The sequence below is a fragment of the Gymnoscopelus microlampas genome (assembly GCF_963454915.1).
Source record: "Gymnoscopelus microlampas genome assembly, chromosome: 5".
In the NCBI taxonomy this organism is placed as follows: Eukaryota; Metazoa; Chordata; class Actinopteri; order Myctophiformes; family Myctophidae; genus Gymnoscopelus; species Gymnoscopelus microlampas.
Genome location: NC_139942.1, coordinates 50,666,928 through 50,739,016, shown reverse-complemented (window position 1 = coordinate 50,739,016; position 72,089 = coordinate 50,666,928). Strand labels below are relative to the sequence as shown.

The 72,089-nt window shown below is 39.9% G+C and overlaps 1 protein-coding gene across 1 annotated transcript; it reads right to left on the bottom strand.

The window, feature by feature from the left end:
- Positions 1 to 23,620: 23,620 nt before the first annotated feature.
- On the bottom strand, positions 23,621 to 26,349 carry LOC311046501 (apolipoprotein L3-like). Its single transcript, XM_084058845.1, has 3 exons — positions 25,794 to 26,349; positions 25,552 to 25,668; positions 23,621 to 24,470 (listed from the first exon to the last, which is right to left on the bottom strand). The coding sequence occupies exons 1-3, from the start codon at positions 26,234 to 26,236 to the stop codon at positions 23,630 to 23,632; spliced, it is 1,401 nt and encodes a 466-aa protein (XP_083914971.1). The 5' UTR covers positions 26,237 to 26,349; the 3' UTR covers positions 23,621 to 23,629.
- Positions 26,350 to 72,089: the final 45,740 nt, after the last annotated feature.

Here is a 72,089-nt window from a genome sequence, read left to right as displayed (position 1 = left end):
GACAACATGTCGGCCTCGGGTCTGACCTGTCACTGGTCAGTGATGACTTCAGTGGCGCTGAAGGAATTGTTAGCGCAGAGAACATCGAGATACAGTGTTCTTAAAACAAAGATAAGCACAGAGCGCCTGTGACTAGTTTGGCCTTGCATAGACAGAGACAGAGAAATAGGAGAATATAGTACATGACAGAATTTAGGCCAATATGAGCAGCTATTATATTAATTTGACATTTAAAGCAGGTATATGACACTAGACAAATTATGATCAATCAAAATAACTCCATCAAGCCTACATCTTATCATGATTTGGATAGGGTCAAAGGGCAAGTTGATCAAGTCTTGTACCTTGTGACATTATTCAAACCAAATCAGACACAGACAGGCAAACTTAACATTGTGAAGGAGTTTTAAATGACTTAAGGGCAAAAATAAATGGTTAGTTATTCAGATAACATACACATTTGTACTTCTTCAAAAGGACTGTATAATTTATTCAGATATTAATTCAAAATTGTACTTCTTCAAAAGGACTGTATATAATGGTTATTTATTCAATTAGGAAGCAAAACATGGTTATATTTCATGACATTTCAAGACACCACACAACAAAGTTTTCCCCTTGCAATTTGCAAATAACTTTATTATAATTCAAAAAAATCTCAGCTAATGTACTGTCCCAAACAAACCTTTTCAAAATATGTTTAGATTTGATCAATTTTAGCACCGTTAATGACCCTTAGCCCGTTTCTGTTGATAGAGTGAGAGAAAACTAACCAGTCTGACAAGTTTTCAAATAATCTGACAAGAGACCTACGTCACTTTGTCAAAGACGATTCTGGACACGTTCAGAAAAAGAAAAAGTTACCCTCCTCGTTGTGAAGCTGCGGTCCAGTGCTTTATTTAACAAGTTGACCTGTAGGTCCAAGTATTTGAAAAATGGAACGGTACACTCCTGATACCTGTATTTATTACATCACTTTACACTTTATTTAGGGAAAAACTCACGTGGAATGGTCTTAAAACTCAAGAAATACCTCCCGATTGCATCATGTAGGCATGGGGGCATCAAACATCTATCCAAGACATTAGTTGAAATCTGTAAGATAGATGGAAATCAAATTTACTGTTTGGCATGAGACCTACAGTTGACTATAGTATGAAACAGAGTTTAAAACAGTTTGGAATAAAATTAAAGTTTTAGCCCTGTATGTCACAATTAGCAGGTATTGTGACATTATTGTTGTCCAGGAATTGGATTAATGGAGTGGCTTACATTCTCGTTCTAAAATGAAACAAAGACAAACAAAGCACATTAAACATTTAAATCAAATCATTCATCAAACTCCCCTCTATTTGACACTCATATATCTGTAATATAGTGTGTGTCAGAGGATGAATCTGTTGATGAGAAAGAAAAAAATCAAACTGAAAATCAAAAGAAAAAAAAATGAAAAAAAATTCAATTTTCTTTTTTTTTTTTTTTTTTAAAGTTATAATTAAAATATTTAAAATTAAAATATAACAATGAAAAATAAGGAATAAACATCTTTGTTCTGAAGAGTATATTAGAGTTAGGTAAAGTACACCAAAATAAATGGAAATTAAAACTTTCAAAAAGAGCAGATCTACCAGCTCAAAAAAATCTTAAGTTAAAATGATAAAATATTTTTCAAAACTTTTAAAATAATTCAAAATGACTTTATAATAAACTTAATATTATAGTTAATTTTTTCCAATATCGATATTAGAACATATTGAATCGTATTAGGGTTAATTTAACTGAGATGGGTTGAATGAAGTTGAACAATGGAGGCTGTAGGGGCAATCGTTGCTAAGCAACGTGGCACTTCCTGTAAGGAATTATGGGTAATGTAGTTTTAGAGACCAGAGTGGTAAACTAATTTTAACTGACTGGAGAATGATTGAAATTTGGACTAAAATTGTTAGAGAACGAGTAAGACAGACAAACGCGCATTCACATTCACGCATGCCTGCATAGCTGAATCGCTCATACACAGATAGAAGATAAGAGAGAAAGATAAACAGAGATAGAAAACTTTCACGCTCGCTCACTCGCTCGTACTCACACACTGGCGGATCCACACAGAGAGAGAGAGAGAGAGAGAGAGAGAGAGAGAGAGAGAGAAAACAATCGTTCATTAATACACACAGACATACCGAACATACATATTTCAGCGACAAACTAAATTTGGAATGAGAAATATTTTACTGACTGGGTTCAGTATTAGGCTACTTATTAGTTTAAATTATATTAAAAATATTTAAAACTTAGAATTTAAAACTTAGGATTTAAAACTTATTATTAAGGTTAAGGAATATAAAATGTATTATTAAAGCATTTAAAACTTATTGTTTAAAGCTCAATATATTGGATGGTTTAATCTACAGTGGTCAAAATAAAACCGGTCAAAGGAAAAAAATCTATATACGCTCACTCCTGCACCACCATGGCATAAAATACAGAATCTGGGTTCTGCCTGAGTCATAAAATACAGAATCTGGGTTCTGCCTGAGTCATAAAATACAGAATCTGGGTTCTGCCTGAGTCATAAAATACAGAATCTGGGTTCTGCCTGAGTCATAAAATACAGAATCTGGGTTCTGCCTGAGTCATAAAATACAGAATCTGAGTTCTGCCTGAGTCATAAGTTGTGGTACCAAAAAAATGTTAAAACAAAAAAATTTAAACCGGAGGTGGTGAGAGAAAGAGACAGATAAGATAGTAATCAATACGAAATCCACCGAAACAGATAAGGAGCAGGTAAGAAATCGCTGAAACAAATAAATACTCATAGAGTAAAAGACAGTAATTAATCAAAGCATAAGCTCACAATGAACGCAGGACCCCATATGGGAGTGTCCACTTGTGAACTTAGGCTGTAATAAATAAGATAGCCTGGCATCTATCTTGTGAACTGAAAAACCAGAGAAATAATATATTCATGCAGCACCACACAGACATACCCTCCCCAAAAACGTTGAGGATGTGTCTGGCGGTGTGTGATCAATATATATACAGAATGGACAAGCCAGAAAATAAAACGACCTAAATAAAGACCACTGTATTCTAAATAAGAGGATAATTTATGAGACATTCAGGGAATGTCCTCCCAGAAATATAAGGTGATAAAAAATGTTTTACTTGACTGACTCCCTGGCGGAGCTGTGTTAAACAGGAATTTAAAAACAGGCTTATAATTTATGAGACAAATCGTTCGGTAAAGACAATAAAATAAAATAAATAAAAAGGTATACTCATCAGATCAAGGTTTACATGGAGAAGTTACGTGGAGATCCCAATCACTGGACCATGGTAAAAATAAAAATAAAAAGATATACTCATCAAATCGATGGTTCAGGGATCCTGACCCCGATGGCTGGACCCTGTGGAATTTGAGACATGTCGAGAGTCAAGGGGCAAGTCCAAAGGTCCAGCGATCGCGTCCAGGTCCAAAACAAAATAAAATAAAATAAAAATGTGATACTGTTCAAAGATAACCTTCATCTGAATAGAAGTGATAAATCGTTACACCCAGGGCTGGTTCGTTTGATACGTATTAAAACATGGTCTGCCAGGGGAAGAGAGTCTGACCGTACAGTTCCGGTCAATAGCTCAGTTCCCCCCGTCCACCCTGTTTTAAACATATCCGGCTTCGATCGGACCAATTGATAAAGTAGGTTTTTTTCCTTATCACCCATATGTATAGATACCAATGCAGGGCGAAACATCACATCAGTATGTATACAAAGTACCAGTAACTTTCAAAGGCGACAAAGAAAAACCAGACTCAGGACACAGGCAGCCATTGGGTGCAATGAAATATCTTGTATTCAGACAGAGAGAGTGGGAAGGTTACAGTATCAGCAAGTGTTCACGCATCATCGGTCGTCGTCTCTCTCCGCCTTAAACAGAGAAAGCACTGGACTTTAACAGCGTCCAGTAACATAAACATATGACATCATTGAAGATACATCGAGCGTCCATCCGTTAGAGGTGTCCTCCTACTATTGGTGGATAGTGATGATTACGTCGTCGTCAGATGAGGATGATGATGGTAGATGATGAAGATGATGAAGATGGTGTGACAGTTTATCTTTGAACAAACAGCGTCCACATGTCTCGGACAACATGTCGGCCTCGGGTCTGACCTGTCACTGGTCAGTGATGACTTCAGTGGCGCTGAAGGAATTGTTAGCGCAGAGAACATCGAGATACAGTGTTCTTAAAACAAAGATAAGCACAGAGCGCCTGTGACTAGTTTGGCCTTGCATAGACAGAGACAGAGAAATAGGAGAATATAGTACATGACAGAATTTAGGCCAATATGAGCAGCTATTATATTAATTTGACATTTAAAGCAGGTATATGACACTAGACAAATTATGATCAATCAAAATAACTCCATCAATATGTGTGCGTATGAGAAATAGAGAAATGATCAGAGCTTGAGAGAAAGAGTGTGTTTGTGTGTGCGTGTGCTAGGAGGTTGTTGTTAATTTGGCAGATCTTGGCAAGAAAACAGACCGCAGACTCGAACTGACAAGCACTGCTATGGTGTTAGACACATATCTGCAGAGTGCAAGGTTTGTGGGCGCAATCTTAAAGTACACACTTATTTTGCAATACAGTAAGCAACTTTAGGCCTGCTTCTAGCAGCCAATGATGACCATGCAGGGAGAAGGAGAACATTTTTGGCAAAAAGTAGCAGATCTACAAGCTCACTGCGACGTGTTGCTGTGAACTTGTAGATCGGCTATTTTCTGCAAAGACGTTTAGTGTACAGCGAAAACAGAAGGGAGCCTAGTATACATCCCTGGGGGATTCCGGTCTACTCAGTACATAGGGGTTAAGTGGGGTTAAATTCCTTTTAGTCATGATCACACGCTGCTTGCCATGCTGTGGTGCTATATCGTCCAAAATATTGCTTTTCAGTATTTATTTTTCTTTGTTCACAATACTGCCTCATCAAAGTTGGTATGGTGACTTTATACATTGACAGATACTTGAATGTGACCTTATGTAACGCCTGGGATTCGAACCGCTAAGCCAAAGGTACATCCCTATCACTCGGGTGAGATAAAATAGACGTTCAGGCCATCAGGCTGGGGTAGTGAACCACTCTGTTACACTTATATTATCATCACTTTACACAAATCTGAGTTATAGGAGTTTTTTGACCATTAATGTGGATATACATAGTTCTTTTGTCCATCATTCATTAGAATGACGAAGCCAGACGGAAGAGAAACCTGAGTTGGAGTCTCCCTAGTCAGCAGCGCTTTTTGATACTTTTAATTGGTTCAATATTTGTGAAACCCACACACAGACATACAGGGTGTTCAATAGCACTGATTTATTAAAGAACATTTTAAAGTTGAAGATAATTGGTTTCTGCCCGACAGCGATTATATCTAAAATCCTGTAGCTGCAAAACTAATTCACAGGGGAGAGCAGATGGTGTTCTAGTGTCCGGACAGTGGCTCTCCCTGAAAGCTTGTGGATAGGGTTGTCCGATATTGGCTTTTTTACCGATAACCGATATGCCGATATTGTCCAACTGTTAATTACCGATACCGATATCAACCGATACCGATATATGCGGGGATTATTGTGATTAGGGTAAGCTCAAATTTCATATCACACACACCATATACAGTAAAAACTCCTGTAACTTATTTATATCTGTTTTTTTTTCAAAAACAGATACCGATATTTTCCCGATATCAATTTTTATGCTAATATCGGCCGATAATATCGGGAGGCCGATAAAATCGGACATCCCTACTTGTGGAAATGACTGATTTATCCTGTTGTGCCTCGATTTCCTCTATGCACAACAGGTGCGCCAGCCCAGCCCACGCACACGCACACGCACACACACACACACACACACACACACACACACACACACACACAGCGATAGAGAAAATCATCGGGTCATAACAATAAAACTTGGACTAGATAGGCTAATTGAGAAGTTGCATGAGAGAGTAATAATCTTTTTTTTTTTTACCAATCAAATCGCTCACAGCAGAAACCGCAGTAAAATGCCATTCCACATAATGAAAAAGCCCATTTAATCCATTTTCTCGTTGCCATGGCTGTACTCTTTTGCAGTTATTTCGAAACTCAAAAACAAAGATCTCTGTCAGTGACACTCTGAGTCTATGCGCTCATTTTACCTGTATAATATTGGCTGTCAAAAGGCAAATGTACTAAATGGTTCTGCATTTCTATAGCCCTTTATCCAAAGTGCTTTCCGACGTGCGTCACTTTCAAACATTCACTCACTTATGGCAGAGGGAAGGATGTGAGGGGCCAACCTGCACATAAGGAGCACCGTTGCCAGATTGTGTGAGAGAAATAAGCAGCCATGTCTATGAAAACAAGCTCAAAAGAAGCGACTACGCTACATGCACTTTAAACCTATATACGTTCTCTACAAGCTCACAACGTGTCACATTTGCGACGTGTTGTGAGCTTGTAGATCTGCTATTTTCAAAAAGATATTGAAAAAAAAAAGTGAAATATTTGTATTGAAAAAAAATAATAATCAGATGGGGGTCTACGGAGTAATACATACATTTGGGCGTCCTTGACCGTCAAAAGTTCGAGAACTGGCAATAATAAAAAAAAGAATTGGAAGCAAGCCCAAATAACTACACTTTAAAAACAAGTAAAAAAAGGTCCCGCAACTACCAATATTCACAAGCAACTTTACAAAAAAGAAAAAAAGTCGCCTATAATAAGCAGACATGGCAACACTGATCAGGAGCAGTTAAGGGTTCTGCCCTACCTCCTGAGCCATGCCAAAGAGCCACTAGAGGCAAAATAGTACACAAATCCTAATGGTCTTCTAAGTGGGTACTGCATGGCGTCTGACGTTTACTGGTGCTAGATCCGGTGAGAGTGTGTTGCTGGGACAGAGACAGGTTGATAATTAAGTTGATTTTCTCCTGATTTGTCTCTCTGAAAAAAAGCCATTTTAGTATGAACATCTTGGGAAGATTGTGTGGCTTTTGACGATCAGAGACAATATTTAGTTCAGCAACCATTTGGGTAAAGAATGGTTCAGAGGCTGTGTTCACGTCCACTCCTCCATTGGCATTAATACACTCCAACCTGCTTCCGGTCTCCTAAAAAGGCGGCTACCTACTTCATGCAGATACTGGAAATAAACCGGGGATGGTGAGAATTGTCTTGGGCCGCAAGGCGACAATCTCCAAGTGCACACCTCTCTTCACTCCCTTTGCAAGCAAAACCTTTTTGTTTTGTTTTAAGATTTGTTTTAGGCTTTTCTGCCTTTATTGATAGTTTTTTTTAACCCATTTATTCTGACAGATTCAGGTCCCAATTTGTCCCAAAACGGCCTTGTTTTAGTGCTGCTTTTGAAGGATTACATGAAGGGGAAACTCTGCTAGTACTGTACAGTATGTCAACACACCAGGCGGGGAGCCCTTCAACCAGTGAGTGCACCCACTGACATCCACTGACCATATTGTCGCTGTCAGGCAGGAACCTCTTATGTCCATATAACTTTTTGCGTTTTTTCCCCCCATAAATCAATGCCCCATTTGATCATACTACCGCATCACAGAAAAACATGAAAAGCAGCAGTTCCACAAGCTCGAAATGAGTTAGTCCGGGGCTGAGTGTGTATGTTTCAACAAATATTGGTCGTTTGTATTATCAATACATTATTTTGTGATATAAACAATTCTTTATGCATTTATTTCCACTGATAGTTAAACTAGAATTACAATACATTAAATTCCTTATGTCATTGGACGTTAAAATCTTTGTTTTATTTGATGGCCTTCCTGGCCTGGCATTTGGCCTTTGTGCCGTCAAAAACAATCACAACACCAAAGGTTAAGTGGCCTTGCCCCCTAAAACGATGAAATTGCAGACCTGGTCACCCGGCTTGGGATGGACATTTTCATCAAAATCATATTTTTGCCATGGACGTACAACATGAGCGGTCCATAATATTACCAGAAGCACTACAGCCCTAGTTAATATAAAATAATGGACTCCTAATGTGCCACAGCACAGTCACTATGCCAATGTGCTACACATTTTAAAATGATAATATTTCTGCATAAATTCAAAGTGTCCCACCAATTCTGAAGGAGGAGAGTGACATTTCAGTAATCGGGTCTTATTAGTACACTCGGTGCTTTCATTGCACATTACATGAACAAAATAAGAATATTAATATTGTTATTTTAAAAAAGAGGTTTCATAACTTTTTCTTTTTTTTTTCAAAACTAAATGTCTATGTCCGTACGGACATGTTGTTACATTGTTGTTGCCTGTACAGACATGTTACATAGACTTCACCGAGTTGTTTACCAAACTCAATGAAGTGGACTTAGTTTTAACCCATTAAGACCTGAGGCCGATAAAAAAAAAAAATTAAGCTTTCTGAAAAGCTTATGTTGTTAAATCAGTGGTGCTCATTTTTTTCATGTCAAGGACCCCAAAATGATGTGTATTTTGCCTATTCATTGAAAGATTTGCACAGATTTTCACAATTATTTCACGTGCTATGAGCTGGTATATCTGCTATTGAAGAGCCTAAGTTTTAAATAATGGTTAAAGTGGCTAAACCGACTGTGATGCTATATTATACTTAAAATCTAAGATGACAGAGATGCTTTCCCGGTTTCAATGGGTTAAGCTACTTGTTAACTTGTCATGGGATCATGTGTTACCATATTGTAGATACTGTAGGTATAGCTTTATGCGGGATACAGCTGTCAGAAACATCTGTATCTAGTGTAAAGCCATGGCTTCCATAGCCAGCTTTATGTGGTATCATTGTATCTAGCGTGTATCTAGCTTCATAGCCAGCTTTATGTGGGATCATTGTATCTAGCATGTATCTAGCTTCCATTGCCAGCTTTATGCTGGACTTATGCATGTTGTAAGGAGACTCGATGCAGACTTTTGAGACTCGGCCATGAATAACACGCAACATTCTGGAGAATCCGTTGCCTTGCCAACCGCTCCCCACACACAGCCTTGTGAAGGGTTAATATGTATAATGGTTTATCTGCCAATGCAAAGATAGGGTTGCCATCTGTTTTCACAACATTACTGTGTCACATTTATACTCCAACACAAAGGTAAGACATTAACCCGGTAAAACCGGGAGCGCATCTCTGTCATTTTCGACTTCTTTTGGCTATTCAAAAATCGCAGATCTACAAGCTCATAGCACGGCACCGAGTGCCGCGCTATGAGCTTGTAGATCTGCGATTTTTGAAAAATCGTGAAAATGTGTGCAAATCTTTGAATAAACAGAATCATTTTTAAAGCGAACATTTGTAAAATATTCTGTTCCAGGGACCCCCAGAAGCAAAGATGTTAGCAAAAATGTTCGCTTTAAAAATATATCATGTTCAAAGATTTGCACACATTTTCAAGATTTTTCAAAAATAGCAGATCTACAAGCTCAGCAGTATATCTGCTATATTTTTTGAATAGCCAAAGAATTGTAAAATGACAGAAACGCGTTCCCGGAGAGAATGGGTTAATCAAACGTGTTGTCCATATACAGTAGAGCTATGAGCAGCTGATTTCATTGTTGTGGTTAATGTACCGATGGCTTAGACAACCAGAAATATCACAACATCGTTGCCGTCGGGCAGAAACCTTTTATCTCCATATTATAACTTTTCGTGTTTGTTTTTATTCTCGTAAATTAATACCCTACTTTATCACACTACAGCGTCACTCAAAACCATCAAAAGTAGCAGATCTACAAGCTCGAAACGCGGCGTGAAGCGGCGCGTTTCGAGCTTGTAGATCTGCTACTTTTGATGTTTTTGAATTTGACATATGAGGTTTCCGTCCCTGACAGAGACGATATCATTGCTGTAGGGTAGAAACCTCGTTACTTTTCAGCAAATGGGGGAATTAAAAAGAACCCGCGTTCCAATGGATCCAATGTAAGTTATTATTTAGCCATCACAAGCTCTTCGTTAATACTTTTCATTGGTTCAATATTGCATTGGTTCGATAACATCCACAAACACACTTAACCAGGTTCACTTTCACCTGAAGTTTTTTTTTAATTATTTACAACAGATCTACAATAGATCTGCTATTTTTTTTGTGTGACACTGTATATGACGAAGCAGGGTATAGAGTACAGAAGTCCTGACGTCACTCGTTCATCCCCTGGTTCGTAAAGTAATTTCTCTATGGAGAATAACATTGGGTCATCTTAGAATCGTCTCATATAAGAATTGTGGTCCAAAAATAAACAAACTGTCTCGGCGATATTGTCAGGGAGGAGGATATGTATCGTTTATGATAGTCAGTGACTTATATTTGATACAGTCTGTTTCTGGCGAAAATGTAAGTAATTCGGCGGAATTAACATTATCGTTTTCTCACCGTCAGTTGATGCTTCATATCCATAAGAGTAAAACCACCGGAGTCATTTGTTTACTTTTGGAACACAGTTCTTATTTGACACGATATTAAAGACGTCTATGGGAATTCAGAACGGGGGTGGAAAACCACGAACCAGGTAGGTAAATTAGTCAGACTTCGGTGCTCTATTCATTTATGAAAGAAGAAGAAAGGTTAAAAAAAACAAAAACGTTGCAATATGGAGATACAAGGTTTCTACCCAATAGCGACGATATGGTCTTTCCCAGATGGTGCGTTTGTTATCTAGCTGTGGGCCTGTTAAAGACATTAACTCATGTTTTTGTTTCCACACTATATCCCACACACAGTGAAACTTAAGTGTGATACTCAGGCCATCTCTGTGTTGTTGTTGTTGTTGTAATCTGTTTTTAGTGTTTAGTTTTGTATGGACTTGTTGTGTCTCAAATAAAGTTTGTCATCATCCTCCTCATACTGCATCATGTCACAAAGCCAGTTCAAATGTTTAGCAAAGGTATTTGAAGCTCACCTCCAATCGTGGTGAGCGGGGGCCTCGGGCCCACACTCACCTTGACTTGGGCCTCAGGCCATTTCAACTCTGCGTATTGAAGTCATACTTCTGATGGATTGGAAAATGAAAGTTTTGCATGTGTGTGTGTGTGTGTGTGTGTGTGTGTGTGTGTGTGTGTGTGTGTGTGTGTGTGTGTGTGTGTGTGTGTGTGTGTGTGGGGGGTGGAGTATCTAATAGTAATAATAATAACAGTAAGAAGAAGAAAAAGAAGAAACAAGAAAAAACATGCATGAATCCTTTAAGCATTAACCCTTCTTGGTGCCCGGTACTACAACCCGTTTCGGTGCCACCCGGGACTGTTTTGTCAGCGGGGGGGGGGGGGGCTTCGCCAGCGATTTTTAGTTTTAGCGCTCCTTCAGCTGCCTTTGCTTCTACATTTCTGCGCTCTTGCAGCCAGGGACGTGCACAGATAGACTCTAGGTGGTGCTAGAGCACCTGCCCTTTGCCCTCTTGACCAGAAGTGCCCTTTTGAAAAAAAGAGAAAAAAGTTTTTTTTTTTTTTCAGTTTACAGCAGGGGTCTTCAACAGGGGGTCCGGGACCCCTAGGGGGTCCTCAGAGTTACTACAGGGGGTCCGCCAATTCTTTATGTGATATGATTTTTCTTTTTGCCATAACCACTCGAAACCTAGCATCCCCTTTCTGAGGAGAACTTTAGCCAAAAATAGCCGATCTACAAGCCCACAACGCCTCGCACTGCGAGGCGTTGTGGGCTTGTAGATCTGCTATTTTTGGCAAAGAGGTATAGGTGTAGAGGGAAAAAGAGCAGTAAACAAAAACAAGTATAATTTACTTGAGCACCTGCCCCTCAAAATGTCTGTGCACGCCACTGCTTGCAGCGATAGTTCTTCTTAGTCTTCTTTCACTTTATCCCCCGCCGTTTGATGCCCCCCCCCCCCCCCCCCCCCCCAAGATTGGTGCCCTGTGCTGCAGCAGGTAAAGCCCTTCCATTAAGCCGGCACTGAACATGTGAGTACTTCTCTCTCCACCCTGCTTCCCCAGCGCAGCGTCAAATGGCCAAAGCATGAGACAAACAAAACTTGTTGCCTTGTTGCTTAGGAACAGCGAGAGAGAGATCACCCTAACTTTTTCCTTGTGGCATGTGAACCGATCTCCCGTGGCGATGACTGCTCCTGGGGGTGGGGGCGGGGGGAGGTGGGTGGTGAGCGGGGGGAGTGGTTACTGGATTTATACGGGATCCAGATTTAACACAGGTGGTTCCTAGGCAACAACTCAAGCTGTTTTTCTCTTTTTTTTTTCTTTCTTTATTATCGTTATTTTTAATCCACTGAGCAGCCCTTTTTTGTGGATGATTATGCACAGTGGCGGAAGAAGTGGGCCTACTCCCATTTAGTTTTTCAAGGCATAGTATGTAACTTTTCCCTGTGTTTACATAACAAAACAATAAGTACATTATTTTACCAATCATTTCCCTCTGAACTGACATCACTGCCGCTAGAGGCCACTATCCTCCTGGACTTCACAGAGTTATTTTAGTGACAAAAAAACTAAGAAATCTCCATGAATTCAAGTCTTCAACATAGGAAAAATAAATAAATGGGTGAACTACTTTTTTAAGGTGTTTTCACTATTTGTTTCGTACGGGATGCGTTTCTGGTGCAACCAAAACAAACAGCGAAAACACCAAAAAACTTCGGGGCAGCGAAATCCAATCACAACCGAACGGGCCAGACCAGATCTGTTGCTGAGGGCTTTTTTTTGCACTGCATGGCAGATTCGTCTGATTTCCAGGCTATCTCAGAGTTATTTACGGTTGTAGGTTGGGGTCCCTGTATAAAGGGACCCCAAGCCAAGGGATGACCCCAAGCCAAGGAAGATGCAAGACGAAACATCAGTCACTCTTGCAAATGAATAAAACTTTCAGACCCAGTCGAGTGCTCCAGTGTTTTATTTGGGTATAGTCTCTTTTGAAGTGCCCGGATATTTTTTATTTTTTACATTTCAAGGACTGGCCAGGCAATGTTGCACGGCAGCCCAGGCAAAATACCCCATCTCCCCCCATCAGCAGGTCTTATAGCTTAGCTTGGTTAGTAAGGCTCTGAGTAGGTGCTGTATGGCAGTGTGGTTCTCAAAGTGGGGTCCGGGGACCCCTAAGGGTCCTTGGTAGAGGTTCCAGGGGGTCCCCAGAAAAATGTGTTAACATAGCATCGCAATAATTTTGACGACTTTATCCATAATTTATACGTTGGCTATAAAAAAGAAAAGTAGCAGATATACAAGCTCACAGCGCGTCACACCCGTGCTGTGTGTAGCTTGTACATCTGCTACTTTTGAAAAAGGGCCTGGACATTTTTTAATAATTGCACATTCTTTAACACAAATCTTTGTTAACACAAATCGTCTCTTATGAGGGTCCCTGGCACAAAACATTTTCAGATGGGGGTCCGTGGCCAAATATAGACAAAGATTTGGGGGTCCCTGACATGAAGAAGTTACGGTATGTGTTGCGCACCGTGCATATCACTGTTATGCTGAATTCCCCCCCTCCCCACCCCCTCGAGGGATCAATGAAAGCATCTATCTGTCTAGTATGGAGTGAGTTAATGTAATGTTCAATACAGTCATTAATCAAAGAGACACCGGAGAGCTTCAGCCTAGCAGCTGGTCGGCTCGTTAACTCGCTGGACGGAACACGACTGAGACAGCTGTATGTTAAACCAGCGTTCCTCAACCTTTTTTCATTTCACGGACCCCAGCTGGTTTGATATGCATTACGCCACGGACCCCCATTTGATATGATTTCTTTTTTATCTCTGGGACTACAATCTACATTGTAAAACCATCAGTGTTTATTCTAACATCTGAGAGCGTACTACAAATGTTGGTTCCATTGTACAGAGAGTTGTAGAGAGTTCATTCGGACCCCCCCCCGGTGGTCCCCGGACTTGACGTTGATAAACAGTATATCTAAACCACATAGGTTTTGTTTTTTCTTTTTCCCTTTATAAAGAATACATTTCTTTATAAAGAATACATTTCTTTATAAAGGGAAAAAGAAAAAACAAAACCACTATTAATCAAGTGTGAAAATGTACTTTCTTAGGGGCACCATAAAATTGACATGAGTTATGCTGCCTAATTCAGAGCTTATAAGACAAAATGTCAGTAAGTGACCTTATTACCGGCATTATTTTAATTAAAGCTCTGCGTGTGTTCACGCACGCACGCACACACGGAAATACCTCATTATTATTAACGGTATCCAACATAGTTTTTATGACATCACCACCAGGATGGGCCTGGTGAAAATGCTTCACTACAGTCTACTATTTCATTTATGTTTTTAAAGCAGCATTATGTAACTTATGTGTTTATGTCTAATCCTGAAAAGTAACAGTTTTGTAAACATGAGGTTTCCACCCGCGCGCGCACGCACGCACGCACGCACGCACGCACACACACACACACACACACACACACACACACACACACACACACACACACACACACACACACACACACACACACACACACACACACACACACACACACACACACACACACACACACACACACACACACACACACACACACACACACACACACACACACACGATGTCCTTTAAGATGACAGAGCCCCTTAACTTTTAATTGGCTGGGTGAGGTGTTTAATTAGAGGGCTTGTAGGAAAGCCCTGACACATTCTCTGTCATACTTTATTCATTATTAATTAATGATTCCTTCTGTACATTCTACTGCAGCCTCCCCCTCCTTACATGTGAAGTAACTACTGTAAGTACATTTACTCAAGTACTGTAGCCTACTTTAAGGACGACTTCACCCATTTTCAACATATCCTCATTTAATTGGTCCTCACTAATGCTCAAGATAAAATGGTACCATTTTCTTCTAATCAGTCTTTTCATAGGAGAGGGCCTATATGAAGATAGGTTGTCCTTGAAGTACATTTTAAGGTTTTATCTTTTAGGCTATTTGCGGATGCTTTTGATAGAATACTCTTTTTTTTTTTTACTTAGTGCTTCTTCCACCACTGACAAAAACTGAGAGTCCACACGCACGCACGCACGCACAAACACACACAGACATGTTAACGCGTTAAGTCCTGTATATAATGTACTTCTCATACGACAAATACCAAAATTCAAACCCACGACTTCCACGGTGGTGGGCAGGCACTTTACCACTACACCACCCGGCGGGCGCCTTTTGATAACTTCTAATGACAACGACAGGACTGTCACGTCTTATTTCTCACATGCTGTGCTTTATGTCTTATAGCCAGTGGACTTATGTGAACGTCTGTCCACAAGGACGTCTTCAAAAGCCAAGCTGGTTTCACTGACAGAAATGCGTTATTATCCCCGGGTTTTGACTTGACATTAAGCCTACAAGTAATGGCTAGTGATCAATACATGATAGCCTACATCTTGATAATAACGTGATGAGTCATCAATGCATCTCTCTGCATCGTCCAAAGCAGAAAACCAATAGCAACACAGATTGTTCCCACTGTGATGCAGTCGTGTGGACACGAAAGAATTACAGCCATTGTTGTCCCTGCTGCCACTATTCGGTTCTTAAGTCTGACGTCATTTTGTAGTCCAACGTCACGTCCGGGTCCAAAAGGCACCAGCGCCGTCCACTCTTCATTGTAAACAAACATGTTGGAACCCGTAAATCTTTTTACAATAACCTCCTTTTTCAGAAATGAACCATTGAGGGTTAATAAGGGTCTTAATGCTAATATATATATATATATATATATATATATATATATATATATATATATATATATATATATATATATATATATATATAAACGATTTCCTCTTCTTTTTGTCGTTGCCAGGAAAGCGGTAGAATGACACTTTAGTCGTTATTTTAGTCTCAGATCTGTTAAAACAGCGAGGGGCACTGCGCATATTGGGAAAATACACACTTGGACCCGGAAGTTATTCTAGCGGGGCGCAACGTCACGTCTTAACAACCGAATTGTGACAATGGCCTCAAGAACTGCCGCAGTGGATTGTGGGTTTTGTGGTTTCAAACAGTAGAGCCCCATGGGTAAGACTCGATGGTTGCGTCTCAGGTCCTTAAATTAAATCCTCATTTCATACACCTGCATCCTTTCCTTATACATGTTAGTCCCTCCCACTCCGGAAACATGTAGGAAACGAGAAGAGGAGATAGGAAAGGAGGAAAAGTTGTTTAGAGAAGTGGTGGGACGTAAAATTCCTATTTGAACTGGGGACCCCCCCACCCTGACAAGCACTTGGAATTGTAGGAATTACATTTAGTTTTACACAGAAAAATATTGTAAAAATAGCCAAACTACAAACTCACAAGGCCGTTGTGAGCTTGTAGATCGGCTATTTGTACAACGTTTGCCTCTTTCTTACGTAATATTTGACAATTTGGCCAATTTTGGTATTAAGTCGTTAAAATGTAACTTTAAAAATGTGCAGATACCCTGTATATACACTTATACTGTCTGTTGGTTTGTTTACTGTTGAGTGAGAAAGCAATGTTGCACATTAAGCTAATCATCATTCTGGGGACCCCCCAAAATAACTTGGGCGGGGACCAAATACAACCACAGTATTAATATACTTTGCCATACAGATAATAACACTCAGGCTTGCTGTCGCTCTAAAAAAGATAATAAACAGCTTAATGTGTGGTAGAGGGTGTCATTGTTAAATGAATAAGTGTTGTTGTTCTGTGCAGCAGCTGATAACAGCACTCTGTGCACCTGTTGATTACAGCCTGTCTGTGGCATCCATCTATTCTACTGTACCATACAGCATTGGTTCTCAAAGTGGGGTCCGGGGACCCCCAGGGGTCCCTGGTGGGCTACCAGGGGGTCCCAAGCAAAATTAGTTAATAAAGCGTCACAATCATTTTAACTCCTTTATCCATATTTTATACTTTGGCCATTCAAAAAGCATTCAAAAGAGCCTGTAGATCTGTATTTTGTTTTATTTTATTGCAAATCTATATATATATTTTTAAAGCGAACATCTGTAACTCAAATCTTTGCTTCTGGGGGTCCCTGGAACAAAATATGTTGAGATGGGAGTCCGCGGTCAAATACATATCATTTTGGGGGTCCTTGACATGAAAAAGTTTGAGAACCACTGCTGTACTGTACTGTGCAAGGTGTTTGAACAGAGCCTACATCAGTTACAAAATAGTCGCACAGCATCCTCTGGTGGAGTAATGATGAAACTGCAGCTCAGACAGCAGCTGAGCCACAAACACAACAAAAGGGTTGATTTATTTATTACCACACTGGCCCAAGAGCTCAGGGGGCCCCTATAGCCATGAGCCTTTGTGTGAATAGGCTCTATGCACAGCAGCCATATTGGGAATGAATTGAGCCCCTTTCTTACTTCCTTCACAGGTGTTACCAATGATACTAATTAAGGCTCTGTTCCATTTAGTGTGGCATAGTGGTTGTCTTATTTTCAAGGACCCCCATAACTCTGAGAGTGTACAAATGGAACCAAATGGACCCTTACGGGTCCATTTGGTTCCATTTGGTTCCATTTGTACACTCTCAGAGTTACACACCCACCATAAGGGGCCATTTGGGAACCAAAATGGTGTGTTTCTAGTGAGCCAACATGCACAATATCACTTAGCATTTCTTCTCAAAGGTCTTGTATTCAATCATGTCAATAACAGAGCTCCAAAAGTCCTATACAACAAACACAAACACAACAAACACAGCCTAGTATAATATACTCTACCCTGTCACAACTCACTACCTACAACAACACAACAAACACAGCCTAGTACACGCATACTCTACCCTGTCACAACTCACTACACCCTCAACAACAGACACACTGTAGATTCACATCAGCTGGAATGACATAAGTACACAACAACAGAACACAAGTTGACAACAACACTGCATCGAATCACATACACAACAGCAACAGCAACAAAAAACAAAACAAAAAAACACAGGTTCCTACCCTGAGATGTCTTCTTCTTGGCTTCATCAGTTGTGTACGCCTACTGTCCATGCCATTCTGAGCTCTCTTTGCAAGTGATTTCCTCATTGTAAGGTCTTACTCTGTTGTGTTGACCCATAAACCCATGCAGGTGTTTTAAGCCAATTACTACTTTCAGTGTTATAGGTGATACATTCCAGTTCCTCATGAAGATAATGAACTTCTCTCTCATGTAGTTTAGTTTAAACTCCAGTTCCTGAAAGATAATTAACTTCTCTTCCAACTGGTCAAACATGTAGTTCAGTAGTTTAAACTCCCTGACAAACAAGGCAGTTAGTATCAAACACTGCAGGTGTGTGGGGGAGGGGGAGGGGAAGGGGAGGGGGGGAGGGTGGGAAAACCTGAGGATTTAAAGAGCCCACAGCGTTGCCAGATTCTACGAGAGAAACAAGCAACCGCGTATATGAAAACAAGCCCATATTAAGCAATAAGGGCAGCTCAGTCAAACTTTATTGTCTAATGTTGTGGTTCTCAAACATTTTCATGTCAAGGACCCCCAATATTTGCAAGCGACTTTACATAAAAACAAGCCAATAGTCGCTTATAATAATAAGCAGACTTGGCAACACTGGAAGCTGCTGCTAGCATAGGGAGTGTCTGACAATAACCTGCATTCATGGACTGTCTGCTTTTAGGGACTATCTGACAATAACACTGAATGTTTTCTGTCTTCTGTCATTTGTTGTTTTCATGTTTTTTTTGTTTTTTTTGGAGACTTTGGCTGCCTTTTGGATGTTGTTCCAGTAAATAAGAGAAAGACGTTGTCTTAATCGAACAATGTGTGTTCAATTCTAATACATTCTAAAGACAATTCAGTTTAATTAAAAACATAATAAACCATAATGTCTGATTCTAATAAGTGACTTTGTTTTAACAGGATATACAGTTTGTTTTAAAAAAGAAATATAACCTTTATTTACGAAGGTGTCTTCATGCTTTCGCATGAAGACACACACACACACACACACACACACACACACACACACACACACACACACACACACACACACACACACACACACACACACACACACACACACACACACACACACACACACACACACACACACTTCAAAGTCTTCTTGTTTGTTCCTATATGTCACAGTCCAACTCCCACACAGTGAGATGTGTAATGTAAACCCTGGTTGATATGGTCATATAGATTCAACATGGGATACGAAGATGAATCTGACACATAGTTTCAGTGTTAAAACGGATACAATAATTGCAGATAATAGCAGATGTACAAGCTCATAGCATTTTTTCAATCCCAACATTTGTAACTCAAATCTTTGCTTCTGGGGGTCCCTGGAACTAAATATTTTGAGATGGGGGTCCACGGTCAAATACATTTTTGACCCCCAAAATGCTGTACAGTACTGTGCAAGGTGTTTGAACATAGCCTATATCAGTTACAAAATAGTCACACAGTACCCTCTGGTGGAGTAATGATAAAACTGCAGCTGAGACAGCAGCCGAGCCACAAACACAACAAAAGGATGGATTTAGTTATTACCACACTGGCCCAAGAGCCCAGGGGGGCCCTATAGCCATGAGCCTTTGTGTGAATTGTCACTGTTATTAACTTGGCATTTCTTCTCAAAGGTCTTATAGTCAATCATGTCAATAACAGAGCTCCAAAAGTCCGGGAGCACAATCATTCACTTTGTAGATGTTACAAGAAACACAGGGCAAAAAACAAAGGATAACGATTATGTATTCAAGATGTAGACAAGATGTAGTAGATTCAGTAAAAGTCACGTGTGTTTTCATGACATACATAACATACATATATGAAATACATAGACATTCTGAGACTTCACATTTACTAAGACACAAACAGCTGTAATGTACAATGGGAAACACAATGCAGTATGCATGACCCCCTTGGATATATACCAGAAAAAATCACTCACACTGAACTGGAATCTCTAAAATCCTCATGAGTTATAGGGTTAGTTAGTAGTGTACCTGCTGGGGGGGGGGGGGGGGGGGGGGGGGCTTTTACAAGACTTGGCGGGGGCCCATTGTCTCATAATCCACCCAACAAACAACTATAGAGAGGTTTACTCTAAATTATGTAAACATTTTATTCATGCAGATTCTGAATATTAATCTTGATAAAAAATAACGGTTATAATTATTTGTATTAAGCAGGTGCGTAAATACAGCCTAACGCTTAGGCCTACGGCATTATATTTTGGATTGAACTATTTGAACATGAACCATGATGAACAAGCAATATACACATTTTATATAGCAGGGTCATCTTGCACAAATACATTAATTACCTACATTACCATTTGCGCATGCTTAATGGTTTCTCAATAATCAATTGCGTTTGAATGTATTTTCTAATCAAATGGCACTGCACAAAAATGGGCATTTTCAGATTAATCCTTCATAATGTGGTTCAGCTGACCTGTTAGGGCAATAAATTATAGACCACTACTCAACTCACAGGAGGTTATACTGTATAGTTAGGCAGTGCAGAGGATTTGAAATGTGCCCTGGAGAATTAATGAACTGTCGTGTCATTGTCAACCGGTCAGGATATCCGGAGAGATTATTTTTTTCCGGTCTTTGTCATAAAAAATCGGTCAAAACCGGAAGTATAGAACTGTCAGTAGGGCTAGTATAGAACCGAGTTGGGGAAAAATGTGACGGGAGATTATGTAGCGTACAAGGCAAACCTTTTCAGGTAATAGCCACAGTATAATAATCCATGATGTAAACAACATAACGTGAGAATTAAGCAACATAGAGGCCAGGGAGCACTGACACAGCTCCTTGTCTGCCAAGCGACCCCAGAGGCTAACATGGTATGTGAAATCATGTCAATTAAATCAAAGCATTTTGTTTTTAAAAGAGTGGGCACCTGACAAGCCTGCATGCATTAGAAAATGGTCTGAAATAAGGTAAAGTATGCATGATTTGAACATGCTTGAACATGTGACATTTAAGGCCTAATTTCAACTATTACTATAAAACGTGTGGATGTCATTATGGCATAAACAATAAGTTGAAGGGTAAATTTAGCAGGTTCAAATCATGCATACTTTACATTACATTATTTCACACAATTTTCCAAATCATTATTATTTTATTTACTTTTTTATATTTTGTAAACAAGTGGATATTTCAAACAAAAATGATATACAAAAAATATACATAGGCCTACACAATGCATGGGTGGTGAATGGCTGAAGCAATGCATTTCCTTGTGATTATGTAATTAATAGGATTTATATGGTACATTAAGTGTAATGCAGGTGTAAGCCCTGCATAGATTTCTATGTATTTTAGGGGGCTGGCTTCCCCAAAAAAAGATTTTGCTCGGCCGTCCCTTAAGTGTCCCTTATTTCAAATTCTGAAAGGTGGCAACCCTACATGTATACTGCATGTAAATATGTATGTTTCCCCTGCCCCCCTGCTCCCCTCTTCTCTTTTCTGCTTTCTGAAAATACCAAACGATGGAGCTTGCACAATATTAATTTCACCCACTTTTTACACCTTATGATTATGTACGGTACACTATAGTAGCCTTTCAGTTCATGCACTCTCTACTTCTCTTCTCTATGGAGAACAATAGCAAATTCATGATTCCCAGTATTAGACAACTGACAATTATACATCTTTGAATTTTAAATGTAATCTTTTATTGACAGTTTAAAAGAACAGCAGTACATTAAAATAGCCAAATGGGTAATGACCCCCCCCCCCCCCAAAAAAGTTAAAGGCTTGTTTCCAATCTGGTCCATACAAACATCTGGACAAATAACAGACTTATAATTAAGTGCATTGTTATTACCTTATTTATTAGGCCTACTGATGCACATATTAGCGCAAACAATGCAAATATGGTATTTTTATTGAACATTTTTCCAACTTGACCATTTTGAAAGCTTCTCCAGAAAACACAGATTGAATCTGCAGCCTTAATCATCACAAAAGGCTTATTCAGCTTCACATTCAAACATAAATATTATACAGTGTTATATCGGTTTGATACCGTTTTAACATTTTTAAGGCCGATATTACCGATATGATAACCGATTAATCATGCATAAAAAGTGTTTCCAACCATTACATTTCATATTGCTATACTGGTACCTGGTATTTTGAAAATATGTGTTTAATAAGTTGAACACTTGTTTAACCCGTAGGCTACAGCAGCCTATAACTAACGAGGCCTACGTTTGTCAAATTAGGAAGAATGATGTCAGACACAGCTCTCCTTCCCGATGCCAAATAATAATAGTAACAACACAACACGTTCAACAATATTGGAATATGGCCTGGATATAAATATTTATAACATCTTATGGAGTGCTCCAGTTACCTCAGCGAATATAAGAATGCTCACCCCAAAACACAGTTGTCCCGGGTCAAATACGTCGACCTTGGAACGGTCGCCATCAGGTACTCCTAAACGTAACCTCAGTGAAAAATGGGGGCGAGTGTGTTTTGGTGCGATCGTACCGGTTGCCTCAGTGTACGTCATTGTTTGGCGACAGGGCACGGTGTATTCTGATTTGAGAAATGCCATCAGCTAACGGAAGCCTTTCCCCTCAACAAAATTATGTTATCTAGCTATAATAGACTAATATTAGAACGTACTTCCAAAAAAATATATATATAATAATAATTTTAATTGTTAATATTATTAAAAAATAGTTACATCTGGTGTTAAGGGTCAAAATTTACCCTTATACTATAGAAGGTAAAAAGTAATACATTTTTCATAAACCCAAACTTTATTTTACTCCAAATAGCAAATGTAAATGGAGGAAGTTTCTCGCACTCTCAAACACACATTGAATATTGACATTTTGGGGGGAATTGAGCCACACTTCTCTGCCGGGTCAAATTTGACCCTTAACACCACAGATGTCACTTTTTTATAGAGACCATCAGAATTAACTAAAATGGTGGCAATTCATTTTGTTGCGTTAAGATAGCTGTTTCTGAGCATATCGTGAAGCCTTGTTCCAATAAAGAAATGTAAAGGGTACTTTTTACCTATTTAAACTTGAACAATGGAAGGGTTAATGTCAATCTTGATAAAATCGTTCCACACCACACTCTTATGTGAAGCTGCCATTTTCAAGCGGGCTTTCAAGCAGAAACTAAACAAAACTAGTCAGTGCGCACATGACCAGACAAGACATGCACTAGTGCAGCACAGACACAAACATTTCGAAAAGATTTACATTTATTACATTTTGAACTGGCTATTTTGGAAAACAGTAACGTTTATAACGTTTTTGAACAAGCCATTAAAGAAATGGTGTAATAAACACAAAAATCGATTTCTAGCACACTTCGAAAACCCTGCCATAAATGCATCCACCTGAAAACGACGTAGTATCATAATGAAACCCACATTCATTTCAATTTAATGTCACTATTATTTACAATGTGGACTCACAATCCACCTTCACCTTCATTTAAAGCTTGTATGTCCATCCATAGGAGTCCCCTGGCATAACTCTCCACCGTTTTGTCCTGTCCGTCTCAGACACATTTTCAAACTCACTGGCTGAGCTAGATTTCATCAGTCAACTCCTTGTAGCTGATGTGCTTTTGACTGCCCCCCCTCCCCCCTCAGAGGATAAGATCTGATTTTTTTCACCCTTTCTTGATAAAACGCCGATCAAGGTCACCTTCCTTCTCTGCTGTTAGAGAGTCATAGATCTTCTGCCATGAGTCCAGCTCTGAATGCCACAGTGAAGCTTTGGCTCGGATGATCAGTGAGCCTCCACTCTTGCTGCCTTCAGCCAGACCGGTGAGGTCTTTGTAGATGGATACGATATCAACGCCAATGAAAAGGGCATTTAGACCAATGAAACCACGGCGAGCTGACTTTCCGATGGCCGATGCCCCTTTGGATGCTGTCATGCCTATATCTGTAATTCTGTGGACCATGAAACTGCAGCCTGCTTTAACATCCTGGACCATCCCATTTGTACCAGAGGTGATCACAGCTTTATTAAGCTCTCCCTGCAGGACGATGTTATCCTCTCCCAGTGTGGTGATTGCTTTCTTGTACACCTCGTCTAGATACCCCTGGAGGCTCGTCACATCTCCCATGAATTTGTCAAATATCTCAACGGCTTTCTTTTGCTGTGTTTCATTAACATTAATGTCTATGCATGTGGTGACTGCACAACTGAGTCCACTGGCACCTCCTAATCCCGCCCCCACCATGGTTAGACTTAGGGACGCTCCAGCTGTTACAGGGGCCATGACCAGACCAAAAAGGGAGAGCACACCCCCAACTACTCCCGCTGAGCTACCTGCTACATTGGAGATCTGAGCACCCTTCTTCATATTATCTAGTGTGACAGCAGTTTCCTCCAGTTCAGTAAGACACTTCAACATTATGGGTTTACACTCTTTGAACTTCTCGGTGAAGGCAGAGGAGCATTCATCCTGGAACAAGAACCCAAGACGAAAGTGCTGGTCCTTCCTGAGACAGAGAACGAAAGGCGATAAAGAAGTGTATTGCGTTAAACTTTAAACTTAAAGGTTTGTGACTGAGAAGACCATTACAGTAGTTGAAATTGATGGAGATAAAGGCATGGATATGTTATTCTAAGTCTTGTATGGACATGAATCCTCTAATTCTTGCTACTGTATATTTTTAAGATGATAATAGGCTGACCTTTGTGACTCAAAGTGGTATTACATTTTTAATCTAAATCCATAATTAAACCATGTTTTCTGGCTTTGCTTTTAGCTTTCAGAGACACTGTGGGCAGTGGACACTAACACAGGCTTTTTAACCCTTGGCACCAAAGGTAATGATCTTAGTTGTGTGTTTGTTAACACATTCCATGCCAGCGTTTAATCTCATAATGTACTCACCAGTGCCAGCGTTTTATTTTTTTTAATTTATTTTTTTCATGTCGCCACAGACCTTGTTAAAATCCTTAAGATCGAGCACTAAACTATTTGTAAACACGGCGGAGATCCTTCTGCGTCGACGAGTGAAAACACCATGTAAAACCGATCGGCCATCTTGTAGTTACAACCGTTTATGTTAAACAGCAATCAGCGAGGAGAAAAACTACAAAGAGAAAATGGCGTTTGAATGTCCACTTTAGAATGGAGGCGGATGGGATCGGCAAAACCGGATCCCGGATAATTCCGTTTCCGGTGGAATGTGTACAATGAAATGTGTCGTGTCTATGCAATGCAATGTGAACTTTTTTTTAAAAAAAAAGAAAAAAAGACCACTTCGTGTAGGTCTACGCGATTGGCACGTGGCGGCTTTAAATAGGTTTGCGTAGGTCTACGCGATTGGGAGTCAATGTGTTAAGCTGAAGGACATCTAGTCATTGATTTGGTCAATGCACCAATGCAACAAATCTATGGAATCATAGTCATCTGGTTAGTAGGTAAATGTACATTTGAGTGTCATCCACACAATTATGGTAAGAGATTGTGGCCAATTGAATAAGGGGAGCATGTAAAATAGGTTGAATAGAAGAGGCTCAAGTACTTTGAGGAACTTCACAGAAGTGTGTATCTTCTTTTTTGACAGTTACCTTATAGCAGTGAGACATTTGATATGGTCAAGCATATCCAGTATGTCATCTTCAGACACATTTGTCAGTTGGACCACAGCTTCTGTAAGCTTCATATCCAGAACTTCTCTGCAAAAGCTATGAATGAGAAGATTGTGATACATTGCTAAACATTTGATAATGCCTTGTGCAACAGTTTTGCAATGAATGAAGAACAAATTAGGTTTGCGTTTGTGTATGAGTCCCTAACGTAATTAACGTACCTTTTCTCCATTCTCTTACATATCTCCTGGGTGTTAGATATGTAGTTGCCCAGATACAATGAATGCACTTCAACATTATGAAGGCTGGGAGAGAAGAAGGTACTTGCTTCCCTCTTAAACTGCAGGAGGAGTGGACAGACCTGGATTGCAGCAGTGATGACAGCCTGAACACTCTTAAAGCTTGTCCCCCGCAGCTGTATAAAAAACTGGGTCTCCTCTACAAACACATGCGGAGAGGTGACCGCCAGTGTTTCCACAGCATCCACAAACTTATTCAGCTTCTCCAGGCCTCCTATAGTGCGCTTAAGAATCACACCCTGCTTCTTCTCCAGCTCCTCACGTCTTGTTGCATCATTGTCAAACATGGTCAAGAAGCGTTCTCCCCAGTTCTTACGTGCATCTTCCCTCTTTTTGATGTACTCCATCTTTATGATGTCCTCCATCTCTTCTTTCTCTGCTGTCCTCTCACCCTCCCATTTTGAAAGTGACAGACAGAATTCTCTCACTGTAGCAATGTGACTGAGGGTGTCGTTGGCATACGAGCACAACCTCTTCTGCAGTTCCTCGAGGTTAGTCTGCAGCTTCACTCTATAACATCAAATTACAGTATGACATTTCTTTATGAAATAATTTTGAAAGGTGGAAAGTGGAAAATGTTGACACTGCATTTATGCAGTTAGAGGCACAATAATAATCTGAATAAAACTACAAAATGAATGTGTTTGTGGAGGATTAATTTTTTCACATACAAATGTTTATTCCACTGGCATTTTCCATATTGGTCCATAATTTGTGTGTTAAAAGTAGGGAAGGGAGGCAGCACAGTTGTTTCTCGTGAGGAGAGACACGAGTATAAAGAAGTTTCATGGATCAAACAGTGCGAGAGTTATATCGGTTCAAAGATCTTTTTGTGCTCAGGTGGCGCAGTGGTGGTGGTCCCTGCCCACCACCACGGAGGTTGTGGGTTCGAATCCACCATGGTGCATCTGGCTTTGTCGGGCATCTATACAAATACAATTGGCCCGTGTTCGGGGGAGGGAAGCCGGGCGGGGATTGGTCATTGCACATACTCCTACGGGGCACCTGTCAGCAGGGAGTGTTGGGCGGGAAAAGTCCTCCCGGTGGAGGCTCCTCACTGGCAGGTGAGTCAGTAGGATACAACAGCAGTGACAACACAGAAATGTGTGTGAGGAGGAATTAATTGGCACAATGACTAAATTAGCGACGTCTCACCGGCAGATCTGTGTAAACTTTCGGTGTAGGGTCAGGAACGCCCCCCCCCCCCCCCCCCCCCCGCGCGCGTGTGCATATGCGAGCATGTGACGTGCAGACGCTTTCCCCGCCTGCGCTCTATCGTCTAGAGTCAGAATGTGCTCGCTTGGATCAAACTTTCGGTTTGATCGCGGAGTGGCGGTCCTGCGGACCTCCTGACTGACGCTATGGCGGCTTTAGTGTTTTGTAATAACGTGTTTTGTGTGATCCGTGACCGGATCACATGATTTCTCAACTTATCTGTGGTCTAGATGAATGATATGAACCGACGATGTGCGGAAGGACCCAATCTAATGTAAAACACAAAAAATCCCGGGAATTCTCGGTATTGGCGTTAAACGCCATTGATTGCTCGGTTTTTGCAGTGAATGTGATAAAAAGTGCACATGCATTGATTTAAAGTCATGATTTGTGTGCGTGGCAATTTATATCAATCCTGGATCCAAGCCAAGGTTCGAACCGGGGACCTTCTGACTCACAGATACACACTGCAGTAACTCCTGAGCTACTTCACCCCCAAAATGAATTTGAGAGAAAGGTGCCCATGCAAATAACAAATGAGCATTGGAAACAGCTGAACAGAGTTTTCAGGGATTGTGGGTATTGTAGTCCATCTCCTTATTTGCAGAAAAATTAAAAATGGCAGATTTCAAACTAGTATTAAACAATGCACTTATCAAGACAAAACTTTGCCAATTTCTGTACTTCATCTATACAACATAGAGATGTCTGTAATGTAAACTGTTAAAGTAGGTTTTTTCCCTATCAACCAAATATATAGATATCGATACATGGCAGTACATCACATCGATATTCATATAAGTATTAGAACATTTTCATAAAAGGCGATAAAGAAAAAAACCAGACTCAGGACACAGGCAGCCATTGGGTGTAATTAAATATCTTGTATTCAGACAGAGAGAGTGGGAAGGTTACAGTATCACAGAAATGGTAGGCATCATCGGTCGTCGTCTCTCTGCGTTAAACAGAGAAAGCCCTGGTCTTTAACAGCGTCCGTTAACATAAACATATGACATCATTGAAGATACATCAAGCGTCCAGCCGTCAGAGGAGTAGTCCTGCTATTGGTGGATAGGATGAGTACGTCATCGTCAGATGAGGATGATGATGGTAGATGATGAAGATGGTGATGATGGTGTGAGTTTATCTTTGAACAAACAGCGTCGACATGTCTCGAACAACACGTTAGCCTCGGCTCTGACCTGTCTGGTCAGAGGTAACTTCGTGACACTGCGAGAAGGGTTATGCATTTGGAGCAGAACACCGAGATATGGTGTTCTTAAAACAATAGATAACCACAGAAAGGCCTGTAACTAATTTGACCTTGCATAGACAGAGACAGGAGAAATAGGGAGAGTAGAGTACATGACAGAATTTAGGCCAAAATGACAGCATTATATTAATTTGACATTTAAAGCAGGTTTAAGACATTAGACAAATTATGATTAATCAAAATATTTCTATCAAGCCTACCTCTTGATCATGATTTGGATAGGGTCAAAGGGCAAGCTGATTGTACCTTGTGACATTATTCAAACCAAACCAGACACAGACAGGCAAATCTTACAGTGACTAAGTGAGGACACAGAGATTTCAAATGACTTAAGGGCAAATGGATTGGAAGTACAAATATATTTTAAGGACTGTATAATTTAAATCGAATTGTAGATTAACAAACCTTACATTGTGACAGATATTACTTTGAAAGGACTGTATATAATGGTTATTCATTCAATTAGGAAGTAAAACAGGGTTATATTTCATGAGATTTCGAGACCCATACGACAAAGTTTTTCCCGGGTATTACCTTTTGTTTAGTGGAGTCGTGTCTAGCTCTCCACCTGTAGCGTTCAGCAACAGCTGATTAACAATTCACATCTCCACTAACAAATAATTTTATTATAATTCAAAAATCTCAGCTAATGTACCGTTCCAAACAAACCTTTTCAAAATATGTTTAGATTTGATCAATTTTAGCACCTGTTAATGATATCGATACATGGCAGTACATCACATCGATATTCATATAAGTATTAGAACATTTTCATAAAAGGCGATAAAGAAAAAAACCAGACTCAGGACACAGGCAGCCATTGGGTGTAATTAAATATCTTGTATTCAGACAGAGAGAGTGGGAAGGTTACAGTATCACAGAAATGGTAGGCATCATCGGTCGTCGTCTCTCTGCGTTAAACAGAGAAAGCCCTGGTCTTTAACAGCGTCCGTTAACATAAACATATGACATCATTGAAGATACATCAAGCGTCCAGCCGTCAGAGGAGTAGTCCTGCTATTGGTGGATAGGATGAGTACGTCATCGTCAGATGAGGATGATGATGGTAGATGATGAAGATGGTGATGATGGTGTGAGTTTATCTTTGAACAAACAGCGTCGACATGTCTCGAACAACACGTTAGCCTCGGCTCTGACCTGTCTGGTCAGAGGTAACTTCGTGACACTGCGAGAAGGGTTATGCATTTGGAGCAGAACACCGAGATATGGTGTTCTTAAAACAATAGATAACCACAGAAAGGCCTGTAACTAATTTGACCTTGCATAGACAGAGACAGGAGAAATAGGGAGAGTAGAGTACATGACAGAATTTAGGCCAAAATGACAGCATTATATTAATTTGACATTTAAAGCAGGTTTAAGACATTAGACAAATTATGATTAATCAAAATATTTCTATCATAAACACTTCTGGAATCATAAAACAATATACCTATTGTATAGTGTACGTATATTGTATGTGTATTCTGCCCTGCCAAGCCAAAGTGCAGTAACTACGAGAAACAAAAAAACACTGAAAAATTGGTTTAAAAGTGATTCAGCTGGTCAGCTAAATGAGATATCGGCATGTAAGTGATATTACACTAATTGTGCATCTGTTCTTGAGGTAATTGTTTATCCCCCAAAATCACAAAGGCTAACTTCACCTTTGGGATACACAAATAAGTCGGTGTGTTCAAAAACGTAGTTAATGCACTTTGGCTTGGCAGGGCTGTATTGTATAGGAGGATTGACATACTTGCGTGAAGGTCCAGTTTCAATATGGAGGGAATTCGGCCGAAATCATCAAGATCGTGCACTTGGTGGCAAGTTTTAGATTTTTGGCATGGTGTGGTGGATAAAATTCATATAACAATCATTGTGGTATTGATTAATTGAATGTATTAGTAGATGCAACAATCATCACCTGAGCTTTTTCAATGCATTCTGTTACTATTGGGTATACTAAATAACGTACAAAAATTGTGGAAAATCAAACTCCTGTAAAGACATAATTTTCAAGATGGCGGGAGCTTAAAATGCCAGGAGCTTAAAATGCCTATAAGCTGGGAGGGAATATGTGCCATCTTGAAAACGATGCCTTTCCAGAAGTTTGATTTTCCTAGCTATTTTGTATGTTATTTAGCATACCCAATAGTAACAGAATCCATTGAAAATACCTTCTATAAATTATTTGGTGTTTCAACCATATACTAACCTATCTAATATTGGATTCATTGGAAACAGACCACTTGCTTCCGATGGTTTTTGAAAACCTTATGCCCATACCTAACAGCATGCCAAAAATCAAAAACTTGTCACCAAGTGCAAAATTGTTATGATTTTTTTTATGTATTTCCTCCCCGCTTATAAGCATGTTAAGCTCCCGCCAGCCATCGTGGACGCCAACTTGAAAATTATGCGTTTCTAGAAGTTTGATTTTCCTAATCTTTTGTATGTTATTTAGCATACCCAATACTAACAGAATCCATTGAAAAATCTCTTCCATCAATTATTTGGGGTTTCAACCATACCTATATTGGATTCATTGGAAACAGACCACTACGGGGCGATCCCAACTTGCATCAGATTGTTTTTGAAAACCTTATGCCCATACCTAACACCATGCCAAAAATCTAAAACTTGTCACCAAGTTTTAGATTCTTTCTGAATTCCATTCATCTTTCTGAATTCCCTCCGGGCTACTAACTTTTAAAAAACATGTGAAGAAAGTCACAAATACAATCATATTCAACCTTCAAAATGTTAAACAAATTAGACCCTTCCTGACAGTTAATGCTGCCAGATCCTCTTCACTGTATGATCCGATCACACATTGATTACTGGTCTTTCACAGGTGTGATGATTCTCAAACCCATAGAACAGCTCTACAAGAGGGCGGTCAAGGTGTTTGACAGGAAACCTCACTCATATCAACACTGTAACATCCTTCAGAAGTACAGTTTCTTGAATGTTGCCAATTTTAAGGTTTTTAAACAGGTTAGTGTTATATAAAAGACCTTACCCTCCCCTCCCCTGAGGGAATTCATAAAGAGGAAACCTGATAGCGGAATCATTATAGGTCAACCACTACAGGGGATTGCGAAGTGCAGCACAGACAAACCACATTCGGACAAAATGTCCTCTCAGTACAGGGTTGTTCAACATGGAATAACCTTCCATTGACCATAAGAGATGGTCCTACGTTTCCATCCTTTAAGTACATCAGAATATTGTATGTGTACTGTATAGAAGGATTCACATACTTTTTGTGTGGAGGTCCACAGAAGTCAGGAGGTTCATCATTAGATTTGTCAGAGCCGGGAGTGCCCTCTTCCTTCCTCTCCACAGACAGACTCATCTTTGCAAAAAGTGAGAGATCTAGAAGGAAATAAAGTGCATGATTACAAAAGCAAAAACAAGGGAAGAGTATTGATAGAATGTGCCACCCTATTTCGAAAGAGCGACCGGCCTGCCCCGCCCCATCTATTGAGCTCAATGGAAGGGGCGGGGTGGTCGCTTGTTGGCACCATCTTGTGAGGTTTTCAGCAATAACTTTCAGTGGTGTGACTTCATGTTCTCTTTCTACATAGGGCATGGCAGTGGCGCCCATTTTGTGGTGTCACAGATTGAAAGCCCATTATTTTTTTCCTTAGAGATTTCCGAAAATATTTATATGATTTTTTTTAAGCCTGGAATGAAGCCATCCAGGCGCCTGTTGAATCATGACCATGAAACATTTGATTCAGTGTCCAAAAATATTAAAAAACGTTAAAAAAGGGTATTTATTAACTATAATATATAATGTAATTAAATATAAAAGTATTGTTTGACACAGAATCAAATGTTTTATGGAGACATCTGGGCACCTCGATATAAAATGGGTCTTAAGTAATGTCAAGTATACATGATGAACATGCACAGTAAATGATTATCAGAATTAATTTTGTTTTTGCCCCAAAATGACTGGATATTTTGAAGCAAGTTGTAGCAGTTGTAAAAATATTAGACCTTAATTGTCGAATGTTTAAGAATGTTCTAATCATGTTTACATTACTCTAAAACGTTTTCCAAATATGTATATATATTTTTTTACAAAATAGCCAATTTTACATCGAGGTGCCCAGATGTCCCTAGTGCCCATCTATCCTGTTACCATTTCATTAACATTCGGGTGTCTAAGCAGTCAACCTGACCGATTTTGAGACTTTGAAGTTTATTATCTTTGCTCATGAAGCTCTCAGAAGGTTACCCTTCCATGACTTTTCCTAAATATTCGATTCAAATCATCTGTTTTTTTTTTTATCTGAAATGTTTTCTAAATATGAAATTAGGCATCATCATACCATCCCTGATGTTAATGTATGGCTCATTTTCAGCTAAAGAGACTGCTCTCACCCTCTCTCCCCCAGGCAGAGCAGGTCTTCACACCTCCAGACCACCTAAGACTGTCATTGTTCAAGTTTAATGGGATCATTTGCATTTCACTGTCAGCTCGGAACCTGGCAAAGCTTATAAAGCATTATAGAGGCGACCTTCATAGAAAGTGTTACCGCAATTTCTCCCCTCTAAATAAAAATGACAACTGTGTTGTCTATGGGCTCCACTTTTGCTCCAGATTATGGGGGTCGGGCTTACCCGACGACCTCTAGTGTATATCCCTGATGTGTGTATCGCAAGTGCTCCTCATTTTTGTCTGACAGTCAGAGGCGTGTTCACATGGAGAATCATTTTCATTGCTCCACGTTCCATTTAAAGCCATAAAAGGCAACAGGAAACGTCCTATGACGTCACCACTCTCAAATGTAATGAAATAAGAAATTCGTTTACAAAGTTTGACCTCAAGACCAAAGGCTAACAAAACTTGGAATGGATATTATATAAGCCCTTACTAAACAATTGCTCACTCACCTTTGCCGAGGTAAAAAGATGATGCTTGAATCCGCCAATATCCAATCATTTTTATTAGAGCTTTATTTATTACTGAAGGGAATCCGTCCGACTCCTACATCGGAATTGGAAATGGAGTAATGGACACAGCTAGATTTCATCCATACCGTATCCTCATCAAGGTAAGACTAAATTCATGTGATGGTCAATATTATAAATTAATAGCACGATTTTATTTGAGGTTTAGCACTATTTTAATTGATTTTGATTGAATAAGGCATTCTAATGACATATGCAAGCTTTGGTCCCATGTAAGTCTTCTTCCGAGCAGACGTGAGTTTGAGCGGATCTGCGTAAAAATTCACGGACAAAAAAAGATTGATGAATAACTTAGGCATTTTTGTAAATGCCCGTACATACAAAATATGGGCGTAAATAGCTTAGTGAATTCGGTCCAATGTTAGACATCCTAGAATAGGATTACGTGTTCTAGGACATTTCCAGTTTATCACATGTAACACAAATAATGTTGTGTATTTGTTAAAATGCCCATGAGACAAAACCTATATTGGCAAAACCATCCATCCCCTCAAACAAAGGATCAGTGAACATTAAAGTCCAATAAGAACAGGTAAACTACCCTGTAGCAGGGGCGTAGCTATGGGTGGGCCTGGGTAGGCCTGGGTCCACCCATTTCTGGCCAGTGCCCACCCAAATATTATTTAAAAAGAAAATAATAATATTTCTTTATATATATATATATATATATATATATATATATATATATATATATATATATATATATATATATATATATCATATTAAGCCATTTTGACTGTTAATTCTAACAGTAGCTTCTTTGGTGTTAGGTTTGGTTGTAGAACGTGCCAGATTCGTTCTTCCTCACCCCGGAAACTCGCTTCTTCTTTGTTTATGATTAAATACAAATGAGAAACCTATTTGAGAGTAGCCTAAATGTTAACCTCACAATGCCAAACGTCTATTGCAAAGTTTTTGAAAAAAACAATACCGTAGGAACAGCAGCAGTTGCCTGATATTAATGCAAATACAAAATGTATTGCTGACATCAGGGGGAGTCCCCGGAGGAGTTGGAGCCTGAAGGGTTCACTTTGCCAGGGCAAACACAACAGCGTCTGCCCTTCAAGTTCCCCTCGATTAAGGATTACTATGTGATTGAAGACAAAGGTCATAAATGCGACTAGCTGCTGTGCACTCTGCAATATACTGTGAGAGGTGTGTGTGTGTGTGTGTGTGTGTGTGTGTGTGTGTGTGTGTGTGTGTGTGTGTGTGTGTGTGTGTGTGTGTGTGTGTGTGTGTGTGTGTGTGTGTTCACTTGTTACGAGTGACAAAGTCAAAAGTTGACACAGAACTAATGGATTATCAACACAGTATTATGGTGCTAGTAAAGGCTGGGAGTGTGAGTTATTACAGTCGTTTTATAGTCGTTTGAGTTATAGTTTATACGTGAGAATGTGTTGGGATAAAGTGTCTTGTAGCAGCTCTTTCTGAGCTACTTCTGAGAACTCAGATTATGTAGCAGCCTACTAACTGAACGTTTGGTTAGATTTTTTTTCAGTCGGTCAACGGGACCGCCGTGACATCGCGACACCTGTCAATCTCAAAGACACCTGACTTAATATTTTGAGGAAATTGAAGGGAAGAATAAGAATTAAGTACTGTAATTAAAGACATTTGCCCACCCATTTCGTGCCAGGCCTATCCACTAATTAATTCCTGCCTATGCCACTGCTCTGTAGCCTGTCATTTCAATAATCACTCTCATCCCATCTCCTTCCTTAGGTTCCAGGGCATAGAGCAGATTATGCTTCAGAGAGGAGGTTATGCCAGAGAGAGCTATACTGGATCCATACCCTAGGGAGTTTACAACCTCTAGGTTTAAATGAGGATTTTGACATGAGTGTTGTACTATAAATAAATCACAATAGATTACATTTGCTCCTTGCTTTATGATCTACAGGCTACTGCCTGATGTCTGCATTGTATTGCATTGTGTCTATTTCTATATTTTTTTGTATATAATTGTAAATATTATAATTTTTTTGTTGTTTCCTGTCTCAGTGGACACTTGTGACCTTTGGTTTCTGTGGTACCCTTAATTGTAGGACTACAACGCCCATGAGTTTTTTTGTCACTGAAATGTTTGGCACAGGTGTGACACATTCATCAATCAAGTGATGACACCCTGAACCTTTATATACCGTCATATTCACTGATTGCTTTATGCCTGAAGAAGGTTTATGACCGAAAGCTTGCTATTTATATAAAACAAAAATAAGAATCAGATTTTGCACAGTTTTGAGTGTGCAGAGGCTCCGTTTAATAATCTGTAAATCTCCATGGGAAAAATGAGTGGACTTTAGATCTGTCGCACGACTCGCACCACACAATTGCCACCACTGCTATATGCCCTGGCCTATCCACCTGTTTCCGCGGGAATTTACTGGGCCAAATGGCTGGTGGGGGACATATCCTGCGGAGGGACCGGAAGTAGGAAGTAGCAGCACAGTTTGTTTACATTTTCCAGCATAGCATAGCGATTCTCTCCGAAGGCCCTTGTTAATAAGTCTTTTATCTCTGCTTTTGTCGCTTAACGTCTCAATGAGCTCAGGGACAACGTGTGCTGAGCGTAGCTGTCATTACAACCGGACCAAACTAAACAATTGGCTTAAATTAGAGTGCTTCGTCCACCAACCAAAAATTAAGTTAGAATGTCCTTGTCAACGATGGTATCAATTCCATCACATCCCAAAGGACGCTGATGCAAAAAGAAGTTGGCTAAGAAACTTGAACATAAAAAAACTCCCAAAGCTGTGCATGTATGTTCATTTCACTTTGTGGACAAGAGACCGACACGGGCCAACCCATATCCAACGCTAGATACGCTACAGTTGGGCGAGAGACCTCCAGAGGAGAGTATCATTGAGGCACATTTCACGGGTAAGATTAATTTCTACAAGGCATTATAACAAATCTGACCTGGCCTGAAATCTATTACAATCTATTTAAAACTTGCTATTGTAAACACTCAATGGTAGGCCTGTCATGTGTTTGATCTACATTTCATCTCAGTCCACGGCAGGGCACATTGTGTCGCAAGCGATTCAACCTATCGCAAACAAAAAGTTGCAACTTATTTCTGATCACAAACACATGTACTAATCTGTCATTTGTAACGTCACACACACACACACACACACGCACACGCACACGCACACGCAGAGCGCTAGTCTTTTTTTTCTTCTCTACGCACCTTGCTCAAATAATGGCCTATTTCTAGCCGCAAGCAACTCTTTAGGCAAAAATATAATTTCCCAAAAAGAATGATGTAGGCCATTATTTTAGGAAGGTGATGGTATAACCTTAAAGACAAAAAAGAAAAACAACTAGAAAAAGTGCTCCTCGGAGCCCAGGTCTCCGCCAGGTCAGGTACGTTATTGTGGCCTCCTGGTGGTACTATAATAGGCCAATGTGAAAAGGGTGGCATTTCTTCCTCGGCCTAATAGAAATGTGCGTGTGCAATTTCACGGAAATCGCATGCTGCGTTCATGATTTGAGGCATTTTGTTCAAAACGGACCAATCCTGCGTCCTTACGGACGAACAGGACAGACGGACACACAGACCGACGGACGGATGGACGGACGGACAGAAGGTAAAACATACTCTCTCGCCATGCCTTTCGACCTGGCGGAGACAATAAACAAAGTTTTTCTTTTTTTAAAAGACAAAAAAATATAATATGTTATAATCATAATGTTTAATTCAGTGCCTTCAGCATGGTGGTGTGTTAAACATGTACAATTATACATCTGTCTCAATTGATGATAACTAACTGCAATACATATCATTGTACACTAAATATGTCTGTACCCGCAGATAACAAGACAGTTGGAATGGAGGCTTCAGAGGAGCCAAATCCCATGGCAAAGAGCTCACATGATGTCTAGACACAGTGGTCTGTACACAAGGATTCCTCTACTTGAATTCAACACTCTTGTGTCATGCTGACAAAGCTTTGCCCGCACATCAACAACACTGGTTGTAGATAAAGTTTTTATGGCATTAATGAAACTTTGTACTAGCTGATTTGGCAAAACACTTCAAAAGGTCACATAGTCAGATTAGTAAAACATTGACATTCTGGCTAGATGTAATTGCTGAGCACACTACGGACCTAATTCCATGGCTGCCTCGCGAACCATAAAAGCTACTATATGCCGCAGGTTATCGTGGACAATTTCCCAAACACTACTTGTGTAATTGACTGTAGGCTACAGAAAGTGTTTTGCAGAAAGCAAAAAATCTGGACTCAAGAACTGAATCTTACAGTCACTACTATGCTTGTAATACTGTGAAATATCAATGTACATTTCAGGGGCTTATAGTGGGAATTGTAGCGACAGATTCATAACCGAAAACTCAAGCTTTCTGTGCCCATTAATATTGTCCATAAAATGGACAAAATACTTAGAAAAAATGAATTCAATATTGTTTCTGGATTATCTCATTAGAAATGATTAGGCATAAATTAGGCATTTATCTAGGCCTGTCAAAACAGAAATACATAAAATACAATTAACAGTGATGTCATGTTGATTGTGATCTACATTGTGTCTATTTGTTTGAAATAAGCTCTCCTCTCAGATTTACAAGGGCTGCACAAATTCTAACATGAAAGATGATTTGTGTCCCAGCCTAGGACAAATACATGGATGAAGACTTCGCACTGTGTTTGTGCATTGTGGGTTTACGTGTGTGTGTGTGTGTGTGTGTGTGTGTGTGTGTGTGTGTGTGTGTGTGTGTGTGTGTGTGCGCGCGTGCGTGTGCGTGTGTGTATGATCCATTTACTTAAAGAGAGCCATATACTTTTGGCAGAGATGTAACTTTTTCTCAGTAAAATCATCAGCCAATTTAGGTAGCAATAGCATCATGTGTAAGAAGTAGAACTTATGCAGCAGTTGCACATGTCCATCAGTGTAGTCTTTATTAAATGGATGGAATTGATACCATCGTTGACAAGAACTTTCTAACTTAATTTTTGGTTGATGGACGAAGCACTCTAATTTAAGCGAATTGTATAGTTTGGTCCGGTTGTAATGACAGCCATGCGCAGCACACGTTGCTGAGCTCATTGAGACGTTAAGCGAGAAAAGCAGAGAAAAAAGACTTACTAACAAACCTCTTCGGAGTCAGAATCACTATGCGATCTGTGACCAGCTTTGTTCTGCTGGCAAATGTAAACACACTGTGCTGCTACTTCCTACTTCCTGTGCCTCCGCAGGATATGTCCCCCACCAGGACTTTGCCCCAGTAAATTCCTGCGGAGACAGGTGGATAGGGACCCATATATATATATATATATATATATATATATATATATATATATATATATATATATATATATATATATATATATATATATATATATATATATATATATACTATTATTATTATTTATATTTTATTTCTAAGTTTAGTTTATTTTATTTTTTATTTTTTCCCGCTCACATATGTTTTGCTCCCATACAAAACATACGAAATTCATCAAATAATTTCTGCCATTTTTTCCATCACTTATTTTACAGCCTTTGTTCTCACTGAAAAAAGGTATAGCCTAAAGCCTAAGCTTATTATGGCTACCACTTTCTCATTTAACTTAAAAATACACCTTGCCCAAGTATTCAGACACATCAATTCATATGACTAATTTCCATTCTACATACTAATGATCAACAATTCAAAGAAAGAAAGAAAAATGATAATAATATACTTGATCGTCCATTTTAGTTATACTCTATATATCTAAAATAGAGTACCAAAGTCACTGACGTCACTATACCCCTGGGTCACAGCGCTATTTTTGTCTCCGCCAGGCCGAAAGGCATGGCGAGAGAGTATGTTTTGCACCCTGTCCGTCCGTCCGTGTGTGTGTGTGTGTGTGTGTGTGTGTGTGTCTTGTCCGTGTGTTACCAACTAATGTCCGGCACCGTTGGCCCGGTCGCTGCGAAACTGTGCACACACACTCCCTGGATGCCAATTCAGAACCTTTTCACATGGGCCTGTTATAGCGCCACCAGGAGGCCGATTTGTGCAAAACCTATTTTTTGATATTACTCCTACAGATTTTATCCAAACGTCATGCAAATCCTTACACAGTAGTCATGTGATCAACACGGACCTGTCCCATTTCCCATATTCCATCCTCATTGCCTAAGGTTGGCTTCCAAAGTTTGCAGGATTGGTCCGTTTTGAACAAAATGCCTCAAATCATGAACGCAGCTTGCGATTTCTGTGAAATTTCACAAACACATTCCAACTAGGCCAAGGAAGAAATGCCACCCTTTTCACATTGGCCTGTTATAGCGCCACCAGCAGGTCTAATTTAGCAAAACACATTTTTGGAACAAAATGCCTCAAATCATGAATGCAGTGTCCGATTGCCGTGAACGACCTAAGAATAAATGGCGCCCTTTTCACATTGGCCTATTATAGCATATTGGCCTATAGACGGATTTCCGCGCGACGTCATCACAGAGCAGAATGCGCAATCTGCGCATGCTCGGGGGAAACGAATTGTTGCGCCGTTCACTCTGTTGTTGTGTTCGGGAGTTAGATAGCCATAATTCTGCTATTATAGGCATAATAGGCATAATGCTGCTATTATATACAAACAGATCCAACTTCCGACAAATCATTTTTATTGAGTAAACAAGGTATTACAAACTGCATAATTTAATCTACTTTCATTAAACCCGGTGAAGATCATTTCTTTTATGAATGGACATTTGACCAGAGCTGCTGCGGGTAATGGCGCCCTCTATAGGCTTACCCCTCCTCTGCGCGGTCATATCCTCTCATGTTTACTAACAGGAAACCCGTCTATTGAACCGCCCACAGCCCGCCAATGAGGGAGGGTGAATAGATGGAAATTGTGCCATCTGAGCATTATTAAGTACCAATTATATGAAAATTTGCTTGAAAATGGGTGAAGTTTGAATCAGTTTTGGCCCAGGCCTGGAAAATGGCAAACATTGTCCTTGTGCCTAAAACTGTGCAGGCAATGATTTAAGACTAATTTCCCTGTTGCAATAATGCTATTTATTATGGGAAATGATTAATTATGCAAAAAGAAATATTTTGTATCAAATATTTAAAATGTATAGTTTTTTGAATAAAAAAATAAGTAATTATGCACATTTAAGGATTAATTTGACCATTAGATGTCATTGGTTGTTTCTATTAGCATCTACATAGGAATTGTATTAATAAACACTTGAGAGAAGTTGTCTGCCTTTTGATTGCAATGCTTTTCCAATGAATACACTGTTTCAAGATCTCAATAGTCTTCATGGGTAGGTTAATTGTGGAATGGATCTATTAATTTGCAGAATTCCTTAATTTTTATTACAAATATATATATTGATTATTTTCATAAAAGTATTTATATTTCCCATAATAAATAGCAATTATTGCTACATGAATTTATGAAAATTATGTAAAAAATATTTGTTTTGTTTAAAACCTTATTTTGTTACAGAAATAACAATATTAGTATTTCCCATGATAAATAGCAATTGTTGCACTCTACTAAGCATGTGCATCCATCCTTATGCACTCAAATGTTTATAATGTAACAGTGAAATAGTCACTGTCAGCCTTGAGTCCAACATAATGTGCTAAGTAAGATATAAATGAATAGGCTCATTTAAAGCTTAATACGGCATTGAAGTGGATTGACAAAAGAATGAATAGAACATAGGGATGGAGTTAATTAAACAGCTTAAGAGGCATGCAGCAAAATGTAGAAAACATTAACATTATTAAACATTAACACAACATTAATAAAAAGACACTGTAAGGAAGAATTAACATGTCATTATTAAGAAAACAGGAGGAAAACCCAATAGAGAAAATGGTGGAAACCTTCTGTAAAAAGGCTTGGGAGGGGGGGGGTGACTAACTCAATGTGGATGAAGAATTAACCCTACCCAATATAAGAGAAATGTAATGCCCCCCCGCTCAACTCTAGACTCTGCCTTGCTAGATAAGGCTACGGGTCATGCAACACTAGTAACGAAGCGAGTATGTAGGCATGCCATCCAGAATCCAGCAGAGCTTGTTTATTTATCTATTTATTTATCTATTTATTTTTCATCTGTATATTTGCTGCAGAAAAGAGGGATTTATGACGTTACTTGGAACCAAGGTGAAGGTTATCACTTAATTTAGCCTTCTATTCCAGTCAAAGAATGTGGCGCCGCATATATATATATATATATATATATATATATATATATATATATATATATATATATATATATATATATATATATATATATATATATATATATATATACACACACACACACACACACACACACACACACACACACACACACACACACACACACACACACACACACACACACACACACACACACACACACACACACACACACATAGCAGGAAGAGTCCTTATCCATTATCTTGCATACATTTCAAATAATAACGTTATAATCAGGGATAAAAATAACTGTAACTACTGTAACTATAATGAGCCAGACATTAACGTGAAATTAAAATGCATGCTACAATTAGCAGTAGTAGCCTAATTCATGAATATTGCTGCATCGTATTCATCGTGTATTCATCTGTTACCATATCTGCTGCCATATAAATGTAAAAATAATAATAATAATAATAATTGTAATAATAATAATAGCAAAATATGTATTGGATGTGCAAGTTCCCATAATTATATACATTTTGTAGATAAGGGGTTTTATATGCAGTTGAGTGTTTGTAGTGTAATGAGGACGAAATCGCTATCAGCTAAATTGAAGATAATGCATCTTTAGAAGGTTGAGATATATGATACATGTTTAGTTCAAGTTAGTGTAACCGGTTACATGTAAGGTTCATGGCACATTGTAATAGACTGCAACTGCAACAGCTAAGAAAGGCCACTTGGGAACCAGAAGGTCCTATTTTGATCCTGGGCTCCATTTGAGTTAGTGTCGAAGTGTCCTTGAGAAATACACTGAACCCCTATCTGCTCCTGATGAGCAGGTTGGTGCCTTGCATGAACATTGTAAAGTGCCTTGGATAAAGGCACCATATAAACAACACAATCCAACACTTTCACAAAAAAACTAAAAAACATAATTGAAAAGAAAACCAGGCTAAAGGGATTTGCTCTACTATGTACTATCAAAAATTCTGTTCTGCTCTTCTCTGTCATTTCATAATGTATTCTGAACAAACTGTATTTGGTGGATTCATGGACAGACTGACACAGTAATACATACAGTAGAGCCGTACCGTTATAAACATGTTGCCATTTCAGTCAGTCAATCATTAACCTTTATGCTTGGTCCCTCTGCATGTCTAAAATGGAGTCTACACACCTGTGTGAACTTTGTACAGTACCTAACCGTTAATGTAATGGTACAAAGGTGTGTGTGTGTGTGTGTGTGTGTGTGTGTGTGTGTGTGTGTGTGTGTGTGTGTGTGTGTGTGTGTGTGTGTCTGCGCGCGCGGGACTATTGACAACTTTTCGGTGCAGATACCAAGTTTTGTGCAACAATTCTTGTTTTGTGTGTGCAGTGTTTCAAAACATACCTGGTGAACCACACGTGGCCTTTATCTGAATTGGAAGTTATGCTCCACTAAAACCGGGAAGACCCCGAGGAGAGTGTTGACCTGATACACAGAAAGACACATCATCACAACACTATTTTATTTATTTGTATATATATATACAACCTACATTTTAGAACACCAGGCTAGCAGGATGTGTTATTATTGATTAAAAAAACAACACTTACTGTACTTTAGGCTTACTGTACTGGTCCTTCTGTTTTCCACTGTTGTGTCAAAATGGAGCGTGACAAGTTCCTCCCACTCCTAATTGTCACCCACTTCTCTGTGTGAACTTTGATCTGAAGGTAGGGCTACAGAAAATTACTTGACTGAAGAAATTAAAGAGCCATGTTTAATAATAACCACTACTTACAAGTGATCTTTTTATGATTGCATTCAATTACAATGTATCACTTAGATACATGCAATGTATGTGTACACTGTACACATAGATACCGGGCACAAGTCACTTGCCCGGATAAAAATGAGCCATTTCACGTTCATTTATTTTTTGGGTTTTGTATTTGATTAGTTAGAGATGGGCATGGTTAACCGTTTGAGTGGTAAACATTAAGGAAATGATGGTAACTGGTTAATATTACTGATGATATGATACGGTTGCTTTTTTTTATTTTGCAATGGAGTTACTTTATTCAAGCGGCTGTTGGAAATATACATCACATTTCTCCTTTAGCCCTATTAACATATGGATTGGACGGAATGCATTGATACAAAAACTGAATGCACTACCACATCGTCAGGTGAATGGCCCATTCACCTGACGATGAGTCAGACATTGAAAGAGCATAATAATAAAATGACAGCTAATGAGACCCCCTGGCCCCCTCCACTCCCCACTCTACATACACCAGCAGTGCGCTTATTTACTAGAATGTGACGCGACGTTCTCGCCAGGGGACTCAAATGGAATGAAAAACTGTTTATTTATTATTGAAAAAAATAATAATAATTGGGTAAATCTCATGAGGCCCCCTGACTGTTGAGGCCCCAGGCGGTCGCCTAACCTTGTCTACAACAAAAAACACCCTAGCAGCTAGTAGCGGGGACAAAGAGGCTCTTGCTGACCGAGGAGAATTGGTCATGGAGATTATAATACACGCACTGCGGGACTGCCGCAGCGTGTTCCTAAACAAACTATTAATTTCACCCAGAATCATGTAGTTGATCAACATTGATTATTATAGACAGGGCAAAAACTTTATGTGCCCGTCCCCCTGTCAGTCATTCAACTTCAACTTTTATGTGTAAATCTGTGTACATAAAATACTATATATTCCCCTTCAAATCTCTTAGTTACACCAACATCGTTCATGTGAAGTAGTTTGTTTATGCTTATTTATTGACATGAAAACAATTGCTATAGTTTGAACGCTGCATGGGTCTCTGTCTCTCCAAGGGGGCCAGGGGCGTGCTGGGACCAAAATTCAGCTCTGGGATTTTTTGAACCGGCCCACTGTTTTGTCAACGGGGGGGGGGGGGGGGGGGGGGGGGGCGTTTAACCCAGCCAAAACTTCCCAAACAGTAACGTAACTAATAATTGGGCCGTGCGACCCGGAAATTACCGTAATAATCCTATAATAGGAGAAAAAATAATAATATTAATAAAAAAAAAAAAAAAAAACTTTTTTTTTTTTTTTTTTTTTTTTTTTTTTGGGTGGCCCACCAGCCACCTGGCGGCCCGTAAATGGCGCGGCCGTTCTGGAATTTTCCCGAATTTCCCAGTGGCCAGCACGTCCCTGAAGGGGGCTCTGAGAGCTCCCTAGAGCTGTGTCCCCGCTGTCACCCAGCCATCCATGGCTGGATTATGGATTACCTCACCGGCAAGGCCACAGTACATCGGGCTGCAAGGCAGCCTGCTGGATGTGGTGATATAGGAAACACTGGCACACCCTATTGAACTATACTTTCACCGTTCACCTTCTACACCTCTCACTTCAGCTTCAACTCTGGAAGTTCTCGGATGGCTCATCCATCGTGGGCTGCATCAGTGTGCACGAGGAGGAAGAGTGTGTTGAGTGGGCTGAGTGGGCTGAGCCCACAGAGGAGCACAGGTGGGGAACCTGGGACCTTCTGTTTCCCAGGCGGGTAACACGGGTTACAGTCATGTGGTTAATAAGCTATTACAAGTTTTAAAATGTTTTAGTTAGATTATAGTATAGTAACTAGTTTATTGAAAAGTGAAAATCTTTTGTAATGTTATGGACGCACACATCCTATTTAGTCCAATCTCATAATGTTTTTTATTTTATTTATTTTTTAAATAATAATACAACTTCTGAATGCTATTCCCGACTGTTCTATTTTGTGAATGGTAGTATTTTTTATCAAAATGTTGAGTTTTTATATAACCCTTTTTATTTTGTATGTGTTTCTATGACAGCTTTGATGCCAGGAGACCTGGCATCAAAGCTACAAAACACTGTGATGCAGAAGCAGTGGAGTTTCAGCTGCTTTCACCTGGACTGGACATGGCCAGGCAGAAACATCTTTTTAAGGAAACCAGACAATAGAATACTGTTCCAATGAGCAAGAAGGAAGCTGCTGTGTTAGACCTGGGTATATGACTATTGTTTATTAAATGGATCCCCATTCCAACATAATGCATGAGAACATTTTGAAAAAAGAAAGAAAATAGCTGATCTACAAGGTCACAACACATCACATCACAACACATTCTTGAAGATCAGCTATGTTCTTAGATTCATTTTTTTCTCAAAATGTTCAAACATTTTCATATTATTATTTTAGGTAGTAGCCATTCTCCTAGGGCCTCTATTAAAAACGTTCAGAGAAAATAGCAGATCTACAAGCTTAAAATTACAACAGCTTATAGATCGACCATACAGCAAAGATATTTAATGTGGAGCGAAAACAGTACACTAGTATAGAAACCCTGAGTGACTCCGCTCAACAACACCTAAGAAGAAGACCGATTGCAGGAGCACATTTCATAGATGCATAGATTACAGGTAATGATTAACCTGCCATATAATTCCCATAAAAATTTGGAGGACTTTGGACCGTTTGAGACTTTTGCCATCTGTCGTAAAGTGGACAATTATTTGATCTAACCAGTTTATGATTCATACACGCACACACACACACGCACGCACACACGCACGCACACGCACACACACACACACACACACACACACACACACACACACACACACACACACACACACACACACACACACACACACACACACACACACACACATTAACACAAACAATAGTAGATGCACAAACTTGGGAAACTCAACAACAAGTGTTTCAGGATACAGATCACGGATACAGGAAGCATCGCCTCCTCCATATGTGGCGACTACTGCCAATTACCACAGAGTAGACACCGAACAGAATTTAGCCAAAGCCTTAGCTCTTGGCTTGGGCATTCCTGCAATCTGCAGGCCTCTCACAACTGTTTAATGGACATTACCGAGGCTTCCAAATATGAACACAAGCAGTTTACATTTGTAACCAAGCTGTATAATAGCAACTATAAGATGTTGGTACTTAAGCACCTTGGTAAGGAATGCCTCTTCCAGACTGTAGTCAAATGTACATCCCACGTCCAAAATGGTCACTTCTCTACGGTCCTCATCATCAACAACAACAACATCTGGTGTATTAGCTGTGACATCTGACAATGATGATGAATGATGAAACATATGAACATATGTCCTTAAAGGGGAATTTTGGACCACGGTTTTCTTACCTTTTCCAGGATGTTATGACATTTTTCTACTGTACCATTCATCCCAGAATATCATAACATCATAACAAAGGTAAGAAAACCATGGTCCAAAATTCCTCTTTAACTAATAGGTCAACAATTCTGCCGTGCCTAGCAATGTATGCTACATTCCCTTATATACATACAGTAGCAGCCATTCAGAATGTGTGACAGAGTTAGCCTCGATCTCCAGGCTTTCATTGTTTAGTTTTTCTAAAAAATAAAAGCCTGGAGGAACGCGTCGGTGTACCGGGTATGAGGAAGTGTTCATTTCCCCAACCAAACAGAGTGCAGTGGGCGTCGCTCGTAATGTTGTGTTAACGGGGCGGGGGTTGACGGACAGATAGGAATGTTACTCATACCATGCCCGTGCCCAAGTAGTAACACTACTAATAATTTAAAGAATAAATACACACAGCAGGAGGTATAGATACATTTATCCCTGGAGAAAGTTGCCATGAATATCTACAATGAGGCACACAATGGTCGCTGTGGCCGGTCAATTGACTTATTTTGCAGCTTTCGACACCAGTACTGTTTTTACTGTTGACACTGTAATGAGATCTGTTCTGTGATGTCAAAACGCCTGTCTCACTATGCATTTGCATGCGAGTACCTTTGCTTATGTATTCGCCTCAGCTTAGGGTGGGATTCTTCAATGTCACTGTGGTTACTACTATTGTACTACTATGTATATTGTTCGTATGCTGTTTGCTTACAATGTTGTTGTTGCTCTGCAGCAAAAATACTTAAAATGTTTGTTTTAAAGTGTCTATGAGAATTTTTTAAAGTTGAATGGAAGGAAATAAAAAAAAAAGATTTCTGTTATTCTTGCACCCCCATCCCCCATGCTGTGTGTGTGCGTGCACACATTTTTATTTTTACTGCTTCAGTTTTACTGTTTCAGAGACAGACATCTCATGTGTGTCTCATTTGGTCTTATAATGTGACAGTCTAACAGTCACACAGTGAGCTGTGTGAACGGATTGCTGTGGTCGGCAGTACAAAAAAACCCTTTGTACTCTCTATTCGAAGAAAAGTCAGAGACTTGACCACAACCTCTCTCTCTCCATCTCTGCAGGATGTCTATATGGTTTTTAGCTGTTGCTAAAGGTCAGGTTGGGTCATGTTCATGAACTCTACAACTACTACTGGTAGTTAGAACATACAGCAGTGCTTTGTTCATTTATAGTTCTGTGTTATTCCTGTGATTCATATAAACTCTGTTTCGTCAATGTCAACTATATTTGCTTTTTCAGAGCAGGTGCGTAAGCGACAAACAGTATAAGGGAGAGATTACATTACATTACATTACAGTCATTTAGCAGACGCTTTTATCCAAAGCGACCCGCACACTGCCACTTGCACATTTAAGAGAATATTTATTGATGCAATAACAACGTTTCGGTCGTGTTGACCTTCCTCAGGTTTGATTCAAACTGGCTGACAACTTTACTAAATACATTTCAGACAGATATAGACATCCAATCAGAAACCAATATGTGATAATCAAAACAGGAGACAGTTTGTACTGACAATGGTCACGTGACCTTAAAGGTACAGTGCACAAGTGCCTGATATCCTAATGCATCATTGAAAATACAAAATAACAATAATACAGGGAAAAAATGTCATGCCACATACAAAAAAGTCAACAATACAATACAAATACAATTGTTAAGAGACAACCGTCACTGGGGGCACATTAGCGCTGTTGCCTCACAGCTAGAAGGTCCTGGGTTCAATTCCCGCCAGGGGAGCTGGGGGCATGTCCTCTCCTCTGCATCATCAGTGCCCATACCCTAGGTGGGATTGCCGAAAGGGCCTTTCTGTGTGGAGTTTGCATGTTCTCCCTGTGTCTCCTCGGGTAGGTACCCTCACAAAAAACATCTCTATACTGCCTCCCCCTGGTCAGCCGGGGCGCCTGATGGAGGCAAAGGAACTGTTTGGACTAACGTGTTCCTTCCACACGCTACGTCCAACCAGGGAAACCCCCCCCCTGTCAGGTGGTAAGAAGTGGATTGCTAGCTCCTCATGCATTGAAGGAGGCATGAGCTCAGTTCTGGGCTCTCCCCAGGCTGAAAGAGGGAGAGAAGTGTCCAGAATTACATAGGCAATTGGCACAGGGTGAAAAGAAAATGGGTCACAAAAAGTGTGGAAAAAAAGAGACAACCGTCCCTATGTCCAACTCGCATTGTTTGTCGGGGTGGAAAACGCAATAAAAAGCAATCAAATAATTTGGTACCACATGCACAGAATAGGCCAAGAAGTTCAATGAGAAAAAATGGCAGGGCACATGTAGCCCAATGACACTATTTTTGAAATGTCAATTATAGCATTACGTTCAATACAAATTCATTGTTTTGTAATGTGTGTATCCAGTGAGCTTCCCGTTGTTTTAGTAGAAGGTCAATGATTACCACCTCTTCTGGGTAGGCTGACTTGTTCTATGCCATATAAAGCGGAAAGTAGAGATGTCATGTTTAAGGTCATCAAAGTGAATAGCAACAGGATAGTCACAGTCATTTCTACGAATAGAGCTTTTATGTTCACTCATTCTCTGTTTTAACTGTCTAGTAGTTTTGCCAATGTATGCCAAACCACAAACTATATTTGTTTTAAAATATATCATTAGATATGATTTACAGTTATAGTTAACAAATTAATCAGAAGTTGTGTCAAAACATATATTCTTACTATATAAAATTTCAAAGCATTTCATTAATTTATAAAGTTATGCTTAGGGAAAACCATCTTGTCTGAAGCTGAATTAATGGATGTGGAGACATAGGTTCTCTTAGGGAAGACAAGGTTTTACATTGTATAGTATTTATTGTATTTATTTATGTATTGCTTTACCCAATTTGTATAACAGTGTTGATCAGTTTTTCAATTTGTACATCGATTATCAGAATAAATATCTTACCTTAAATCATACATGTTTAAGATCAGCAAATACTTAAAGGAGACATCCGGTCATTTTAAGTGTTATGTTTGATGTGTGTCAAATCACTTACCAACGTAGAAATGAAAATCGCGTGACTCCACAGATCCCCCTATCGACCCCCACCGTTGGCATTATAGGAGTATATAGGATAGCAGCAATTCGCCTATTTTAACAAATGTAAAGTCTGTTTTTTTCTCCTAGTACTCATTGTGGAGTCCCATGATAACGTAACAGGCGCTAAAACTCCGAGAAGCTAACGGCTAATAACAGAACGAGCTAATGCTGGGGCTGCTTATCTCTCTGCATGGCAGCCCCAGGTTGCCAGGTCGGGAGAGAAACCAGCAACCAGCATTAGCTCGTTCTGTTATTAGCCGTTAGCTTGTCGGGAGTTTTAGCGCCTGTTACGTTATCATGGGACTCCACAATGAGTACTAGGAGAAAAAAAACAGACTTTACATTTGTTAAAATAGGCGAATTGCTGCTATCCTATATACTCCTATAATGCCAACGGTGGGGGTCGATAGGGGGATCTGTGGAGTCACGCGATTTTCATTTCTACGTTGGTAAGTGATTTGACACACATCAAACATAACACTTAAAATGACCGGATGTCTCCTTTAACATGTTACATTTAAAGTGTGTTCTACTGCATGAGAATACAAATGTTTATTGTAAGAAACAGAATCTGGTATCCCCTCCCCCTATGCTGTGTGTGCGAATGTACATACACACAATGTATTTACTTTATTTTTTACTGCTTCAGTTTGACTGTTTCAGAGACAGACATCCATTGATGCGTTTCGTTTGGTCCTATAATGTGACAGTCCAGCAGTCACACAGTGAGCTGTGTGTAAGTACTGCTGTGGTCTACAGTACAACAACAAAAAATGTTCCTTTGTACTCTCTATTTGAAGAACATTCAGAGACTTGACCACAACCTCTCTGCAGGATGTCTATGTGGTTTTTAGCTCATGTTACTACACTAAAGGTCAGGTTGGGTCACGTTCATGACCACAACTATTACTATCTGGTAGTTTGGAAATAGGCTACAGCAGTGCTTTGTTCATTTGTAGTTCTGTGTCCTGTTGTTCATATAAACTCGTATCATCAATGACAACTCAGTGTTTTAAGTTTGCTTTTAAGCTCATACAGACACAGACTGAGATTATTAGCGAATGAGAATGAAGGAGGATAGTGTGAGGCTGAACCTCCTGACTGCCGTGCCTGCCTGAACTAGTATGGTTTCCCCTTTTTCTAACAGACAACAACTATAGTTTTTAAAAAAAGGAGGAAAGGAAAGGCACAGGAATAAGCCACATTTTGCTCTATCATGCCAAAAGGTGTGTAGGACAAAAAGATAGTCATATGAAATGATACATTTTCAAAATGAGTAGGCTTTAATCACAAAACGTGAACAGAACATTCATGTTCGTCCTTCGCGTGCGAAGATGACCGTTGACTTCACGATGTCTTGTGGGTGCGGAGATGGCTGATGAGGCCGATCCTCGCACGAAATGTGCGGTTGCAGTGCGGGCATGTGATGGCTGACGGATGGTTGGGTGAGAGGGAGGAACTGGCTCTGGTTTTGCGGAGCTGTCGCTTCAGTTCAGCTTCATGGATGCGGCGCTTTTCAGACTCTGCTACACCATGCTTGACTGCAGAGCGCCAGTTGGAGCGGTGTTGGGCATCGGCCTCCCAGGTCTCTGGATCCAGACCACAGCTTTTGAGACTCGCCTTTAGGGTGTCCTTATAGCGTTTCCGCTGGCCGCCGCGTGAGCGCTTGCCATGGTGTAGTTCACCGTACAGCAGCCTTTTTGGTAGGCGTTCATCTGGCATGCGGCAGACATGGCCAGCCCATCTCAGCTGGGAGCGCTTGAGCATGGCATAGATGCTCTCCATTTCAGCCCTGTGGAGGACCTCAGTGTCTGGGACTTTGTCCTGCCATTTGATGCTGAGCAGCCTCCTGAGGCATCTCATATGGAAGGCATTGAGCTGCTTTGCATGCCGGCTATACACAGTCCATGTCTCACAGGCGTACAGCAGGGAGGGGAGGACAACAGCACGGTAGACTTTCAGTTTAGTATGTAGGCTGAGCCCTCTGCGCTCCCAGACAGAAGTGCGAAGTCTGCCGAAGGCGGCACTTCCATGGGCTACCCTGTGCATGACCTCCTCATCGATGTTGCCCACGCGAGATAGGGTGCTACCTAAGTAGACAAACTTTTCAGCAGCTTTAAGGTGTTCACCATTTACGCTGATGAGGGGCTCAGTGTACAGGGCTCCAGGAGCAGGTTGGTACATCACCTCTGTTTTCTTTGTGCTGATGGTAAGGCCAAAGTCTGTGCATGCTGTAGCGAGGTTATTCATGCTCATCTGCATTTCTAGCTGGTTGGAAGCATTCAATGCGCAGTCGTCTGCAAAGAGGAAGTCGCAAACAGTGGTTGTCTGCACTTTGGTCTTTGCCTGGATCTTCGCAGATTGAACAGCTTGCCATCAGTGCGGTAGCGCAGGTCGATCCCCATGTCCCTAGAACGGAAGGCATCTGTCAGCATGGCTGAGAACATCATGCTGAAGAGAGTGGGTGCTAGAACACAGCCTTGCTTGACTCCATTTCCCACTTGGAAGGGCTCAGAGGATGTGCCGTTGTCCTGGACTCGTGCCTGCATTCCATTGTGGAATTCACGGACCATGTTGATAAAGGTGTTAGAACAGCCGAACTTTGACATGATCTTCCAGAGGCCCTCGCGGCTAACAGTGTCAAAAGCCTTTGTCAGATCTACAAAGGTGGAGTATAGACTGACGTTCTGCTCTCTGCACTTCTCTTGGAGTTGACGAGCAGCAAAGATCATGTCGACTGTATCACGACCTTGCCTGAATCCACACTGACTCTCTGGTAGGAGGGCTTCATGTTCAAGGTGTTCAAGGAGAATTCTGGCCAGGATCTTTCCCGCTACAGACAGCAGAGCGATGCCTCGATGGTTGTTACAGTCCTGCCTGTTGCCCTTTCGCTTGTATAGGTGGACAATGGAGGCATCTTTGAACTCTTGAGGCAGCTTCCCTTGGTTCCACATGGTGAGGAATAGGTCTGCCAGTTGTCTGGTCAGGGGTGGTCCACCAGCTGCATAGATTTCTGCTGGAATTGCATCAGCACCAGGTGCTTTGCCATTTGAGAGTCCTCTGATGGCTTTGATGACCTCAGCTTCAGTTGGTGGCTCATCAAGGGCAGTGTTGACTGGGACTTGGGAGAGGCGTGCAATGGCTTCATCATTGATGGCTGAGGGACGGTTGAGGACGCCGTTAAAATGCTCAGCCCAGCGCTCAAGGATCTTCTCTCTGTCTGTGACCAGGGTGCTGCCATCAGCACTGAGGAGAGGTGGAGATCCTGATGAGGTGGGGCCGTAGATAGTCTTGAGGGTGCTGTAGAAGTTCTTGCTGTCATTCTGGTCTGCATAGGACTGGATCTCATCAGCTTTTCTTCTAAGCCAGTCGTCCTGCATTTGGCGCAGCTCCCGCTGGATGGTTGCTTTGATATTCTTAAGGGCAGACTGTTTTTGAGAAGATGTTGGGTCACTGAGGTGGGCTCTGTGCAGACGATGCTTCTCCTGGAGAAGATCTCTGATGTGCTCATCATTCTCATCAAACCAGTCCTGTTGCCTGCGAGCTTTAGGTCCTACTACTTTGAGAGCAACAGTGTGGACGGTGTCTCTGAACGCAGCCCAGTCCTCCTCCACGTTCCCTGAGGTTCTAAGGTCCTGCAGTTTGCTGGCAAGCTCTTCAGTCAAGGATTGCTTGACAGAGGCGGTGGTGAGCCTGGAGACGTTCAAACACTTTGGGGGTTTGAAACCTTGAGGCCTCCTGGGAGGGTGGATCTTGATGTTCAGCTTGGAGACAAGGAGCCTATGGTCAGTCCAGCACTCTGCACCGCACACCGCCTTCGTAACCCTGACATCCTGTCTGTCATGTTACTACACTAAAGGTCAGGTTGGGTCACGTTCATGAACACAACTATTACTATCTGGTAGTTTGGAAATAAGCTACAGCAGTGCTTTGTTCATTTGTAGTTCTGTGTCCTGTTGTTCATATAAACTCTTATCATCAATGACAACTCAGTGTTTTAAGTTTGCTTTTAAGCTCATACAGACACAGACTGAGATTATTAGCGAATGAGAATGAAGGAGGATAGTGTGAGGCTGAACCTCCTGACTGCCGTGCCTGCCTGAACTAGTATGGTTTCCCCTTTTTCTAACAGACAACAACTATAGTCTAAAAAAAAGGGGGGGAAAGGAAAGGCACAGGAATAAGCCACATTTTGCTCTATCATGCCAAAAGGTGTGTAGGACAAAAAGATAGTCATATGAAATGATACATTTTCAAAATGAGTAGGCTTTATTCACAAAACGTGAACAGAACATACAGTAATAGGGACAGATTGCTGTTGCAATAAATCAGAGAATGGTAAATATACACACACTGGCTTGTTATTTCTTTCCATGGCAGTCCAACAGTCACACAGTGAGCTGTGTGAACGTATTGCTGTGGTCGGCAGTACAAAAAACCTTTGTACTCTCTATTCGAAGAAAAGTCAGAGACTTGACCGCAACCTCTCTCTCTCCATCTCTGCAGGATGTCTATGTGTTTTTTAGCACATGTTGCTATACTAAAGGTCAGGTCAGGTCATGTTCATGAACTCTACAACATTCTTGTAGTTAGAATATACAGCAGTGCTTTGTTCATTTAAAGTTCTGTATTATTCCTGTTATTCATATAAACAAAAACAAAACCATTAGATATGTTTTATTGTTAACTAGAAAAAAGTGCTCCTCGGTGCACAGGTCTCCGCCAGGTCAGAAATCAGCCTCATGGTGGCGCTATAACAGGCCTATGTGAAAAATTTGAAAAATGTGGGGCAGAGGTTCGGAATTGGCATCCAGGGAGTGTGTGCAAAGTACATTGCTTTAAATTGATTGACGCTTGGACATAGCTTTTGTTCCTCACTCAGACTGTTCCACAGTTTTACACCCGTAATTAATAAACAAAAACTTTTCATGGTGGTATTTCGGCTTAATGTTTTAAAGTAAAATTCTCCCCTCAAATTATAACCCCCCTCACGATCCTGAAACAAATGTTGAATATTCATCGGTAGATTATGGTTCTTAGCCGTGTACATTATTAATGCTGTTTGATACTCTACTGTATAAAATTCACTGTCGGTGAATTTTTATAATTTTGACTGTAAAAATAGTGAATTTGTATGTTCCAGGTAGCCAACCTTGTGAATCCTTATTAAGTTCCGGGGGGAGTCCAGCAAAAAAGCATCAAAATCAGTTGTAGGTGTAACCACTTTAACCCTGGAGGATCTACAAGGATTGCGGTGTGTTAATGAGCTTATAGATCACCTATTTCTGAAACATTTTGACAAATCTTGTGAAATTGTGAAAACTTTGGATTTTCTTTGGGATCCTGGAACAACTATTTTCAGATAGGGGTCTGTGGCCAAATAGGCATCAATTTGGGGGTTCTTCACACAAAAACGTTTGAGTTTGAAAAGCCAGTTTTATGTATTTATTTTTATAAAGACAATACAATTCTGGGAAATCAAACTTTTATTTAATTAAAAAAGGATTTTTCTCCGTTTGTTTATGATCAACTTGCTGTGCCTTGAGTAGGCTATAGGTGGGTGTGTGGGCGACTGAGCGAGGCCTCTGATGTCACATCAGCTGAGTTTGTTTGTTTTAGATCTATGGTAAAGAAAGAGTAGCCTACGACACGTGTTGTCTTTAATTTGTTATGCAGAGATAAAGAAAAGAACAATATGCGTGTGAAAATGTTGTTGTAGCTGACAGTTAGTGCAAACACTAAATAAGCCAATACACTACGGACATCTTAGTGGATGTGAACGATGCAGGCGTTAGACAGTGCAGCCGGAGGCAGTGCAAGAGTGTCACTGGTCTCCAAAAGAGTACTGCATTACGCACACCCCTCTCCATTTGCCCATAACAGAACTACTGTACTGCTAACAACTGCTATGATAGTTCATCTTTTGGGAGAGGAGCGCCGCTCATCAATGTCACTTTCCTATGCAGAGGGTTGGAGAGACACAGAGGTGAGCAGAGGTGTCTCGCTCAATGCATGTGCAGCTCGCTGGACATGATCTAAAGCGCTCTGTTGCCCCAAAAAACACTTTATGTAGACATGGCACCATACTGTGTAGCGATTTCTGTGAAAATGTGTGCAAGTAGTACCAAAAAGTGTATTTAATGCAGGCGTTTATAATGCCAATATGAATAAAATTGGGGTCCGGTGCCTACTGTCAGTGTGCACAAAAAGTCTGACGCTGATCGGACCAGTTTGCAAGATTAGTTCTGGAAACGAGACAGACAGACAGACAGACAGACCCTTGAACCTGACCATGTATCAAGCACAATGGATCCTGGGTCACTAACAGATGTGTTGTCAGTGCCTCATGACATCATCAGAAGGTAAGGCAACCCTTTTGGCCAATCGCACACAGTCTCATGTCTTAAGATGCGGCGTACATCCGTAAACTCTTTCCATTCGAGAGACAAACTTGAAGATGATGGCAGCTTCGAAGCTCACCCTGCATCTAATGTGTCTACTTCTATGGAGAGAAGGTAAAATTACAACAATCATATTTACATGCAGCCATAACAAACATCATTTATTTACTTACTTAATTATTAATTCATTCATTCATTTATCTATCTGTTTCCAGTTAATTTTGCTCAGGTATCAATGCTAGAACAGCAGAAGAGTTTCATAACCAAGAATGTTGGGGACACCGTGACTTTACAATGCTTCTATCCAGGCGACAACATGAAGCACTTCTATTGGTACAAGCAACGTCTTGGAGATAAACCTGAGCGGTTATCGTCCACATTAAGAAAGGAAGCTACTTTGACCGATCCCCGTTTCTCTGTGATCTCAGGGAAAGGAATAAATCATCTCAACATCTCTGACGTGCAAATGTCAGACTCTGCAATGTACTACTGTGGGACAGCTGAGTATTATGCAATTCAATTCCAAGAAGGAGTCATGCTCCACGTTAAAGGTTCCTCGTCCAGCATCCGAGCGATTGTCCAGCAGCCACCAGAGAAGTCAGCCCAGCCTGGAGACTCTGTGACTCTGACCTGTACCGTCCACACTGAGCCCTGTGCTGGAGAACACCAAGTCTACTGGTTCAGACAGTCTGGAGAATCTCAGCCAGTATTCTTTTACACCCATGGTGACCAAGGTTGTGCAATAGCAAACACAACACAGGGCAGCTCCTACAACTTCGCCATGAAGAACATCAGACCAACTGATGCAGGTTTTTACTACTGTGCTGTGGCCTCATGTGGGAGGATACTGTATGGAAATGGAACCAGACTGGATGTTGAGGTTACAGCAGGTAACATCACTTCATCTTATTCTCAGCACCTATGGTTCTATTTAATGTGCACTAATATGTAGATCCTTCAGAAAAACGCGATTATGCGATCACATAATTTACCCCATTATCAACCAAATGGCGCTGATTATTATTATTTTTTTCAAAAAGGCCGCATATTCACAGCAATAATCACATATTTCCTCGCAAAATAAAGAAATATGCGGTGCTCGCTTGATTTCACAATCCCCACATTTTTCCACATAAAGTTTATAAAGTCATCGCCTCACCCGTTCGTTCACGTTTCACGTTCACACACAGAAGCAAAACAAATCGTGGTGTGCCGTGAAACAACAGTGCTCCTGTGTGTGTGTGTGTGTGTGTGTGTGTGTGTGTTTGTGTGTCTGAGTTTGAAACGTTGCCACGTTCAAAAAAGTATCCATAAAACCAGCTCTCAGACAAAAGCAGTAGTAGAAGCTGATAGGAACAATACTTGTAAGCATAACATTTTAAATCCCTTTAGAGAGAGCAAAACCACAAAAATAATGCAGTGTAGTTCACTTAGCAATGACCTATTTTCTTTGCCTTGAAGTACGGTAATTGAAAGGCAGAGAGTTGACAAAGGTTTGCTTTTTTACCTTGAAAATAATGAAAGGCAGACAAAATGATGATGTCTGTTTTGCAAGCTCAACTCACTCAAGGACCCCTAAATTAATATTTATTTGACTGCGGACCCCCATCTGAAAAATATTTTGTGCAAGATTTGTGTTGTTATGTTTCAAGGATTCCACATTTTTCAACTATTTTCAAGATTACTTTGAAAATAGCAGCTCTACACGTCACATTAGTGAGCTCTATGTATATGTATGTTGTGAGCTTGTAGATCGGCTATTTTCAAATAGCCAGTGTACTGGATATATGATATGATTTTTATGATATATTTATACATTTTGCTGGGGACCCCCTGGAACCCCCTCAAGGACCATAGGGTGTAGTAAGATCACCTTTTTTTAAGTTCACGCATATTTTCCGCAACTTTCTTAAGTTCCCGGAATTTTTGAAAATTCCCGCAATTTCACTGCATAAATTCACATAAAACCCAGCATATTCCATCACATAATCAAGGATTTTGGCCGCATAATCAAGTATTCTTGCCCACGTTTTTTTCTGGAGGGTCTAAATATGCATTTAAGGCAACGTCATTTATAATTTTGAAAGTGCCCCTGTATGAGTGAGAAGGAAACTTTACAAATTTAATAAAGAGATTAAAAATTTATATTTCAGACAATGGTTTGTTGGTGTATTGCCTGACCTTCGCACTGGGCGTTTCCATCATCCTGGTTATTGTCCTGGCTTCCATCATCTACAAGTTGAAACGGGAAACACATAATCTTAGTACTGGTGAGTTCCAAAGCATTTTCATTTCTGTGGGTATTAAACACTGATGAGCAAGCAGGGGAGATTTATATCAACATGCACATTTATTTTTTAGGACATTCACTTGGTTCCTCATTGTCTCCTTCAAACACAATGGTAGGTTTTATTTATTTATTTGATCCTCTTTTAAGGTTTTCCCAATGAGATACCTCTGACCATCATTTCCTTTTTTGTTTTTCATTTGTTAATACCAGCACCAGAATGACGACAACCTCCATTACGCTGCTCTGAGTCTCAACAAGAAGAGGCGACCCAGAGTGCAGAGGAACAACATGGAGAACGATACTGTGTATGCCGGAGTTAGACTGTAGAATGATATTGGATGCTGGAGTTAGACTGTAGCACTGCTATCTATCTGCTAGTAGTATCTACTTTGAGGGGCTCAGCACCCATCACTTATAACCAGAGGTGGGGACTTGGACTCGAGACTCGAGACTCGACTTGACTTGAAGTCCCGATTTTGATGACTTTAGACTTGCTTGACCAAATCAAAAATAGACTTGGACTTGCTTGGGACTTGAATGCCAAAGACTTGAGACTTGACTTGACTTGAACACTAAAGACTTGAGACTTGACTTGACTTGAGCCCTCGTGACTTGAAAATTCAAGTCTTTTCAAGTCACCTTCAAGTCACTTTCAAGTCACTTAAGCAAGCCAAAAATGTTTAAAAAGTGTGCATCAACTATAATGTTATTAGTCAGAAATCCCGGTCGTCAGTGACACCTAGTGTAGTGTTGCCAAAGCTGCTTATTTACCCTAACCTTTGGACAAAATTTGGTTTGTTTTTGGCTTGTTTTTGGAAGTCGGTTCGCTTGTTTCTCTCCCGATACTTGGCAACACTGGCCCACATGTTGCACGTTACCAAACAAACAACACACCGGCTTCACTCCTGCCGTCGCTGCTGGAACTGAAGCCAGGTGGAATAAAATGTCAACTCCAGCAGTTATAGCTTTCGGTTTTAAAGATAGACAAGACGAGAAAAGCAGTATGCAAGGCAAGACCTATACTTCACATTAACATTACTGCGTGCTAAGTGCAAACTATAACCAGTGGTGGAAAGTAACTAAGTACATTTATTCAAGTACTTTACTTAAGTACAATTTTGACTTATTTTTTACTTTACTGAAGTATTTGCAATTTTCAGTACTTTTACTTCTACATTATTTAGCAGACGCTTTTATCCAAAGCGACTTACAGTAAGTGCATTCAACATAGGTAGGGAACAAAACTACTAATCACCAGAAGTCTTAAGTGCATTTTCTGCAAAAACAAGCAACCAAGAGTATACCTAGCGCTAAGGTAAAAGTGCAATATATCAGCTACCTACTTCTACTCAACTACATATGAGAGGCAGATATTAGCCTACTTTTACTCCACTACAATTATTTGAAAATGTTAGGTACCAATTACTTTGTAGATTTTGGTTATTAATACAAAACATACATTGACCACTTCAGCGCTATATACATTTCCTCTTCTACCCCGGATTTGAACGCGGTTTCCAGTGCAAGTGCTGAAATTTCACCATCGTGATAATAGAGCCTGCCTGCTTGATCAGAGGATACACTGAATTTGTGTCAGATCCTGTGTCTAGGTGAGACATGGCCTTTGACATTATCTAAATGTCTCAATAGAAGAGCAGGGAGACAAAATACAACCACCCTGATTGTAGAAGTTATATTGTAGTAACATACTCTACCATACAGATTGTACAAAATTACATTATATTCATTAAAAAGGGCCCTTTTAAACCCTGTCCTCAAGGAGGATATTAAAAGTACAGTATCTGCGTTCTGTTGGCCTGGAAGAACCCATGTTTTAAAACAAATGCAAATTGTGAAAAATGCTCATGATTTATGTAAATCTTTACATATCTTGAATTAAAATTTTGACTTGTTTGGGACTCGAAACAAAAGGTTAGGACTTGTTTGGGACTCGAAACAAAAGGTTAGGACTTGTGTGGGACTCGAACCAAAATGCTAAGGACTTGTGTGGGACTCGAAACAAAAAGCTGAGGACTTGGACTTGACTTGGGACTTGGCTGTGTTGACTTGGACTTGACTCGGGACTTGAGAGCAAAGACTTGAGACTCGACTTGGACTTGCAACATAGGGACTTGGTCCCACCTCTGCTTATAACCAAATTCACAACCTAGTGGTTAAGGCACATACCACATGCCGGACGACCTGCGTGTCACTGCCCGTCTCTCTCTCCCCGTTTCCTGTCTCTCTACTGTGTACTATCAATAAAGGCAGAAAAGTCCCAAAACATTATTTAAAAAAAACTTTCCTATAAACAACTATGACATTAGACATGGTATAATGTAGCTTCAGTTTGTGATTTAAAAATGATTTGTAAGTTTAAATGCTGCATTCAATAGCAATCAATAAATGTTTTAACAAAACATTTTATTCTTTATTTATTTTTATTTTTTTAAGATACATCTTTATTGATTCTAGAGGGAATTCCAGTTGTCATAACAGACAAAACAAACAGGCTAAGACACTAGACATCTGCACTGGGTCTGAGTTCATATAACAGTCTATCAATAGATGTCTTCATATACATATATCACCACTGCTTTATAATAATGACACTATCTTAATATTCCCATTTATATCCAAAATAGCCTTTTGGGGGGAAAAGAAAGGCCAGTTCGATACCGGGCTCACCCAGAGTTAGTGTCAAGGTGTCCTTGAGCAAGACACAGAACCCCTAACTGCTCCATAAATTCAAGGCTAGAGTGTGTCATTGTTAAATGAATAAGAGTTGTTGTTCTCTGCAGCAGCTGATAACAGCACACTGTGCACCTGTTGATTACAGCCTGTCTGTGGCATCCATCTATTCTACTGTACTGTACTGTTCTTTGAACATAGCCTATATCAGTTACAAAATAGTCACACAGCACCCTCTTGTGGAGTAATGATGAAACTGCAGCTGAGACAGCAGCTGAGCTGAGCCACAAACACAACAAAAGGGTGGATTTATTTATTACCACACTGGCCCAAGAGCTCAGAGGCCACTATAGCCATGAGGCTTTGTGTGAATTGTCACTGTTATTAACTTAGCATTTCTTCTCAAAGGTCTTATAGTCAATCATATCAATAACAGAGCTCCAAAAGTCATATACAACAAACACAACAAACACAGCCTAGTATATAATATACTCTACCGTGTCACAACTCACTACCTTCAACAACACAACAACCACAGCCTAATATATGCATACTGTCTACCCTGTCACAACTAACTATACCTTCAACAACAGACACACTGTAGAGTCACATCAGCTGGAATGACATAAGTACACAACAATAGAACACAATTTGACAACAACACAGCATCAGCTTGAATCACATGCATACACAACAGCAGCAGCAGCAAAAAAAAACTAAACAAAAAAAACACAGTTTCCTACCCTGAGATGTCTTCTTGGCTTCATCAGTTGTGGAGGAATACTGTCCATGCCATTCTGCAAGTGATTTCCTCATTGTAAGGTCTTACTCTGTTGTGTTGACCCATAAGCCCATGCAGGTGTTTTAAGCCAATTACTACTTTCAGTGTTACAGGTGATACATTCCAGTTCCTCATGAAGATAATGAACTTCTCTCCCATGTAGTTTAGTTTAAACTCCAGTTCCTGAAAACAGTTAACTCCAGTTAACTTCCAACTGGTCACACATGTAGTTCAGTAGTTTAAACTCCCTGACAAACAATGCAGTTTGTATCAAACACTGCAGGTGTGTGGGGGAGGGGGGGTGGGTGGGAAAACCTGAGGATTTAAAGAGCCCATAGCTTTGCCAGATTCTACGAGAGAAACAAGCAACCACGTATATGAAAACAAGCCCATATTAAGCAATAAGGGCAGCTCAGTCAAACTTTATTGTCTAATGTTGTGGTTCTCAAACATTTTCATGTCAAGGACCCCCAATATTTGCAAGCGACTTTACATAAAAACAAGCCCATAGTCGCTTATAATAATAAGCAGACTTGGCAACACTGGAAGCTGCTGCTAGCATATAGGGAGTGTCTGACAATAACCTGCATTCATGGACTGTCTGCTTCTAGGGACTATCTGACAATAACACTGTCATATTTTCTGTCTTAATTCGTTGTTTTCATGTTTAGTTTTTTTTTGTTTTGGAGACTTTGGCTGCCTTTTGGATGTTGTTCCCGTAATGAATAAGAGAAAGACTTTGAACAATGTGTGTTCAATTCTAATACATTCTAAAGACAATTCAGTCTAATTAAAACCATAATATAATATACCATAACATGACTTTTTTTAACAGGATATACAGTGGTGTTTGTTTAAACAACAATATAACCTTTATTTACGAGGGTGAGGTTGCCCCCTGCTTTTGCATGGAGAACACACAGTCGCGCGCACGCACGCACGCACGCACACACACACACACACACACACACACACACACACACACACACACACACACACAGGTAAACCCTGGTTGAATAAGGTCATAAGGATTCAAAATTGGATACGAAGATGAATCTGACACATAGTTTCAGTGTTAAAACGGATACAATAATTGCTGTCTGTGGTTCTATATGGGCTGTGGCAATAATTTTGACAAATAAAAGCTTGCAACAATGTATTGAAAAAAAACAAGCCTACTTCATTTAAAAATGTGTGAACTGAACTTTGAACTAGTTCATGTATAAGTGAAATTTCCCAACACTGTGTGAGTGAGAGTGTGAGTGCGTGTGCGTGTGCGTGTGTGTGTGTGTGTGTGTGTGTGTGTGTGTGTGTGTGTGTGTGTGCTGCTCTCTGTTTCAGTTCTCAGTGTTGTGTGGTCACAGTGGTTTACATTCAACAGATGTAAACTAAGATGAACGTGAGGACAGGAAGACTAAGTCGCCCCAACAGAACAGCATCTTACAGCGTAGCAGAGAGTTATTTTCACCTTCGTGAGGTTGAGTCATCTAGCCATTCACCGACCATGTAGCCAAAGGTGGAATATAAAACAATGGGCCCCTGTTCACAGACTTGTAAAAGCCCCCCCACCCCCGGAAGGTAAACTTATTTTATTTATCAGGGACAGTGCACATTAATCAACATGTCAGTTTTCACATCCACATAAATGTGCCAGAGTTAGCCAAAAGCAAATTTTCATTTGTAGCGCAGGCTGTTAAAAAGTGGTGATATAGTTATCCATACAAAAACAGACATCAATACAAGACAAGTAGACTTATCCTAGTAGGCCTACAAGAGACAGAACAGTTACTGTGAAATATGAGAAATGACATCAGTGACAAATGGAGCTGATAATTACCTACAGTATCATTACAAATTTGCTTTAAGCCATCTCGTAAAGGAGTAGTTCACCCCAAAAAATGCTTATTTCTTATCAATTACACACCCCATGAAGCATTAAATTCATGGAGATTTTGTTGTTTTTGTCGCATTCCTAAGACAATCATTTGATGATAATAATAAAGACCCTAATGTAGGAAATAAGCATCTTATCTTGCGTGCTACTCAGCGGTAGGTGTCATCGTCACCTTCCCCAGTCAAGTCGGCCTTGCGTCTGGTGGACTGACCCTTCCCCCCTGTGGTCACTGCCCTGAGTTTGCTATCAACTCTATTTGTGTGTAAGACCAACATGAGACATACAGTACTGTACACCAACCTAGGTGGTAGATTTAATAAAGCAGGGGAATGGAAAGAACAGGTTGATTAAAAATGAATAAGCACTCTTGTGTTTCAACTGCCATGTTCATGTGCAAAAATGAAAATAATGCCTTTCCAGATGTCACAGCTAATACACCAGATGTTGTTGTTGTTGATGATGAGGACAGTAGAGAAGTGACAATTTTTTTGGTCAAGTGGGATGTACATGTAAGCACAGTCTAGAAGAGGCATTCCTTACCAAGATGCTTAAGTACCAACATCAACTGCTTGTGTTCATATTTGGAAGCCTCAGCAATGTCCATAAATCCGTTGTGAGAGGCCTGCAGATTGTAGGAATGTCCAAGCCAAGAGCTAAGACATTGGCTAAATTCTGTTCAGTGTCTATGATAATTGGCAGTGGCCATATATGGAGGAGGCGATGCTTCCTGTACCCGTGATCTGTATCATGAAATACTTGTTGAGTTTCCCAAGCCTGCTATTGTTGTGTTCAAGTATTTCTTGTTAAATGTGAACGCAAATAAAGATGTTAAATGTGCGTTCTGTTCTCTGTTTCAGTTCTCAGTGCTGTGTGGTCACAGTGGTTTACATTCAACTGAGGTAAACTAAGATAAAGCATGTGAAGACAGGAAGACTGGTCTGTGGCCTCAACAGAACAGCATCTTACAGCGAAGAAGAGAAAATAGATGTTCATGAAATGTTATTTTCACCTTCGTGAGGTTGAGTTATCTAGCCATTCACTGACCATAGGTGGAATATAAAACAATGGGCCCCTGGTCACAGACTTGCAGTCATCACAATAACTATTTCCATCTGCAAGAGGATAGCGCACCTGCATCTAGACAGATGCACAGAACTCGAATATTTAGGGTATCCCTCCAGTTGTTTACTTGAATGACCATGCCCTTTAATGCAAAGTCAATATAACATGTAGTACGGTTATCCATACTTGCATGTAGACCTAACGTCACTTATTAAGAAGCTAGTCTGTCACTAATTATTATGTCAGACACTGAATATCCAACCAGACAAATATATGCAAGTGTTCCTACACTGTGGTCTCGTATGGATATATAAATTATGGAATATGAATATGAATTGTATTGGAGTTTTAAAAAAATGAAAGAAAATACTGCACACAATATATTGCATAGTCCACCTCTTTATTTTCCACGAACAAGGTTTTATCTCGCTCAGGAGACTTCATACAATCATAGATACTTTGCAGACTTTGCAGACTTTCCCCAGCCCTCAACACAATATGATACTGTATACTATATGTCACTATAATCTATGCAAACAATGGAACAGGAGCGCACAATAATAGGAGGTGCTGACCACGGTAGATATATAACTGTTTAAGCAGGTCACACAGCTCGTAGCCACGATGCAATAACTTCTTTATTTGAAAATAAACCAACGTTTCGACAATGACTTGGGTTTTGAGTTTTGACATAATACATGCAAACATTTCTTATTCAACAGATCTAGTTTTATACAGAATACCAATTTAGCTGATTTACTTTTATTCTATGTGGCAATTTAAAGTGGAATTTCCTTTTTCTACTATAGGAAATGTGACAGAAAAAACGAAATATGTACCGAACCGTGACTCATGTGCACTGTTTCACCCCTACTACACATGAACAACTTACTTTACTTATAAACACTCTGATCACATGCTATTACACTAAGAAGCTGTATTTCATCGATGAGGCAGCAGACAATGTAAAGGAATGTCTTCATGCTTCTTTCTTACTTTACACGTTGGATTCTTCTTGTACCCTGCTGTCCTCATCAGCAGAGAAGCCTCGTCTACGACAAACACCTCCTTTCATGTCTACATAATCTGGACTGTCCTCCTGAAACATGACATGAATCACATGAATGATCAGGAATAAATCATAATCTATAAAATCCATCAGTATAAATAAGTGATCAATCAACAAAAACTATTAGCTCTCCTCACTTCTTTGTCCATGCCAGAGTCTTGATTCCTTTAAATAAATAAAAAAGTGTTAAAGAGGAAATCTACACTCTTTAAAGCTTTTTACAATGTTTTCCGCAGTACTGACAAGAACAGGATTATGTCAATAGTTTATAAGTACTTAGTCTGTAAATGTATTTGTAGTTATGATGACAGGAAACTCACAAAATACACAATATAACCAAAGGAAGAGGAAACAGCAGCACTGCCAACAGCTTGACTCCAATAACAATACGAAGGATGTTGCGATCAACTGCGCAGGAAAATGAAAGGAAATTAATTATCGAAGAAAGATATCAACATTCAGCATATTTAGGCTTTCTGTGGCTTTGCATATATGTTTTAGGTTTAGGACACTAAACTCCATTTTAAACGTTGTAGATTATGTTGCCAGAATAGGGATGCTAGGGGTCATGTGGTTAATGTTCAAGTTATATTTTGGCACTAAATTATACTGTAAACAGAATCAACTTTATTGTCACATCAAGTGTAAGCGAGTGGGTGATATAGGCTTTTTGTGTGCGTGTGTGCGTGCGTGCGTGCGTGCGTGCGTGCGTGCGTGCGTGCGTGCGTGCGTGCGTGCGAGCTCCCAACATTATAGTTACAGGAACATTTAGAATAGGGAAGAGGGATTAGAGAGTCAAATCAAATGATACAAAGTCCAATGTGCATAATGCAGGACCGTGCACAACATTTTGGGAGGCCAGGTGCCCTAACAAGGGAAGACAATACGACCCAGACTAGACTTTGTATTGAATGAGAGCGGGCGGAGAGAAACTGTGGTTCGGCAAGAAAGACAAAAATGAGAGAAATTATGCAGATAAAAAAGTGCCCTTTCTCTGAAAGTAATAGGGCACTAGCTGGCACTTATGTGTGCACGAGCTTGCTTCAGTGAATATACCCCCCTCCCCAATTTGGCACTAATAGGCCAACTAATCTTAGTTGGTTAGTTCCTTTTCTTCTCCTTCACTTTTAGCCCCCACTAGTGCGCAGGGCTCTAAGGAAGCAATACCAGCAATATTTTTTTTTCATTATCTTAAAGTGAGCTCTGGCCCCTGGGCCTTGCCACACAGAGCCTGCTTCTGCTTTCCTCAACATGTATGGATTATGCTGCAGGTGTTATCCTACCTGTTACTTTGTCATCTGAAGCTGGACGCACAGTCACAGTGTCGGAGTTGGAACCAGCTGTAACTGCTGTAGCTGTAACTGCTGTAGCTGTAGCTGCTGATTCTGATTCTGATTCTGATTCTAAAATAATGCAAAGTCAAGGATAAGGAGCATATGAACCTTAATATAAAAGATAAACTTCTAAATATTTGTAATTAAACCATAAGGTTTTGTAATCTATATTAAGTTCTTTCAAAATAATGTGGTCTATCGACACAAGAAATCAATAGCAATCATTATGAAAACATGTACCACAAAAAGCACATCAAGCTAATTACACAAATAGTTCAACATGAGAACGTAGGATGTTATGACAATGAATGAGATATATGAAAATGATTAACAATAATTATAACAATAACAACAATAATAATAATATAAATAATAATAATACCTCCTAATGTCCTCTATAATATTATTTACATGCCAATTCCCTCTCTCACCTCCCTGAAATATAATTACAAATAAGAGTGTGCGGTAGGAATGTAAAAGACTCACTTTGTACAGTGATATTGATAGAGACACTGTCACTGTGTGGCGATGGAAGCTTTATCCCAGCTTGCTCCACAGTGTAATGACACTGCACTTTAACCTGAGCAGGGGAACGTTTATGTGACCACAACAGAAGCTGTGATCCTGTCACTCTATACAGATGGGAGGGTCTTACGACAGGGCTTGAAGTCCCACTGTAGAAAAAAAACTCCCAAGTAGATTCTGGCCTCCGAGTCACACAGTTCAGTGTAACTGAGTCTGTGTCTGAAATCACTGAATTACTCACTTCCAGCAAAGGCTTAATAAGGCCTGAAAAATGAAATGGTACATTACAATGTTACTTATACGTAAGATATATTTGAATGTGATTATATAATGAAACATATGATTATGAAAGAAAGCAGAGCGGAATGGCTAATGCCATATCACCATATTATGCACTGTGTTTACTGTATTGTGTCCAATATAGTAAACAGTATCAGTATCAATGTTGTATTATATATAAAATGTTAGTGTTTAAGAAATTATATGGGTGTCAATTTTGTTGTTTTTGTTTTCATATTATACTGTTTAGACTTATACTAGGTTCTTTGTTTACCTGTGATCCTATAGATTACTGAGACACTACAATGTCTCTGCATTCTATGTATGTGTTTACCTTGCTTAATGTAAGTCACTCTGGGTAAAGAGCGTCTGATAAATGCCTATATTATAAATTGTACATTTGCAATATCCTCATGGGCCGTCACGGCCCACCGGTTGATAATCACTGTCGTAGCCTATTGGCTCTGTGTGCTATAAATAGCCTTAAATCAATAGGATCAATACAGTAGAGCAGACGCAGTGCTCTCTAATAACCTTAAATAAAGAGGCACTGACCTTTGATCTCCTGAAAGGAATCTACATTTTGAGAAACAACATGATGAGAAAAATTATTATGATGCATGAATTAGAATAGCTTAAATTAAATGTATAATTAAACAAATCCAAAAATCCTGTCTGCCATGAACTATTATTTTCAGAGAACACATTGCTGACATCTATGTCAGCACTATGTCATCACAGACATAGTGATGACATAAATAAAAAATATGATAATTCGAGAAGAGACTCGCTGCATAGCAGTACAGTTGATACAAATGTGATACAATAAAAAGTAAGGTATTACTTACAGAATATGGTAATTAAAAACACAATATGGTATCTAAATAATGCCCTTATGCAGCTGGATCCCCATGATATGCTGTCTACTTGATGTAGGATTATAATGTCTGCCGCCTAACAAACGATAACTTAAAAGCCACACTATCAGGAAGTGTAACGCCCACACAGAACTAGAACTGTGGTCTATAGGCAGGATAAAAATAATTACTAAGGTATTTTCCCACAACGTTAAGGTAACTATATTTAACAGGTACACTTTACACGCTTTGGCCGTTATTTTTCAGTGTAGACCTGCAGCATTTACTCTCTCCAAAACAGTCTATTCATGCTTACAGTATGTAACCTTGCATAATAAGCCACATTAGGTTTGGGCCAATGGAAGAACATTGCTTAGCATGTTGTCTAAATGGAATAATTGGTAGCACCAGAGAGAACCAAATGAACTACTGCTGAAAACAAACAAAGAAAACAGGTTCCTACCTTCTTCTTGGCTTCATCAGTTGTGTAAGTGAAGGCCAGGGTCAAACTTTGGCTCTCTGGATCTATGTTGGACGTATGCATACTGCCAATCTGAGCCATCCATGCAAGTGATTTCCTCACTTTAAGGTCTTACTCTGTTGTGTTGACCCATGAGCCCAGGTATTTAAAGTAGATTACTTCTTTCAGTGTTATAAGTGATAACCTCGGTCTTACTGGCATTTATCACAAGACCAACCATTGGCACACTCTGTCTGTCTCCACTGTGGTCAGGAGCACCTCTCTCTGCTCCACATGGTCACATAGCAGTTAGATCTGCATAGTCTTATAGGTCTGGTAGGAGTACAGCAGGGAGTCATCTAGACCTCATGTTATAGTGAAGCTTTATTCTCCCCTCCAGTGGTGACCTTCCTCAGTGCATAGAGTCCAGGACTTTAATGAAGAGGAAGGGGGGCGTTCCCCTGAAACACCCTCTGCCAGGATGTCAAACTCCTCACTCGTTATTATTACATTTTGAGCGACTTAACTTCAGTCTCCACTAGATGGCAGCAGAGTATTTTTTTATGGTTGTAGCAGTGGAAACCATTATGTCCAAACTGTTACTTATCAGGATTCAAATTAGCAAGTAGCAATTTTAGCTTTTTTTCCGTGACACAGTAGTATGACAAAGTAGGCCATTCATTTACTTAAGGCTTAGGAATGAGACAAAAAATCTCCATGAATTCAAGGATTCATGGGGTGTGTAATTGATACAAAATAAGTCATTTTTTTGGGTGAACTACTCCTTTAAGGAAAATTTTGATTTTTGTTTTGCAATAATTTATGCATGTGCAGGCACGCACACAGTCTGTCACTCAGTGTCAGGGGTAAAACCCGGCCACGGCACTGTCAGGCTGAGGTAAAAAATAAATTTAAAAAAAGACTTCTCAAAAGGGAGACAGGGTGGGTTAATACAATATATTTAGATTTCCAGAAACGAATAAAGTCTCAAAAGGTCAAATCCCAAAAGTTCAACAAAAGTCACAAAGGTACAAAGAGTAAATCCAAACTAACAGAAGTTCTATTGCAAGCACAAGCTAGCGCGAGGCGTTGTGAGCAGTTTGGTGTAGAGGGCTTTTGCAAGTCCTGTAGATAAACTGGCAGCATAGGCACTCATTTAAAAGCTATCATGATGGTTTTTCTGTTATGATGACATCTACAAAGTGAATATTTAGGCTATCCCTTCAGTTGTTGACTTGAATGACCAAGCCCTTTAATGCAAAGTTAATAACATGACATAATTTCAAATACAGGCTCAGGCTTAGGGGCCCGGTAGTACGGTTATCCATACTTGCATGTAGACCTAACATCACTTAAGAAGCTGGTCTGACACTAATTATTATGTCAGGCGCTGAATATCCAACCAAACAAATATATGCAAGTGTTCCTACACTGTGGTCTCGTATGGATATAGAAATGATGAATTATATTGAAAAACCAAAAGAAAATAGTGCACACAATATATTGCACAGTCCAGAGCTTTATTTTCCACAAACAATGTTTTATCTTGCTCAGGAGACTTCATATATATACTGTAGACATTTGTCTTTACTCTACTTTGCATTTCCTTCACTGCTGCACACTTTGTGGTTTCCAGCAGGAAGCAGAGAATCATGTGTTCTTTCACACACATACAACCAGCTCACGCCACTGAAGACCTCTATACTGTAGCTTCCACACGCAGCACCTTTGTATTATAATGTAGATATCAGGCAAGATCAATGACAACCCACAATGCATAATCAAACACATCATCATTGTAAAAGAGTTGGTAATGTACAAAAACACAAAGGTCAACAGAACATCACATGGATTTTAAGAATGAATGGTTGAATGAATAAATTAATGTTTATTTTCAGCCAAACTTTACAATGAGCCATAGCCAACACACAACGTACACACAGCAATAAAACATCGTACCAACTCACACAACAAAATCCACACCATCAATGACAGGAATATAGGCTGAAGCCCAATGCTGTTTGCCTATCCTCTACAATCTATAGAAAAACCCAGAATATCTGCAGCAAAAACGAAAAAACTCTACGCTATAATACATTTATATTTTACTTTTATGGCTTTTTTTTTTTTTTTGCTCACCATAGAGCTATCCAATTTAAAATCATCACTAAGGCTATTCCATAGTTTAACTCCCACAACTGAAACACATCTATATTTTACATTAGTTCTCACTTTGCATGTTTAAAAGAACAATACATGACCCTCTTAAAGTATATACTTATATACCTAACCCTTTGAACATTGAATACACACTGGAAAGCTTTTGCTCTTAACATGAAGAAAAACTAATGTCTAATGTTTTTATGCACACCACCAGATCTACACATTTTAATGTGCGCAACTTAATATAACTAGTGGATTAGTCCATTCAAGATAACTGGCTTTTGTTATTATTCTAGTAGCTCTTTTCTATAGTTTAATAATATTATCTATATTTGTTTTATACATATTTCTCTGGACCTCAACACAGTATGACATATATGTCACTATAATCTATGCAAACAATGGAACAGGAGCACGCAATAATAGGAGGTGCTGACCACGGTAGATATATAACTGTTTAAGCACAGGTCACACAGCTAGTAGCCTCGACGCAATAACTTTTTTATTTGAAAATAAACCAACGTTTCGACAAAGA

Bases quoted from the DNA above. Each gene is read 5' to 3' on its own strand.
- LOC311046501 (XM_084058845.1), bottom strand. From the start codon at position 26,236: ATGGAGGACATCATAAAGATGGAGTACATCAAAAAGAGGGAAGATGCA. The intron at 25,669-25,793 runs GTACGTTAATTA...TCTCATTCATAG, and splicing joins TGTAAGAGAATGGAGAAAAG to CTTTTGCAGAGAAGTTCTGG. The intron at 24,471-25,551 runs GTAACTGTCAAA...TCTCTGTCTCAG, and splicing joins AAATGTCTCACTGCTATAAG to GAAGGACCAGCACTTTCGTC.